The sequence below is a fragment of the Pseudorasbora parva genome, chromosome 7, assembly GCF_024679245.1.
Source record: "Pseudorasbora parva isolate DD20220531a chromosome 7, ASM2467924v1, whole genome shotgun sequence".
In the NCBI taxonomy this organism is placed as follows: Eukaryota; Metazoa; Chordata; class Actinopteri; order Cypriniformes; family Gobionidae; genus Pseudorasbora; species Pseudorasbora parva.
In genome coordinates, this window is record NC_090178.1 from 2,390,965 (window position 1) to 2,451,912 (window position 60,948).

At 40.2% G+C, this 60,948-nt stretch overlaps 2 protein-coding genes across 2 annotated transcripts; one reads left to right on the forward strand and one right to left on the reverse strand.

Annotated features, from left to right (window-relative positions):
- The first annotated feature begins 16,719 nt into the window (after positions 1 to 16,719).
- On the forward strand, positions 16,720 to 39,972 carry cthrc1b (collagen triple helix repeat containing 1b). The gene is made up of 4 exons (XM_067449489.1): positions 16,720 to 16,868; positions 32,633 to 32,851; positions 33,676 to 33,892; positions 39,586 to 39,972. Exons 1-4 carry the CDS (start codon positions 16,752 to 16,754, stop codon positions 39,732 to 39,734), a joined length of 702 nt encoding a protein of 233 aa, XP_067305590.1. The 5' UTR covers positions 16,720 to 16,751; the 3' UTR covers positions 39,735 to 39,972.
- Positions 39,973 to 43,783: 3,811 nt separating this feature from the next.
- slc25a32b (solute carrier family 25 member 32b) lies at positions 43,784 to 59,607 on the reverse strand. The gene is made up of 8 exons (XM_067447761.1): positions 59,511 to 59,607; positions 59,172 to 59,338; positions 57,313 to 57,463; positions 53,371 to 53,456; positions 50,900 to 51,054; positions 48,869 to 48,982; positions 46,106 to 46,251; positions 43,784 to 44,149 (listed from the first exon to the last, which is right to left on the reverse strand). Exons 2-8 carry the CDS (start codon positions 59,323 to 59,325, stop codon positions 44,029 to 44,031), a joined length of 927 nt encoding a protein of 308 aa, XP_067303862.1. The 5' UTR covers positions 59,326 to 59,338; positions 59,511 to 59,607; the 3' UTR covers positions 43,784 to 44,028.
- Between the last annotated feature and the right edge of the window lie 1,341 nt (positions 59,608 to 60,948).

A 60,948-nucleotide genomic window follows, 5' to 3' on the forward strand; every position in this document is an offset into this window, starting at 1 on the left:
GTGGGATCTGGCACCAATATGTTAGCAGCAGATCCTTTAAGTCCTGTAAGTTGTGAGGTGGGGCCTCCATGGATCGGACTTGTTTGTTCAGCTCATCCCACAGATGCTCGATTGGATTGAGATCTGGGGAATCTGGAGGCCGAGTCGACGCCTCAAACTGGTCGTTGTGCTCCTCAAACCATTCCTGAAGCATTTGTGCTTTGTGTCAGGAGGTCAACTCGCTCGAATCCTCACGCTTGCCCATTTCTCCTGCTTCTAACACATCAACTCTGAGGACAAAATGTTCACTTGCTGCCTAATATATCCCACCCACTAACAGGAGCCGTGATGAAGAGATCATCAGTGTTATTTGTAATGTTATGCCTGATCAGTGTATTTCCAGGTAATAATTTCAGTGAATCAGTTTATTGCCAAAGCATCATTTCTAAATGTTTAACTAATATTGATGTTTTACTTAAGGGTGAAAGTTAAGGGTCTTAGTATGCACTCTGGATCTTTAGTGGGGTTTTTTTGTCATTTGGGTCACGTCGATTCCAATTTTGCTTTCTTTAGAATGGATATCATGTCGCAGGGTCAGTCTGGCGTGATTCTTCGTGATGAATTATGGTGTTTCATGGGAACTTGAACACTAGCAGAGGATCAAACGGACCTTGGGACGCCTACACAGCCGAGCTTCAGACTGGATGCTGCGCATTCCTTCCAGGACTGAGACGTGATCAATTATGAATGAGTGAGAGCGACAGGTTTACAGGCGGAGACGGGCCACGTAAACAAAGCTGAGGTTGATCAAATAGAGCTCGATACAACAGGACAATTTGTAGAGTCCCTTGTAAATAAAAGTCAGCGAATTAACTGAACTGAGGAAGAGAGCAGCCGGCCTGAATGAAATGCAGTGCCTTTGGTTTCACTTTGTTAGCGTCGAAGCAAAGCTCTGTGACCTGAGCTGACTTCATAGACAGCAGGATATCGTGTACTTGACAGGAAGTCTGTCTCAATTAGTAGGCGACACTGCTGAAACGAATCGCTCTTGATGGAGCTACAGGAAATGACATCACTGATGAGCAGCACAAGAACACGCCCACTAGGGACCGTCCCGGGCTGTGGCATCCAATGCAGCAGATGAGCAAGGTATGTTTCCTTCTTACCTAAACTTTAGCCTCACTGAATTGTTAAATTTGTGCTCAGAAAAAGACAACAATGGAACGTCCATGGAATTTTTAAATTCCACAAAAGGCTCTTTGGTTTGTTAAAATATCTGGTAACACCTTCTATGAAGCCTGTGTTTATAATGCATTGTAAGGGTATTCTTAATGCATTAAAATACATGCTTAATGCTGTATAATTTGTGTCATCTGATAAATAATCATAACAGTTGCAATATATTATATACTTGCTTGCATTATAATGCATTATGAATATCCTATGATGCATTATAAATACAGGCTTCATCTGGCGTTATAATGCATTATGAATATCCTATGATGCAGTATAAATACAGGCTTCATCTGGCGTTATAATGCAATATGAATATCCTATGATGCATTATAAATACAGGCTTCATCTGCTGTTATAATGCATTATGAATATCCTATGATGCATTATAAATACACGATTCATCTGGCATTATAATGCATTATAAATATATCCTTATGATGCATTATAAATATAGACTTCATCTGTTGTTATAATGCATTAAGAATATCCTTATGATGCATTATAAATATCTTATGATGCATTATAAATACAGGCTTCATCTGGCATTATAATGCATTATAAATATCTTATGATGCATTATAAATACAGGCTTCATCTGGCGTTATAATGCATTGTGAATATCCTATGATGCATTATAAAAACAGGCTTCATCCGGCATTATAATGCATTATGAATATCCTATGACGCATTATAAATACAGGCTTCATCTGGCATTATAATGCATTATGAATATCCTATGATGCATTATAAATACACAATTCATCTGGCGTAATAATGCATTATGAATATCCTATGATGCATTATAAATACAGGCTTCATCTGGCGTTATAATGCTTTATGAATATCCTATGATGCATTATAAATACAGGATTCATCTGGCGTTATAATGCATTATGAATATCCTATGATGCATTATAAATACACAATTCATCTGGCGTAATAATGCATTATGAATATCCTATGATGCATTATAAATACAGGCTTCATCTGGCGTTATAATGCTTTATGAATATCCTATGATGCATTATAAATACAGGATTCATCTGGCGTTATAATGCATTATGAATATCCTATGATGCATTATAAATACACAATTCATCTGGCGTTACAATGCATTATGAATATCCTATGATGCACTATAAATACAGGCTTCATCTGGCGTTATAATGCATTATGAATATCCTATGATGCATTATAAATGCAGGCTTCATCTCCCGTTATAATGCATTATGAATATCCTTATGATGCATTATAAATACTATGATGCATTATAAATACACAATTCATCTGGCATTACAATGCATTATGAATATCCTATGATGCATTATAAATACAGGCTTCATCTCCCGTTATAATGTATTATGAATATCCTAGGATGCATTATAAATACAGGCTTCATCTGGCATTATAATGCATTATGAATATCCTATGATGCATTATAAATACACGATTCATCTGGCGTTATAATGCATTATGAATATCCTATGATGCATTATAAATACAGGCTTCATCTGGCGTTATAATGCATTATGAATATCCTATGATGCATTATAAATGCAGGCTTCATCTCCCGTTATAATGCATTATGAATATCCTTATGATGCATTATAAATACTATGATGCCTTATAAATACAGGCTTCATCTCCCGTTATAATGCATTATGAATATCCTATGATGCATTATAAATACAGGCTTCATCTCCCGTTATAATGCATTATGAATATCCTATGATGCATTATAAATACAGGCTTCATCTCCCGTTATAATGTATTATGAATATCCTTATGATGCATTATAAATATACAATTCATCTCCCGTTATAATGCATTATGAATATCCTATGATGCATTATAAATACAGGCTTCATCTCCCGTTATAATGTATTATGAATATCCTATAATGCATTATAAATATACAATTCATCTGTCGTTATAATGCATTATGAATATCCTTATGATGCATTATAAATACAGGCTTCATCTCCCGTTATAATGCATTAATAATATTGTTATTATTAGTGACCGGATACTCATGATTTTTATAATAAACCTCAGTTGCTTCAGTCCAGCTGAATTATTACAATATTTCAAATATTATATACAACATCAAAGTTATTCTTGCGTTTACTTTGCATAAATCAGTGCAGATTTAAAGAAATTTAAGGACACTGGTGCACTCTCAGAAAAAAAGGTACAGTGCTGTCACTGGGGCGGTACCCTAAGGTACAAAAGTGAACCCTAAAAGGTACATATCAGTATTTTAAGAGTGCAAATCAGTTCCTTTTCAGTTTTGTAACTTAGGGTACCGCCCCAGTGACAGAAATGTACCTTTTTTTCTGACCGTGTACAATAGAAGACTTGATAAAAGAGTTTAAACGATCAAGACTGTGTTTTACACAAACACACTAATCAGGGTGAGCTGAACTCATACCAGCCTAATCATAAAACGCTAGTCTTTTTAATCGTAATTCAATCTGATTATAATGCTGTGATTAGTCATGCAGTCGTTCCAGAAACCCACGGTTTAGTTGTTTCTGAAACTGCAGGTGAAACATCACCGAACTGGTGCATAAAGAGCTGATGTGATGATTTTGGTTTCAACAGCTCTCTTTTAAATGCTGCCGTTGGGATCCGCCGACATAAGAGTAAACAACAGGGAAACAACAACCGAGGGAAGACGAGCAAAAGCTGTAATTTCCAAAGCAACCTATTGCATAAGGAAGAGAAAAACCCTGCGTGTCACTGCTCTGCAATTACCTTGCAGCATGGGTAATTACTCAGCGCGGCTCTGTTTTGGGGCCAGAATATATTTAATCTGCTGATGATGGCTCTTTTTGATGAGCCGTGTAATTAAATATCGTAGATTGAAAACTTTGAATTGAAAACTGCTAAACTGAACCCTTTCTTTCTGGTTTGTACTTCATACACTGCCAAAAATGCTTTTTTTACTTAGTATTTTTGTCTTGTTTCTAGTCTAAACATCTAAAAATTCTTAAAATAAGAAGTATTTACTAGACGAGCAAAAGTAATTGTCTTGTTTTGGGGACAAAATAACTCCAAATGAAGAGAGTTTTTGCTTAAAATAAGATAAATAATCTGCCAATAGGGTGAGAAAAATAATCTTAATTCAAACAGAAAACAAGATTATTTTACTCACCCCATTGGCAGATTATTTATCTTATTTTAAGCAAAAACTCTCTTCATTTTGAGTTATTTTTCCCAAAACAAGACAATAATTTGCTCTTGTCTAGTAAATGTTTCGTAATGTGAGAATTTTTTGATATTTAGACTAGAAACAAGACAAAAATACTAAGTAAGAAAAGCATTTTTTGCAGTGTAGAGGATGAATTAAACACGTATAATGTTCTTTTTTCAGCCTGCTGAGCAAATCGAATCGCTCTCACAAGAGTCGGATGAACCCAATGACGTCACCAAACATGGAGAAACTCTTAGGATTCCAATAAGTGCTGAAGAAGATTTTCCTCCAGCAGATTGAGGCTTTCTCCGCCATCTGCGTCGCTCTCACGACTGCAGTAATTATCAAGGTAATGGTGCTTATCATGCATGAAATATGAATATAATTTACATAAATCGTCCTTGATAAGTCCAAACATTCTTAACGAAAACGGAGAGCATTTTAAATATTTTATGGATTTCCGCGCCGAAGGGAAGAGCGGCTGGAGTTATGAATCTGAAGCTGACATTTTCTCCTGACACAAAGTGTTGCAGGATAACAGACAAACTGCAGCTTTGCAGTCTATCATAACATACTTGACATTTTGTCTGGGGACAGTGCTTTAGATTACAGATAAAGCCTGACTGCAGGAAGAGATGTGCTGTCGACGCACAACGGGACACTATTTTGAGTCGCTTTGGACACAAGCCGTCCCTCAGAGACTCTCAGACAAACTTTTACAATGAACAATCTCTGTTGTAGTTCTCAAGGTGAACCGATCAAAACACAGTAAGATGGTTTTCAGAATCTCGTGCTACTCTTTTACTTGCAGTGAAAGAGTAGGAGCATTTATTGGTTCAAGCGTTAAAACTCTTATTGTAATTGTTCAATCAGACCAAACCGTAAGTCGTATAGACTTGAAACTTAGAGGGATGATAGTATTCGCCCCATCTACAATTCCACCAAATCTCGTCCCAATCGGCCTGACGGGGGCGCTACTGCGGTCAAAAGAACATAATGGCTCATTACTCTTAAAACGTTTGTCGCAGGCTCAAATCTTATATCAGGGTGACATTTTTTAACATTTTAGATTTTTACTTTTGCAAACTAGTCCTTGGATTTTAAGACCAGTGCAAAAATATTGTCTGGAGTCTCAATAATTATCACAGGCAAAATTTTGATTGACATCCATGACCGGACACCAAAACGTTACATCCGTCCCTCTTGAACAGGATAAGATCATTTCACCAAACTTGGTTCACCTCTGTACGGGCTCAGTCTGTAATAATGTGAAAAATGACGCAGTGACGGGCCACTTGGTGGCGCTAAAAAACAAACACACCTGAAAACGGCTTTAGCTACGCAACAGTCAGTCCGAATGTCTCGGAGGACTTCAACATATCTCGTGAAACACGGCCACCGTCGGCCGATGAAGTTGGAGCGGCTGTCAGAAATGGTTTAATGGAGGCCGATCAGGATATAATATCGTTGTGAGTTTGGCTGTTCTTTTCACTGTTTTATTATTATTTTTCTCGATTCTGAGATTGGATTTTGTAAATTATAGACTGTTGCGTTTAAAGCGATTGAAACCCATTCATTGCTGCTTGCAGCTTTATTTATCATTTTATTTTATTTTATTCTATTTTATTTTTTAAATGCTACCTCTGAATCTAACTTTCAAAAGTTTGGGGTCGGTAAGATTTTTTGTTTTTAAAAGAAGTCTCTTCAGCCCACCAAGACATGTATTTGATTAAAAATACAGTAAAACATTTATGATTCAAAACAGCTTTTTTCTATGTGAATATATAGTAAAGTGTGATTTATTCCTTTGATCAAAGCTGAATTTATCATCATTACTCCAGTCTTCAGAGTCACATGATCCTTCACTAATCATTCTCAGATGAGGATCTGATGATCAACAAATTATCAATTATCAATAAACATGAAATATAGCATTTTAATGCACGTGAATAATATTATAAATACAAAAGCCCTATTCGGACGGTAATTGTTTCTCAGGGGTCGTAAGGTAGTTGATTTTATTGCCGTATGAATCCAGAATGTCAGTGTTTTTCTCCCTCCATCCGTGTAAAAAATCCCAGGCCGAATTACCTACTGTTTTTAGACAAACACAAGGTTGTGTGGAAAACAGAAGAAGAAGAAAAAGAAGACCACGTGAGCAGCCGTTCTCAGGTGCGGAGGATCACAAAACTCACTCCTCCACCGTGAATAAATTGCCATCCGAATGCACAAATTTTATCACTGAGATTGCATGCAAAATAATTTTTACGGACGTCCACATGAGAAACAATTACCGTCCGAATATGGCTAAAGACTTGTTTTTTGTGTTTTTTCTATAGAAGGAGCAGCGTGGACATTCTGGGAAATGCCTTGTTTTGTGTTGCATGGCAGAAAATCCTCAAAAAGATTTGGCGTAAATGACTAAATTTTCATTTTTCAGGCAAACTTTGCCTTTAATAACCTCCTGTCATCAAAGCGAAAGCACTGATGAGTTTTGCACTGATATGGTCACTCATGTGAGAGATTGTGTGCTTTGCGAATGGCTTTGAGAAATGACTGTTTGCCGAGCTGCGTCTGTTGTATTAGAGCCGTTCTGCACGCGCTCAGAAGACTCTCGTCTCTCCCTCTCAGCTGTCTGTCACGCCGAATGAACTCCATCTGCTCGCTGAATCTACAGGGGTGAAAATCGTGAGTAAAAACGGGAATCTTTGATGGCAATACGACACATGAAATGGTTTCTTTTGTGTCCCGGCGCCGGACGGTTTCCTCCTCGACTGTCAGTTCAGGAATGAATGCCGCGATCGAACCTGCTCTATAGCGCCTCAGGACACATCCGGTCCTGTTCAGCAACTCGGCATGAATATTTAAAAGATTATGCAACTCCCATGACATCCTGTGAATGTCGATTAACACATCTGCAAGTTTATAAGAGCTGTGCGGTATGAGAAACCACACTGAGTTTACCACGGCTTACACACAGAATTAAAGCAATAAAGTGTGTTTCTGTATTTGAGCAGCCTGACTTTGCAGAAATCCTGCAGCTGCGAGTCGTAATCAGCATTATGGAGAGACTCATTTGGACAGACCCCGACCGGAGAAATCCACTGAATAATCAGCCAATCAGACAGCTGTGCTGACAGCACATGACACTGTTGACCCCCACACTCTCAGAAAAAAAGGTACATTGCGGTACCCTAAGGTACAAAAGTGAAAAGGTACATCTTTTTACCTTACTCACCCCTAAAAGGTACATATCAGTACTTTAAGAGTGTGAATTAGTACCTTAAAGGTACATATTAGTACAGTGCAGGGACCTTTTTTGACGATCTGAGCTCATGGTCTGAAGTGGGGATGGGAATTTGTCATTTTCGATCATCGATCAGCATTTTCAATGTGATTTCGATCAGCGTTAGGTCTTAAAAAATAAGTAATCATGGGCGGGGTTTGTTCCGGAGGCAGGGCATCTCCGTCATGGAGGTATGAAACTATTATAACACTGTTACGAAAATATAAGAGGTGATTAAAAGGAGAAATCAACTTTCCCTTTAGCCTTTGATATACAAAAGGTCATGGTAATATAAAAATATCCTGTAAGTTTCAGAGCTGAAAACTTCCTTGTTAGTCAAAGAAAAGCTTTTATAGACACCAGGCCCAGAAAACGAGGCTCTCAAATCAATGACGTAATAGAAGAGGAAACTCCGCCTCTACGGATAAATGTGTACGCCTGCTTCTGTAGCCCCACCCACCTGCTTATGTAGCCCCACCCACCGACTCATGGAGCTAAACTAGCAATAAATATGCTGACGATAGCAAGATATATAACCGTTTATAAACAAGTGTCAGGTCGAGCTGGATATGCAGACATATTAAGATTAAAATAATGCGGTGCTTCTATATTAGATCTGACAGGAATGGTGCAGCACACTTATGTGAGTAAAACATGTTTGAAACGTGTGATAGTATTGCATTGTTACAGATCGTATTGATTATGTGTACGTGTCTAACTGAACATATCTTAGCATGCTGTCACGGGCTGGAGAATCCTTTATTTGTTGGTTCATTGCGATTCGGGATCAGAACAGATCAGATTGGATATTTAATGTTATGGGCCAGGACTCGCAACACCTAATGTCCCGGGGCTGAGTGTTTTTCAGACGGGCTACCAAAACATAAGCCCTCAATCTCAAATAGTGAAATAATATTCATTTCTTGATCTGCGTTGTTCACTCTCTTGACTTGATATTTGAAGAGCACGCCCGAGCACCCAAGTAATAAAAAATAAATAAATCGCGGGTGGATGAGAGATAAATCATTGTGTTTGTTTGATAAGGAAGTTTTGCGAGTCCTGTGAGAGAATTATAGAGAGAGCCTCAAAACCAGTGGAGAAAATAGCCTATTACTTATTAGTTATGATGTTTTTGAATGTAAAAATCACACGAACATCATAGTTAACCTCAGACAAGAGTATAAAAAAAATGTAAAAAGCCAGTTCATGACACCTTTAATGTTGACAAATAGCCTACAAACATGACAAGTCTATGAAAACATGAACATATGACTAGAAAAAATAACTGCTAGATTATGATGCATAAATGTCTTTGAAAAAGACGACATAACCTCAAATAACCCAGTCAATAATATTGGGCATTGTATTTCAGCTGAAACTCTGAATACCACCCTGCAGAGCTTTTGAGCGGGTTAATAAACTCAACTAAACGCATCCTAAATGAAATTAAAGCTGCAGTAAGTAACTTTTGTAAAACTGTATTTTTTACATATTTGTTAAACCTGTCATTATGTCCTGACAGTAGAATATGAGTGTATTAGTGGTAAAGATGATGCTTTACATATACCATGTTTTTATTGATTATTTATTTATTTCTCATGATATCTTAAGTATGTTTTTTTCTGTTTGGTTTCTCGTTTGAGTTCAGTTTTGTCTTCTTTGTTTGTTTATTATTATTTTGACATCATGGTAATCCCATGTTTCGTTTTATATTTATACCCTTATTCTGATTTATATATCGTGGTGAATTTGATGTTTACATGTTTTATCTGTATATAATATCATTGTCACATTGAATCCACAGTGAGGAAAATAAGTATTTGAACACCCTGCTATTTTGCAAGTTCTCCCACCCCATGGAGGGGTCTGAAATTGTTATCGTAGGTGCATGTCAACTGTGAGAGACATAATCTAAAAAAAATCCAGAAATCACAATGTATGCTTTTTTAACAATTTATTTGTATGATGCAGCTGCAAATAAGTATTTGAACACCTGAGAAAATCAATGTTAATATTTGGTACAGTAGCCTTCGTTTGCAATTACAGAGGTCAAACGTTTCCTGTAGTTTTTCACCAGGTTTGCACACACTGCAGGAGGGATTTTGGCCCACTCCTCCACACAGATCTTCTCTAGATCAGTCAGGTTTCTGGCCTGTCGCTGAGAAACACGGAGTTTGAGCTCTCTCCAAAGATTCTCTATTGGGTTTAGGTCTGGAGACGGGCTAGACCACACCAGAACCTTGATATGCTTCTTACAGAGCCTCTCCTTAGTTATCCTGGCTGTGCTTCGGGTCATTGTCATGTTGGAAGACCCAGCCTCGACCCATCTTCAATGCTCTAACTGAGGGAAGGAGGTTGTTCCCCAAAATCTCGTAATACATGGCCCCGGTCATCCTCTCCTTAATACAGTGCAGTCGCCCTGTCCCATGTGCAGAAAAAAAAACCAAAGCATGATGCTGCCACCCCCATGCTTCACAGTAGGGATGGTGTTCTTGGGATGGTACTCATCATTCTTCTTCCTCCAAACACGTTTAGTGGAATTATGACCAAAAAGTTCTATTTTGGTCTCATCTGACCACATGACTTTCTCCCATGACTCCTCTGGATCATCCAAATGGTCATTGGCAAACTTAAGACGGGCCTGGACATGTGCTGGTTTAAGCAGGGGAACCTTCCGTGCCATGCATGATTTCAAACCATGACGTCTTGGTGTATTACCAACAGTAACCTTGGAAACGGTGGTCCCAGCTCTTTTCATGTCATTGGCCAGCTCCTCCCGTGTAGTTCTGGGCTGATTTCTCACCTTTCTTAGGATCATTGAGACCCCACAAGGTGAGATCTTGCATGGAGCCCCAGTCTGAGGGAGATTGACAGTCATGTTTAGCTTCTTCCATTTTCTAATGATTGCTCCAACAGTGGACCTTTTTTCACCAAGCTGCTTGGCAATTTCCCCGTAGCCCTTTCCAGCCTTGTGGAGGTGTACAATTATGTGTCTAGTGTCTTTGGACAGCTCTTTGGTCTTGGCCATGTTAGTAGTTTAATTCTTACTGATTGTATGAGGTGGACAGGTGTCTTTATGCAGCTAATGACCTCAAACAGGTGCATCTAAATTAGGATAATAAATGGAGTGGAGGTGGACATTTTAAAGGCAGACTAACAGGTCTTTGAGGTTTTTTTTTTAGATTATGTCTCTCACAGTGGACATGCACCTACGATGACAATTTCAGACCCCTCCATGATTTCTAAGTGGGGGAACTTGCAAAATTGCAGGGTGTTCAAATACTTATTTTCCTTACTGTATGACACTTAAATAATCCCCGAGACATAAATATGGCAGTTATTCGGTACAGTTGTGCTTCTTCACACACAGTGATGAGAAAATGCAGATGTCAAGTTGTTTTCCTCCCTTTCCGTATCTCCATTAGGACGTGTCATCATAAATTGGTAACCATAGAGACAATATCAGCTCTCCGCCATCCACATTCAGTGCATGCAGTGACCCGTGTGGAAGTGATGTCTGAAAATATATGGTGAGTTATTCTGATGGAGACAGGCACAGAAGAGGAGTTTGACTCTCTAAAATTCAGCATGAAACACTAAGTTGCGTTTACATGCACGTTCTTAAGCCGATTATACCCATTAAGCCGACAACGAACTTGGTCATGTAAACGCGGTAACCCGTTTTTTTTAACGAAGTAAGGGCATAAACCGGTCGACACAGGGAGTTTTTTTGCCTCTTATCCCGATTTTGCGCGGCATGTAAACGCATTAACCTGCTTTCTGTCGGCTTATTGAATTGTGCATGTGTGATAGGTGACAAAAACACAAACTCAGAGCAGATTTAAACACATCCAGCGAGTGTTTTGCATGAAATAAGGACATATACCACAAACGCAGACTCTTTTAAGACCCAGAAAACTGTAAAGATGTGTTCTCATCTCATACAGCAGAAGTAGAAGAGGTTCAGTCAAAACTGCATGAGGGGTAATATGAGCCGTAAATCTCCCACTGACTCGCTTTATTAACATCACAACTGACGTAACATTTGGATTACTCTGAGTCAGATACGGACATTATTATTTTTGACGTCACTACATGGAAATAACCCGGTTTATTTTTTACTTTATTATTTCTAATAAAGTCATCTAAAGGCGGTTTACTTGCGTTGTCAGTTTACTGGTTTGCATGTAAACGGGGAAAATTTGTGAGTATTTGTGAGTTATCAGCTCACTGGTGTGCATTTAAACACACCCATTGTTTGATCCCTCCCCCCTTATCTCAGTATTGGTTTATTTTGCCCCACCTGTGTTCCCTCGTTCCCTGCCTCATTTGTTCCCTTTTATAAGCTCCTTGTGTATGTCAGTCTTTGTCGGATCGTTGTATCGTCTACGTCTCCCGGTTCCCTGTGATCTCTGTTGGTTTGTTTCAGCTTTGTATTTTGTTTTCTTATTACTTATAACTGGTTATTTCAATAAGCTTTGTGAGTTATCATCTTTCACTGCACATTTTTTTTTCTTGTTTCTAGTCTAAATGTCTAACAATTCTTAAATCAAGATTCATTTACTAGATAAGTAAAACGACATGAGATATTTTTTCTTGTTTTGTTGAAAATAAGTGAGTTTTTGCTTAAAACAGGCTAAATGATATCCACCCCATTGGATGTCCTTCGATAAAGAGTAGGGGTGTAACCCCGGCATCCTGGCCAAATTTCCCCATTGGCCTCTGTCCATCATGGCCTCCTAATAATCCCCATATCCTGATTGGCCTAATCACTCTGTCTCCTCTCCACCAATCAGCTGGTGTGTGGTGAGCGTTCTGGCGCAATATGGCTGCCGTCGCATCATCCAGGTGGATGCTGCACATTGGTGGTGGTTGAGGAGATTCCCCCCTTCTATATGTAAAGCGCTTTGGGTGTCTAGAAAAGCGCTATATAAATGTAATGAATTATTATTATTATAATTATGATCTGCCAATGGGGTGGGAAAATTATCTTGTTTCTTGTTTCCATCCAAATCAGAAACAAGATTATTTTTCTCACCCCATTGGCAGATCATTTTGCCTGTTTTAAGCAAAAATCACTTCATTTTGATAATTTTCCCTAGAAAACAAGAAAAAATACCTCATGCGATTTTACTTATCTAGTAAATGCATCTTGATTTAATAAGTAAGAAGATTAAGTGAGTGGCTCTGGATTCAGGAGGCGACCCCTGTGGGATCTGACCCGACTCGCCCTCCATCCACAGTTCATCGAGCCGCTCTTCATCACCGAACACAAACACTGCAGTCCGACAGAGTGTGTGCGTCCAGGCAAACCACACACACGACACACAATGAAGCTCAGAAACCAGGAGCCACAGTTTACTTTACAGCACAGCTTCAATCCATGACTCAAAATACAAAACCGTTGGTATTTACAGCATCTGGACAGGGCGATGAATGGCCGGCTGTGATGCGAGGAGAAAGAGCCGATTCAGCAGAGACGAAGAGAAACGGCGCGCTGTACAGTAAGCACACAGATCGGCCTTGGGACGCCGCCAGGGGCCTTCCGCTCAGGAAAAATGGAGCGAGACTGGAATCCTGAATGGAAAACTTGTTTTCGACATGAAGAGTTGAAGAAAGCTTCTAACATCCAAACGGGCCAGGACTCGCAGCCTAAACTTTAGATATTAAAGGGTTAGTTCACCCAAAAATGAAATGTCTGTCATTAACTCCTCTCCCTAATGTCGCTCCACACCCATAAGACCTCCGTTCATCTTCACACACAGTTTAAGATATTTTATATTTAGTCCGAGAGCGTATGCAAGTGTATGCACACTATACTGTCCATGTCCAGAAAGGGAATAAAAACATCATCACAGTAGTCCATATGAGACATCAGTGGGTTAATTAGTCTCTTGAAGCATCCAAAATACATTTGGGTCCAAAAATAACAAAAACTACGACTTTATTCAGCATTGGCTTCTCTTCCACGTTTGTGTTCAATCCTCAAATAAAGATCTGAACCGTTATGAATCAGTGAATTGATTCATGATTCGATCGAATCATGAATCAATCCGCTGATTCATAACCGTTTGAATCTTTATTTGAGGATTGAACACAAACCCGGAAGAGAAGACAATGCTGAATAAAGTCATAGTTTTTGTTATTTTAAGGTATTGCATATCGCATTTTTCTTCAATATCGCACAGCCCTGGTAGTAAATGGGCAAAGAGGCGGGACGTGGGCGGAGCTGAGGTGACATCATGACTAACAGACAGCAGAAAAACAGCAAACCACTTGTCACTCAAAGTGGCCACGCCCTTAATTATGCAGAACTTTAAGGCTTTATATAATGTAAATGAATGAGGTATAAAAAAAATTCACCCCCCTCACAGTCGTCATGAAGGTCAAAATTAGCCGTATAGACCAAAACCACTATTTTTTTCCAGGCTGTAAACATGTTTTTTCTGCTGTAAAGTTGGGAATTTTAACATGAGGCTCAATGAGATTCTGCTCCTTCTGGAGCCGCTCTAGTGGCCAGTTGAGGAACTGCAGTTTAAGTTACTTCCGTAGAGAAACTCGGGGAGGTGCTGCTTGGTTGAAACTGGCATTTATGGTAAGCATTTAACCCCCTGCCACACACACACACACACACACACACACACACACACACACAAACACACACGCACATAAATCGGAATTTAGTGCACTAGTAGGAACAAACTAAAATGTAGGTTATTTAAGAATATTTGTGAAAATGCCTTAAACTTCAGATTTTACAGAAAGAAAAAAACATCTTTACTTTATCTGTACTTTAGACATCATACGGGTTTTGAGGCTGCTATGTAATTTTTTGGCAGTGCTGAACTATTCCTTTAGGGGTTTGAAAACTCCCAGCACTGGATCTTTTTATAGCTGGACGATTATCAGAGGAGATTAGACTATCTTGGGAGAACAGCTGAAGTTGTTTTAAGACTAATATCTGATAAAAGTAATGTTGTGTGTGCATCGCATCAGAGACACTCGGCATACTTTAAAAAAATCAACCTGCAAAAATTAATTTCAACAGAGAAATAATTCATAAAACTTCAACTCCACTAAACTTCTTCAACCTCATTTGCATGATATCTTTGAATATGCAAATGAAAATTTGAGAGTTAAATGTTTTTGGGTGAAGTATTTAATCTTTCTCAGTCGGTCAGAAGAAAATTATTTTTTAGTTCATACTTCCAGGACGGTACAGTATCCACACACCAGCGCGGTGAATGAATAACAATCGCACACACTCCTCAAAACATTAGATTAATCCCCGCTGAGGAGCCGTGCCAATGCACAACCCATGTAAAGATGATAATTCAACAAATAACTGCAGTTACAGGTTTCAAACAGAGATGGCAACAAAGCTTTCACTATATTGCCAAAAGTATTGTGACGCCTGCCTTTACACACACACGAGCTTCCCATTGTTAATCCTGTGGGTTTAATATAGAGTCGACCCACCCTCTCTAACAGCTTCAGCTCTTCTGGGAAGGCTTTCCTCAAGGTTTAGGAGTGTGTTTATGGGGATTTTTGCCCATTCTTCTAGAAGCTCATTTGTGAGGTCAGGCACTGATGTTGGACGAGAAGGCCTGGCTCTCAGTCTCCGCTCTAATTCATCCCAAAGCTGTTCTATCGGGTTGAGCTCAGGACTCTGTGCAGGCCAGTCCAGTTCCTCCACACCAAACTCCTCATCCATGTCTTTATGGACCGACGCTCTGTGCACTGGAGCGCAGTCATGCTGGGACAGGAAGAGGCCGTCCACAAACTGATCCCACAAAGTCAGGAGCATTAAATTGTCTAAAAGTTATTGGTGAAGCATTAAGAGTTCCTTTCACTGGAACTAAGGGCCCAACCCTGAAAAACAACCCCACCCCATAATCCCCCCATCCACCAAACTTTACACTTGGCACAATGCAGTCAGGCAAGTCCCGTTCTCCTGGCGACCGCCAAACCCAGACTCGTCCATGCGATTGTCAGACTGAAGCGTGATTGGTCGCTCAGAGAACACGTCTCACTGCTCTAGAGTCCAGTGGCGGCTGCTTTACTCCACTGCATCCCACGCTTTGCATTGCTCTTGGTGATGTAAGGCTTGGATGAGCTGCTCGGCCATGGAAACCCATTCCATGAAGCTCTCTCCGCTGTTCTTGAGCTCATCTGAAGGCCACAGAAGTCTGGAGGTCTGGAGCTGTTGACTCTGCAAAAAGTTGGAGACTTCTGCGCACTGTGACCCTCAGCATGCGCTGACCCTGCTCTGTGATTTCACTTCGTGGCTGAGCTGCTGTTGTCCCCAATGGCTTCCTCTTTGTTATAATCCCACTAACAGTTGAGCGTGGAATATTTAGTAGTGAGGAAATGTCAGGAATGGACTTATTGCACAGGTGTCAACCTATCACGGCCCCACGCTTGAGTTCACTGAGCTCCTGAGAGCGACCCATTCTTTCACTAATGTGTGTAGAAGCGTCTGCAGGCCGAGAGCTGGAGTTATACACGGATTGAACACCTGAACTCAGAGATTTGGAGGGGCGGCCCAATACTTTTGGTAATATAGTGTAATTGTTAACTCTAGGTAAATAGTGAGCAATTTGAAATGTCAAGCAGAATAACCCAGGATTCTGGCTGACACTATAGTTCAAGTATGAGAAGTCCTAGTTGTCATCTGTGAACATTTACACATTAACAGCTGAAAAAGGTTTTCATATATTGCTAACAAAAAGTCTTTGTTACATCATAATTGGACAAGGGAGAAAAGGTCATCTCACCTCGCCTGTGTAAAACATCAGTAGACTCCACTGATAAAACCATCAGAAATATTGATTCTTGTTTTATGTCATATCATATAACCCATTATATTCCAATTCTACATGTAGAGAGAAGTTTCAACGCCGGTCTGGGAATAATTGGTCCCTGGAGACACACATCAGCCCTCCCCCCCCCCCCCCCCCCTCCCCCTCTCTCTCTCTCTCTCTCTCTCTCTCTCTCTCTCTCATCTAGAGCTCAACAGACGTGAGAAGCCCTGTCCTCTCAAAAACCTCAGATATGGGACACTTCAAGACACCAGTATTGATCGTCTCCTTATTATTATTAACATGTTGTGAAGCAGAGAAATTAAAAACCAGAGGTCTGCGCCAGAAGGATGTTGACTACATGGAGAAAGTAAGACTTTTATGTATTTATTGTATCATTTCTGTGGCTTTTTTGCTTGCAAAAAATGGGCATGTTGCAAAACGTATTTAAAGGAAACTGACTGGTTGCACTCCAGACACTTAATTACTTAATGAAGATGTTTGTCCTATAATTACAGTCAAATGTTGACCTGAGTAGCTCAGATCATTCATTCTTGGACTAATAATTTGACCAAAAAAAAAGTTGAGATCTCGTCCCAACTTCTACAGGACTTGAGAAGCATTAAGTAACATTTGAGATATTAAAACGTATGTATAATTTAAGTATAGGTCATTATAAAAGCATACAATGCATTATATCTCTTCATAAATAATTGTAACCAAAGTGAAAATGCATTATAATATTCGCTATATAATATATTCTTTGTCGTGTTTTAATGCATTATACTTTCTAAAGGTGAGTTCAATAAATAGATAATATTCATAAGGTGCATTACAAGCCATAATTAATGCATTCAAATACTTTTATAATGCATTATATATAGGCTTTAAGTGGGCTTTATTGTCTGAAAGAGGTCGTCAGATCATCAGAGACTTCACTTATCAGAGTATGAGTGACTATTAAATAATTTGCAGCGCTGGCAGATTTTCTCTTTAAGGAACCAACTTTATAACTGGTTTTTCTGCAGACAGTGCAAGGTTTTCTTATTGACTAAAGCCAATATTGAACAATGCTGTACAGAAGTGAGAAGAATCAGAGTCACAGGGAGCAAAAGTTAGCTAAGCGTAACAATGGATTGATTCCTCAGAAGAGCTCTAGCTGCAGATTTATGGATACGTTGGACCCACTTTATATTAGGTGGCCTTAACAACTATGTACTAACATTTTATTTAAATTATTGTGTACATATATGTTTTTACATTGTGCTTACATTTTAAAAATTAGCCGTATGTAATTACGTCTGTAATTAATTTCTGTAGTTACATTTATAATTACACTATTGACACTTCCCTTACACCTAACTCTACCCTTAAACTGACCCACACCACCACACCTGCTCCTAACTCTACCCTTAAACTGACCCACACCACCACACCTGACCCTAACTCTACCCTTAAACTGACCCACACCACCACACCTGCTCCTAACTCTACCCTTAAACTGACTCACCACCACCACACCTGTCTCTAACTCTACCCTTAAACTGACCCACACCACCACACCTGCTCCTAACTCTACCCTTAAACTGACCCACACCACCACACCTGTCTCTAACTCTACCCTTAAACTGACCCACACCACCACACCTGCTCCTAACTCTACCCTTAAACTGACCCACACCACCACACCTGACCCTAACTCTACCCTTAAACTGACCCACACCACCACACCTGCTCCTAACTCTACCCTTAAACTGACTCACCACCACCACACCTGTCTCTAACTCTACCCTTAAACTGACCCACACCACCACACCTGCTCCTAACTCTACCCTTAAACTGACCCACACCACCACACCTGCTCCTAACTCTACCCTTAAACTGACCCACACCACCACACCTGTCTCTAACTCTACCCTTAAACTGACCCACACCACCACACCTGCTCCTAACTCTACCCTTAAACTGACCCACACCACCACACCTGCTCCTAACTCTACCCTTAAACTGACCCACACCACCACACCTGACCCTAACTCTACCCTTAAACTAACCCACACCACCACACCTGACCCTAACTCTACCCTTAAACTAACCCACACCACCACACCTGACCCCAACTCTACCCTTAAACTAACCCACACCACCACACCTGACCCTAACTCTACCCTTAAACTAACCCACACCACCACACCTGTCTCTAACTCTACCCTTAAACTGACCCACACCACCACACCTGTCTCTAACTCTACCCTTAAACTGACCCACACCACCACACCTGTCTCTAACTCTACCCTTAAACTGACCCACACCACCACACCTGTCTCTAACTCTACCCTTAAACTGACCCACACCACCACACCTGACCCTAACTCTACCCTTAAACTGACCCACACCACCACACCTGACCCTAACTCTACCCTTAAACTAACCCACACCACCACACCTGTCTCTAACTCTACCCTTAAACTGACCCACACCACCACACCTGTCTCGAACTCTACCCTTAAACTGACCCACACCACCACACATGTCCCTAACTCTACCCTTAAACTGACCCACACCACCACACCTGTCCCCTAACTCTACCCTTAAACTGACCCACACCACCACACCTGTCCATAACTCTACCCTTAAACTGACCCACACCACCACACCTGACCCTAACTCTACCCTTAAACTGACCCACACCACCACACCTGACCCTAACTCTACCCTTAAACTAACCCACACCACCACACCTGTCTCTAACTCTACCCTTAAACTGACCCACACCACCACACCTGTCTCTAACTCTACCCTTAAACTGACCCACACCACCACACCTGACCCTAACTCTACCCTTAAACTGACCCACACCACCACACCTGACCCTAACTCTACCCTTAAACTAACCCACACCACCACACCTGTCTCTAACTCTACCCTTAAACTGACCCACACCACCACACCTGTCTCGAACTCTACCCTTAAACTGACCCACACCACCACACATGTCCCTAACTCTACCCTTAAACTGACCCACACCACCACACCTGTCCCCTAACTCTACCCTTAAACTGACCCACACCACCACACCTGTCCATAACTCTACCCTTAAACTGACCCACACCACCACACCTGACCCTAACTCTACCCTTAAACTGACCCACACCACCACACCTGTCTCTAACTCTACCCTTAAACTGACCCACACCACCACACCTGACCCTAACTCTACCCTTAAATTGACCCACACCACCACACCTGTCCCTAACTCTACCCTTAAACTGACCCACACCACCACACCTGTCCCTAACTCTACCCTTAAACTAACCCACACCACCACACCTGTCCCCTAACTCTACCCTTAAACTGACCCACACCACCACACATGTCTCTAACTCTACCCTTAAACTGACCCACACCACCACACCTGACCCTAACTCTACCCTTAAACTGACCCACACCACCACACCTGTCTCTAACTCTACCCTTAAACTGACCCACACCACCACACCTGCCCCTAACTCTACCCTTAAACTGACCCACACCACCACACCTGTCCATAACTCTACCCTTAAACTAACCCACACCACCACACATGTCTCTAACTCTACCCTTAAACTAACCCACACCACCACACATGTCTCTAACTCTACCCTTAAACTAACCCACACCACCACACATGTCTCTAACTCTACCCTTAAACTAACCCACACCACCACACATGTCTCTAACTCTACCCTTAAACTAACCCACACCACCACACCTGACCCTAACTCTACCCTTAAACTGACCCACACCACCACACCTGTCCCTAACTCTACCCTTAAACTGACCCACACCACCACACCTGACCCTAACTCTACCCTTAAACTAACCCACACCACCACACCTGTCCCTAACTCTACCCTTAAACTGACCCACACCACCACACCTGACCCTTACTCTACCCTTAAACTAACCCACACCACCACACATGTCTCTAACTCTACCCTTAAACTGACCCACACCACCACACCTGACCCTAACTCTACCCTTAAACTGACCCACACCACCACACCTGTCCCTAACTCTACCCTTAAACTGACCCACACCACCACACCTGTCCCTAACTCTACCCTTAAACTAACCCACACCACCACACCTGTCCCCTAACTCTACCCTTAAACTGACCCACACCACCACACATGTCTCTAACTCTACCCTTAAACTGACCCACACCACCACACCTGACCCTAACTCTACCCTTAAACTGACCCACACCACCACACCTGACCCTAACTCTACCCTTAAACTGACCCACACCACCACACCAGTCTCTAACTCTACCCTTAAACTGACCCACACCACCACACCTGCCCCTAACTCTACCCTTAAACTGACCCACACCACCACACCTGTCCATAACTCTACCCTTAAACTAACCTACACCACCACACATGTCTCTAACTCTACCCTTAAACTAACCCACACTACCACACATGTCTCTAACTATACCCTTAAACTAACCCACACCACCACACATGTCTCTAACTCTACCCTTAAACTAACCCACACCACCACACATGTCTCTAACTCTACCCTTAAACTAACCCACACCACCACACCTGACCCTAACTCTACCCTTAAACTGACCCACACCACCACACCTGTCCCTAACTCTACCCTTAAACTGACCCACACCACCACACCTGACCCTAACTCTACCCTTAAACTAACCCACACCACCACACCTGTCCCTAACTCTACCCTTAAACTAACCCACACCACCACACCTGTCCCTAACTCTACCCTTAAACTGACCCACACCACCACACCTGTCCAAAACTCTACCCTTAAACTGACCCACACCACCACACCTGACCCTAACTCTACCCTTAAACTGACCCACACCACCACACCTGTCCCTAACTCTACCCTTAAACTGACCCACACCACCACACCTGTCCATAACTCTACCCTTAAACTGACCCACACCACCACACCTGTCCATAACTCTACCCTTAAACTGACCCACACCACCACACCTGACCCTAACTCTACCCTTAAACTAACCCACACCACCACACCTGACCCTAACTTTACCCTTAAACTGACCCACACCACCACACCTGACCCTAACTCTACCCTTAAACTGACCCACACCACCACACCTGTCCCTAACTCTACCCTTAAACTGACCCACACCACCACACCTGACCCTAACTCTACCCTTAAACTAACCCACACCACCACACCTGACCCTAACTTTACCCTTAAACTGACCCACACCACCACACCTGTCCCTAACTCTACCCTTAAACTGACCCACACCACCACACCTGTCCCTAACTCTACCCTTAAACTGACCCACACCACCACACCTGACCCTAACTCTACCCTTAAACTGACCCACACCACCACACCTGACCCTAACTCTACCCTTAAACTGACCCACACCACCACACCTGTCCCTAACTCTACCCTTAAACTGACCCACACCACCACACCTGTCCCTAACTCTACCCTTAAACTGACCCACACCACCACACCTGACCCTAACTCTACCCTTAAACTGACCCACACCACCACACCTGACCCTAACTCTACCCTTAAACTGACCCACACCACCACACCTGACCCTAACTCTACCCTTAAACTAACCCACACCACCACACCTGACCCTAACTTTACCCTTAAACTGACCCACACCACCACACCTGTCCCTAACTCTACCCTTAAACTGACCCACACCACCACACCTGTCCCTAACTCTACCCTTAAACTGACCCACACCACCACACCTCACCCTAACTCTACCCTTAAACTGACCCACACCACCACACCTGTCCCTAACTCTACCCTTAAACTAACCCACACCACCACACCTATCCCTAACTCTACCCTTAAACTAACCCACACCACCACACCTGTCCCTAACTCTACCCTTAAACTGACCCACACCACCACACCTGTCCCTAACTCTACCCTTAAACTGACCCACACCACCACACCTCACCCTAACTCTACCCTTAAACTGACCCACACCACCACACCTGACCCTAACTCTACCCTTAAACTGACCCACACCACCACACCTGACCCTAACTCTACCCTTAAACTGACCCACACCACCACACCTGCTCCTAACTCTACCCTTAAACTGACCCACACCACCACACCTGTCCCTAACTCTACCCTTAAACTGACCCACACCACCACACCTGACCCTAACTCTACCCTTAAACTGACCCACACCACCACACCTGTCCCTAACTCTACCCTTAAACTGACCCACACCACCACACCTGACCCTAACTCTACCCTTAAACTAACCCACACCACCACACCTGACCCTAACTTTACCCTTAAACTGACCCACACCACCACACCTGTCCCTAACTCTACCCTTAAACTGACCCACACCACCACACCTGTCCCTAACTCTACCCTTAAACTGACCCACACCACCACACCTCACCCTAACTCTACCCTTAAACTGACCCACACCACCACACCTGTCCCTAACTCTACCCTTAAACTAACCCACACCACCACACCTATCCCTAACTCTACCCTTAAACTAACCCACACCACCACATCTGTCCCTAACTCTACCCTTAAACTGACCCACACCACCACACCTGTCCCTAACTCTACCCTTAAACTGACCCACACCACCACACCTCACCCTAACTCTACCCTTAAACTGACCCACACCACCACACCTGACCCTAACTCTACCCTTAAACTGACCCACACCACCACACCTGACCCTAACTCTACCCTTAAACTGACCCACACCACCACACCTGCTCCTAACTCTACCCTTAAACTGACCCACACCACCACACCTGTCCCTAACTCTACCCTTAAACTGACCCACACCACCACACCTGACCCTAACTCTACCCTTAAACTGACCCACACCACCACACCTGTCCCTAACTCTACCCTTAAACTGACCCACACCACCACACCTGACCCTAACTCTACCCTTAAACTGACCCACACCACCACACCTGACCCTAACTCTACCCTTAAACTAACCCACACCTGTCCCTAACTCTACCCTTAAACTGACCCACACCACCACACCTGACCCTAACTCTACCCTTAAACTAACCCACACCTGTCCCTAACTCTACCCTTAAACAGCCCTTGCTCCCGAAATAATGTTGACATGTTGGTTCCCAAAAGAAACTGAAGACTACAGAGACACCGCCCCCTTTTGTAGGTCACGCCCCATTTTGGAGACATCTAGTCTGCAGTTTTACCTACTTGGCTCCTCCTCAGACCAGTGTTACTAGCGTTGACAAATAATTTTTTTCATAATTTCTTAAAACAGCATTTACATATAAAAAAAGTGCTTTGGCCGACCACAACAGGTTTTGTGCCGAATTTTGGACCCCCTGCCAAATTATTACCCCCCCTCATTTAAATCCCTACCTGATTGCCTAACCCCACCCCTAATCCTAACTGCTCCCCCACAACTAACCCTAAATCTACCAATACGGTTGTCACACATAATCCCTATCGACAAACCATTGTAAAATGCGGACAACATTTAAAATAAAAAAAAATCGAATTATCTATAATTAGTCATCTATAGATATATACCTATCTATATATTTTTTTTAAATCTAATGATTTTGTACCGTATCCATGTAATTTTCTATACATTAACACTTTTCTGCAACCTATAGCTGCGCGCACATCCTATATGTTTACAAAACAGACAGTTGGTCTATTGAGTTCACAGATTAACGTCGGTGGACTTGAAATTGAATAACAGTTTGTACTGCCGTCTTTCTGCGGTTGAAACAACATTTCTTCTGAAGTTCATTCATGTTTATTTGCCACTATAAATTAACTAGAAGGAAGAGATGATCGTTTCACAAGCAGATTTAACGGAGGCGCTACTGCGACCCGTCACCACACATTAAAGAGCCACAAAACAGCATTTAATGTTTACATTTCTTTAAAAAATTACAACATTTTAGGCTTGAGATATCGTTTCATATTAAAAGTAACCTGCTCTGTCCTGTCTGTCAGTGCATTCTCAGTATAATTTTTGCTCTGCGATGTGTTTTTTACTGCGTGAGAATGTGAGTGTGAGTGTGTGTGTGAGAGAGAGAGAGAGAGAGAGAGAGAGAGAGAGAGAGAGAGAGAGAGAGAGAGAGAGAGAGAGAGAGAGAGAGAGAGAGAGAGAGAGAGAGAGAGAGAGAGAGAGAGGCTTGTCGGACATAGCAACAGTAGCTAAAAGGGCGGGTCTTTGCGAACGACTGGAAGTTAATTTGTCCACATTTTAATGTGCTTTTTAAAAATTTTAGACGGATGCTGAGGCATTTAGGTCGGGTAGAATCTGCGCTTTCTGACCCAGTTTGTTTGCTGGTGTCGAAATACTTTTTAGGGAAACTCTATGGCACAGACATGGAAAGCAGAATAACTCCCCTTTTTTCCCCAGAGAAACAAGTAGGGAAGACCGGGGAGGGTTGGGGTCATTTACAATTCCAATCTTTCCATTCAGGCACTAGTTATAAATCACTCTGATTCACTTCGCACATGCCCAGTTTAGTCCTTATTCCACATGATAAAGTAAAGCTCTGTGTCAGACATAGCAGATGTTAAAGTGAAAAAAAATATTTTGACGTAAGTAACTTTTTTTTACTTTGGTTATTTTTGTTATAGAAATTTTTGTTTTGTAGCCTAGTTAAACTCATCAAATATAAATTATGTTTATTGTGTGTCTGTGTAGATCATTTTGATGCAAGTTGTTAGTGCTAATGTTTTAGCTATTTGTTGTAGGTGAGCTAGTTCATGGCTATATGACTCGGGGTTATTTGTAAAAGACACACACACACGCACACACACACACACACACACACACACACACGCACGCACGCACGCACGCACGCACACACACACACACACACACACACACTCTGCGCCTAAACCTACCCAACACAGGAAACTTTCTGCATTTTTACATTTACAAAAGAACTCATTATGTATGATTTATAAGCTTTTGTATCCATAGGGACCTCAATTTAGGTCCCCACAGTGACACGAGTCCCTCCCAGTGACATGAGTCTGTGTGCATTCAGGTTGAAGTCCCCACCAGGCTAGAAAAACATGTACACACACACACACACACACACACACACACACACACACACACACACACACACACTGCCCCTAAACCTACCCATCACAGAAAACATTCTGCATTTTTACTTTCTCAAAAAAACTCCTCCTGTATGATTTATAAGCATTTTGAAAAGTGTAATATAAACAAAGGCACACACACACACACACACACACACACACACACACACACACACACACACACACACACACACACACACACACACACACACACACACACAAACACACACACACACACACGTTGAAGTGTTAAATTTCAATATTTTACTATATATGGCCAATGCTACTGAAAGTAACAAACATGCTTACACAATGTTTGTGTTCAAGTTACATTTATTATGGTCAATTACTATGACTGAGAGTGACAAAAACATCCAATATGGTATATTGAAAAGTCAGTGTTGAATAAAAAGCTTTCAAATTTTTTTTTTCATAATCCGTATTTCATAATGTTATATCTTACCCCAGGGTCTGTTACAACTAAACCTGGACTATGGGCTGAATTGTAACATTTCACATTTCACTTTGTGTTTGAAACTAAACGATCCATTTTCTGTGTGTGAAAAAAAAATCTAATTAAATAGCAGGCATTTGTACAGTATTGTTCAAAATAATAGCAGTACAATGTGACTAACCAGAATAATCAAGGTTTTTAGTATATTTTTTATTGCTACGTGGCAAACAAGTTACCAGTAGGTTCAGTAGATTGTCAGAAAACAAACAAGACCCAGCATTCATGATATGCACGCTCTTAAGGCTGTGCAATTGGGCAATTAGTTGAAAGGGGTGTGTTCAAAAAAATAGCAGTGTCTACCTTTGACTGTACAAACTCAAAACTATTTTGTACAAACATTTTTTTTTTCTGGGATTTAGCAATCCTGTGAATCACTAAACTAATATTTAGTTGTATGACCACAGTTTTTTAAAACTGCTTGACTTCTGTGTGGCATGGAGTCAACCAACTTGTGGCACCTCTCAGCTGTTATTCCACTCCATGATTCTTTAACAACATTCCACAATTCATTCACATTTCTTGGTTTTGCTTCAGAAACAGCATTTTTGATATCACCCCACAAGTTCTCAATTGGATTAAGGTCTGGAGATTGGGCTGGCCACTCCATAACATTCATTTTGTTGGTTTGGAACCAAGACTTTGCCCGTTTACTAGTGTGTTTTGGGTCATTGTCTTGTTGAAACAACCGTTTCAAGGGCATGTCCTCTTCAGCATAGGGCAACATGACCTCTTCAAGTATTTTAACATATGCAAACTGATCCATGATCCCTGGTATGCGATAAATAGGCCCAACACCATAGTAGGAGAAACATGCCCATATCATGATGCTTGCACCTCCATGCTTCACCCTCTTCACTGTGTACTGTGGCTTGAATTCAGAGTTTGGGGGTCGTCTCACAAACTGCCTGTGGCCCTTGGACCCAAAAAGAACAATTTTACTCTCATCAGTCCACAAAATGTTCCTCCATTTCTCTTTAGGCCAGTTGATGTGTTCTTTGGCAAATTGTAACCTCTTCTGCACATGCCTTTTTTTTAACAGAGGGACTTTGCGGGGGATTCTTGAAAATAGATTAGCTTCACACAGACGTCTTCTAACTGTCACAGTACTTACAGGTAACTCCAGACTGTCTTTGATCATCCTGGAGGTGATCATTGGCTGAGCCTTTGCCATTCTGGTTATTCTTCTATCCATTTTGATGGTTGTCTTCCGTTTTCTTCCACGTATGTCTAAATGAACTCAAAATATGTCTCTCTGGTTTTGCTCTCCATTTTAAGGCATTGGAGATCATTTTAGCTGAACAGCCTATCATTTTTTGCACCTCTTTATAGGTTTTCCCCTCTCTAATCAACTTTTTAATCAAAGTACGCTGTTCTTCTGAACAATGTCTTGAACGACCCATTTTCCTCAGCTTTCAAATGCATGTTCAACAAGTGTTGGCTTCATCCTTAAATAGGGGTCACCTGATTCACACCTGTTTCTTCACAACATTGATGACCTCAGTGATTGAATGCCACACTGCTATTTTTTTGAACACACCCCTTTCAACTAATTGCCCAATTGCACAGCCTTAAGAGCGTGGTCATGAATGCTGGGTCTTGTTTGTTTTCTGAGAATCTACTGAACCTACTGGTAACTTGTTTGCCACGTAGCAATAAAAAAATATACTAAAAACCTTGATTATTCTGGTTAGTCACATTGTACTGCTATTATTTTGAACAATACTGTATCTACACTGTAAAAAAAATGCTGTAAAAAAAGTAAGTAACTTGGTTGCCTTAAAATTTTGAGTTTATTGAAAAAAATTTTTTTTAGTTGATACAATGAAGGAAATTGGTTTAATAAATGGAAACTCAAAATATTATTGTATATAAACCACATAAACGTGATAAATCATAAAAATAGCTAAATTTGGCATGCTTCACTGCGTCATCATAAATAAAACACACACAATTACCCAATATGCTAACAAAATCTTTTAATAATATTTGAATAAAGGTTGTCGTTTCTCAAAAATCAATTCATCGTATTAACTCAAATTTTTAATTTAAATGAACTCAAAATTTTAAGGCAACCAGGTAACTTATTTTTTAAATAATTGTTTACAGTGTAGTTTGAATCACAATTTAAACACACTGGCTTAAAATTACTCTAAGATAAAGACAAAAAGGTCAAAAATGTTACAACCATCCCCGGTCTCCCCCATGTGAACTCAGCATGCATCCTGCAAACTAAAAATTAGCACCACAGTTAATAACAGCAACAGTGACTGGCATAATTGTTATGAATATTGCAAGCACCAGGTTATCATCATGAAGTTGAGACCCTGCAATCTTCATCCATAAACAAAAATTTTGAGCTCTCAAAATAATACTCATAAAGAAGTTTGCCTTCTGTTGAAGCAAACCACAAGGCGCTGCTTGCTTAATTTAAACCTGTACGACAAATTAGTTAGGAGGGTTTATCATAAACTGTAATCAATGCAATAAAACAAATCCAGGGCACTATTGATCTCGGACCGGTGGAAAATATAAAATCCTGTATCAGAGCTACCCGATCACTGAAAGGTGTTTTATTGTAAATGATTGTATCAGCTAGCCCTTCCACTAGATTCATCATTGTAATGAAAAACAGCAGCGGCGGGTAGATTATATGGAGGGTGAATTCTTCATCCACAAGCATCCCTAATGAAGCTGGCTCGGGAAGATGATGCTCGGTGTGTTGAAGGCATTGTTTGCGGGACACTCGGGTGTGTTCTGTTCTGTCAATAAAATGCAGTGAAGCGTCGAGGCACGGCAAGCTTATAAATATGAATACTTTTCACTTCCTGGCTCGCCCGTGGCCTGTATCGGGAAGATTTATTACCTATTTAAGGGCCCTTATTTCCACAGCTCTCTGCTCTCAGGCATGCTGATTAGAAGCTGCATTACTCTTGTAGAAGGGACTCGGGCGACAGCGGAGCCAGACCTCGTGCGTGATGATGACGCGCCACCGACGCTTTATTGAGATGCAAATGTTTGCTGTGTTTTTTAAAATTATTATTATTTGAAGAAGGAACATGTAACAAACATAGCATAACATATAGTAGAACACAATCATTTGTAGCATTCTTCTGTCATAATATATTAAACATGTTAAGGGATACTCCACCGTTTTTTCATGTTATTCCCTTAAAGGCACACTGAAATCAAAATTGTTTTTAGTACAACAATGTCAGCCTTAAAGGGGGGGTGAAACACTCAGTTTCAGTCAGTGTCATGTCAATCTTGAGTACCTATAGAGTAGCATTGCATCCTGCATATCTCCGAAAAGTTTTTATTTTTTTAATAATTATATAAGAAAGATGCGCTGTTCCGAGTCTTTCCGAAAAAAGCCGAGCGGGTGGGGGCGTGTCGTGTGAGCGGAGCTAAATAATGACGTGTGCAGCAGCGCGCTGTGTGTTGAGTCGAGCGTCATCCCTAACAGCGGAAAAAAACTTTATTCAAAATAAAAATATGGCTTTTAATCAGATACAGCCATACATCTATGATCCGGAATCAGACCCAGAGGCTGCAGTTGAACAGGAGCAGCAGCAAAAACGACTAGAGCAGGACGTCTCTATGTGGTACAAGTTATACACTAACTATATAATATGCTTAGCGGCTTGTGTTATTTACATATTTATACTTGAATTATATCGTCGTATTTTTGTCTTTGAAGGTGTACATGTGGGAAGTGCAGTTGTGCACGTGTGTTTGTGTGTTTACGCGTGGTTTGTCTAGACAGTAAGCGGACTAAAAGCAGTCTCACTCACCGTTCTAACGTTGGGACTGCTCCATCCTTCAGCATTAGGCGATTGGGAAAATTCGGCGTCGAGCTGGGCCTTGTTTATGAAACAGTCGGCACCGAAATGCAGCGAACAGATATAAACATTCGCGCAACTCAGTTGCTGATCCGGAAAAGCAAATTACATCCACTGTTGCCTTAACGCGGGGTTTTTGGCGAATCTGTGCAGGACTGTCTTGGTCTGGCAACCAAAAACCCACTTTTTGGGTGACATTGTTATGTGCTATGTGTAATTGTCACCTGTCCAGCATCCTACAAGCCCCGCTTTGATGGGCGTAGGCTGTTGCTTTCGCTCTCTCCCTCGCTCTCTCTCACGCGCTTCCGGTAGAATTGTCCGTAAGGCCCATACAAGGAAATTCCGCCCCCACTAACGTCAATGGGGACGCATGATCTCAAAAAACTTGCCGAAACTTATGACTAACCGGAAGTAGTATTTTTGACAAAGAAATACTCCCATCAAACGTCCACCTTAACTTTTGAAACTTTGTCTATGTTTGGTATGGGATTCCAAGTCTTTAACAGTGTAAAAAGATCAGTATGCATGAAACAGCATTTCACCCCCCCTTTAAGGTTATGAATAAGCCGGTGTGTGTTCCAAAACAATGACAAAATTCACATTTACGAGATAAAAGCATTAAAAACTTACACTCTCTCACTTCCGTTAAAACAAATCTCAGATTTTGATGACATCATCGCGGACTTCACCTTCTCGTCAAATCTTCTGTCCAATCAAATGCTCTCTAGAATCTGAAGCCCCGCCCCCTACACTGCCGAAATCGGTCAGTTGTTCACACATTTACTAATTTCTACACGGTGAAAGGCACATAGCACACCATATATGTGATAGGAGGACGATTCAGGGTAAATATGCTTTCAGTCGAGGCGAATGAAGGCTGGTTTCACGTTAGTTTGACGCACCGCAGCATCGCGCTTTACAGACACGAGAGCGGATCATATGCGGGAGTCGGCGCAGACAACAAAACATATCGGACCCATCTGAATTCTGCACAGAATGCTGCATTTTAAAGCGATATGGAGATTATGATGATAAACGCTTCGAGGAAACTGGCTTTACCAAACAGAAAGGCTCCAACTGTGATATTATTAACGAAACGCTATTGGCTGTTACAAAAAGGGGAGGAGCTGCTAACAGCTGCCTTTTCAGGGGAAATCACGTCAACACATCGAATAATGCGGCGCGTTTCAAAGCACTTCAGTGGGGCTTTAACTAAGATGAGTTGATCCATCCCTCTCTCGTCTCAGTGTGTGCTCTTAATCTCTCTGACGCGCGGTGACGATCTGATAGCATTTAGCTTAGCCCACTAAGCCCAGTTCATTCACTATGGTACCAAACAGAGATCAAGTTAGAAGCGACCAAACACCTCCACGTGTTCCCTATTTCAATACAGTTACACCAATAGCTGAACGATCAAGTATGGTGACAGAAAATAAAACGTGGCACTTTTCTAAGCGGATTAAAAAGGAGAACTATAATGTATGGCGGAATAGCACTTCTGAGAGTACTTCGACTCGGCTGAAAAAGCCTCCCTCACGTCTCACAGATGTGAGGGAGGATTTTTCAGCCGGGACTTTTTACTGTGCTGAGTCGAAGTACTCTCAGAGTACCTCTCCCGGATTTTGATACCCAAAAGTTGACAGGTATGTCTTAGCAGTGTGAACATGTCACAGCAGCGCCGAGCGAACGCACAGAGTAACGTCATAACATCTTTTTAAACACACTTAAATGTATCTAATATGATAAACAGAGCTGCTTTACCTTATAATCATGACCGGAAAAAGCGGAAATAGTGCGCGCACGGCGACTATGTCCCGTCCCGTCATAATAAAAGTCCCGGTACTCGCGAGCCGCGTGTTTGTGTAACAATTGCTCCAGCGGCCGTGCTCATCTCCTCAACACTCGGTCATGCTAATTTTGTGAGACAGGAATTTTGGGTTTTCATGAGCTGTATGCCAAAATCATCAGTATTAAAACAATAAAAGACCGGAAATATTTCAGTTGGTGAGCAATGAATCTAAAATATATGAAAGTTTAATTTTTATAATTACATTATGGAAAATAATTAACTTGATCAAAATATGCAATTTTTTTGAGAAGGACCTGTATTTCATCTGCAGCAGCATTGTGAACTTTTGTAATGACACGTTTGGCCATTTACTTTTAAATGCATCATTATATTTAAACTTTAAACACATAAGGAGAGTCTCTGCATTAAAGACACACACATGGCAGATCAACGAGCGGCTACATTTCTCTCCGATACGGCAGGAGATTAAACTGAATGTGGAGGATTTAAACTGTGTGATGATTGACAGGGCAGTTAAACAGTTATGGGATGCTCGTAACTAAACGACAGAGTCCGTTAAAGATGGCGAAGTAGTCCCGAAGCTTGCATTCTTTTCTGCTACACTCTCAAAAGTATCTACTTTTTCTTCACAAAAAGAGTACATACTTTTAGGACGTAGTATAAGTCGGCGAATTGGGACGCAGCAGATGTGTCAAGAACAAGCTGCGAGAACTCCCAAACCGGGGCTGTGAGAACAAAATGACGTAATTTTTTTCTCGCAGCCCTGGGGAGCGATAACTTTTTTCTCTGTTCTTGCGGAGTATGTTGAAGCCTTTAGAGTTGAATCCTGTGTGTTTCAGTATTCCGGCTGCCTCCAGGGTCCGGCCGGGAATCCGGGAAGGGATGGGAATCCGGGAGCGAATGGGATCCCAGGCACTCCGGGCATTCCAGGCCGGGATGGGGCGAGAGGGCAGAAGGGCGAGTGTGTGACGGAGAGGTTTGAGGAGCCCTGGAAGCCCAATTACAAGCAGTGTGCCTGGAACGCTCTCAACTACGGCATTGACCTCGGCAAAATCACAGTAAGATGTGACAAATCACACATGGGGGTCGGAAGCAAATAAAAAGTGGGTGGGTCCTCTCTCTTAGAATTTGTTTTACTGGAGTAACATTAGATGCCATTTACATTAAAAACAAATATACCTTCGTTTTCTAAACGATTCATTAAGCCAGACAAATATATGGAAATCAGTGAGTTATTAACCATGGCTTTAGTGTAGGGGTAAGACTCATGGCATCAAGTTTAGATGCTAATCGATCCGAGGTTCGAATCTGCCTTTTGCTGAACTCGCTCTACTCCCTTTTCCCATCACATATCAGATCGGAAAGGAATTTATTTTCAATGAAAATTGAGAAAATATTAGAAAAGTGGAAATAAAGCGTCTAACATGTTTTTAATAATAAGTGTTTCTCGGTTAGGGGTAGGTGAACATACATGAATTAGAGACGATAAAATTGAGTCGGTCCAATATCATTGGTCGTAAAAAGTGGGTGGGTCTTGTCCCACACACACACAATGGTTCCGACGCCCATGCAGTCACACCATCCCAGCATTCAACTGCTCATTACTGGAAGCGGCTTTTATTTGAATATTTTCAGTTTTTAATTTAACTTTAGCTTTAGGCATTTTGCTTATATATATATATATACTTTTTAATAAAATTTTAGTTTTACTACTTCAACTTAGATGGTAATTGTTTCTCATGTAGTTGTTTGTAAAAAATGTATTTGCATGCCACCTCAGTAATAAAACTCGCAGTGCATTCGGATGGTGATTAATGCTGCATTCCAGGCAACCCGTAAGCCAAGTTTGTCCAACCTTTTTTTGTTGTTCATCCGTCCTCAGGAGTGCACCTTCACTAAGTTTCGAGCGGAGAGTGCTCTCCGGGTTCTGTTCAGCGGCTCGCTCAGGCTCAAGTGTAAGACAGCTTGTTGCCAACGCTGGTACTTCACCTTCAACGGGGCCGAATGCGTCGCTCCGCTGCCTGTGGAGTCCATCATTTACCTGGATCAGGGAAGCCCAGAGTTCAACTCCACCATCAACATACACAGAACCACATCAGGTGAGAAACGTCGGATGATGACTGTAACACCCTAAAAATCCCAATGCACAACTATAACGATAAAGTTAAAAAATCCCAACGCACAACTATAACGATAAAGTTCAAAAATCCCAATGCACAACTATAACGATAAAGTTAAAAAATCCCACTGCACAACTGTAACGATAAAGTTCAAAAATCCCAACGCACAACTATAACGATAAAGTTAAAAAATCCCAATGCACAACTATAACGATAAAGTTCAAAAATCCCACTGCACAACTATAACGATAAAGTTCAAAAATCCCACTGCACAGCTATAACGATAAAGTTAAAAAATCCCAATGCACAACTATAACGATAAAGTTAAAAAATCCCACTGCACAACTATAACGATAAAGTTCAAAAATCCCACTGCACAACTATAACGATAAAGTTCAAAAATCCCACTGCACAGCTATAACGATAAAGTTCAAAAATCCCAATGCACAACTATAACGATAAAGTTAAAAAATCCCAATGCACAACTATAACGATAAAGTTAAAAAATCCCAATGCACAACTATAACGATAAAGTTCAAAAATCCCACTGCATAACTATAACGATAAAGTTAAAAAAATCCCACTGCACAACTATAACGATAAAGTTAAAAAAATCCCAATGCACAACTATAACGATAAAGTTCAAAAATCCCACTGCACAACCATAACGATAAAGTTCAAAAATCCCACTGCACAACCATAACGATAAAGTTCAAAAATCCCAATGCACAACTATAACGATAAAGTTCAAAAATCCCAATGCACAACTATAACAATAAAGTTCAAAAATCCCACTGCACAACCATAACGATAAAGTTAAAAAAATCCCAATGCACAACTATAACGATAAAGTTCAAAAATCCCAACGCACAACTATAACGATAAAGTTAAAAAATCCCACTGCACAACTATAACGATAAAGTTCAAAAATCCCAATGCACAACCATAACGATAAAGTTCAAAAATCCCAATGCACAACCATAACGATAAAGTTCAAAAATCCCACTGCACAACTATAACGATAAAGTTCAAAAATCCCAATGCACAACCATAACGATAAAGTTAAAAAATCCCAATGCACAACTATAACGATAAAGTTTAAAAATCACAATGCACAACCATAACGATAAAGTTTAAAAATCCCAACGCACAACTATAACGATAAAGTTTAAAAATCCCAACGCACAACTATAACGATAAAGTTAAAAAATCCCAATGCACAACTATAACGATAAAGTTTAAAAATCACAATGCACAACCATAACGATAAAGTTCAAAAATCCCACTGCACAACTATAACGATAAAGTTAAAAAATCCCAATGCACAACTATAACGATAGTTTAAAAATCCCAATGCACAACTATAACGATAAAGTTCAAAAATCCCACTGCACAACTATAACGATAAAGTTCAAAAATCCCACTGCACAACTATAACGATAAAGTTCAAAAATCCCAATGCACAACTATAACGATAAAGTTCAAAAATCCCAATGCACAACCATAACGATAAAGTTCAAAAATCCCAATGCACAACCATAACGATAAAGTTCAAAAATCCCACTGCACAACTATAACGATAAAGTTCAAAAATCCCAATGCACAACCATAACGATAAAGTTAAAAAATCCCAATGCACAACTATAACGATAAAGTTTAAAAATCACAATGCACAACCATAACGATAAAGTTTAAAAATCCCAACGCACAACTATAACGATAAAGTTTAAAAATCCCAACGCACAACTATAACGATAAAGTTAAAAAATCCCAATGCACAACTATAACGATAAAGTTTAAAAATCACAATGCACAACCATAACGATAAAGTTCAAAAATCCCACTGCACAACTATAACGATAAAGTTAAAAAATCCCAATGCACAACTATAACGATAGTTTAAAAATCCCAATGCACAACTATAACGATAAAGTTCAAAAATCCCACTGCACAACTATAACGATAAAGTTCAAAAATCCCACTGCACAACTATAACGATAAAGTTCAAAAATCCCAATGCACAACTATAACGATAAAGTTCAAAAATCCCAATGCACAACTATAACGATAAAGTTCAAAAATCCCAATGCACAACCATAACGATAAAGTTCAAAAATCCCAATGCACAACCATAACGATAAAGTTCAAAAATCCCAATGCACAACTATAACGATAAAGTTCAAAAATCCCAATGCACAACTATAACGATAAAGTTCAAAAATCCCAATGCACAACTATAACGATAAAGTTCAAAAATCCCAATGCACAACTATAACGATAAAGTTCAAAAATCCCAATGCACAACTATAACGATAAAGTTCAAAAATCCCAATGCACAACTATAACGATAAAGTTTAAAAATCCCAATGCACAACTATAACGATAAAGTTTAAAAATCACAATGCACAACTATAACGATAAAGTTTAAAAATCACAATGCACAACCATAACGATAAAGTTCAAAAATCCCAATGCACAACTATAACGATAAAGTTCAAAAATCCCAATGCACAACTATAACGATAAAGTTCAAAAATCCCAATGCACAACTATAACGATAAAGTTCAAAAATCCCAATGCACAACTATAACGATAAAGTTCAAAAATCCAAATGCACAACTATAACGATAAAGTTCAAAAATCCCAATGCACAACTATAACGATAAAGTTCAAAAATCCCACTGCACAACTATAACGATAAAGTTTAAAAATCCCAATGCACAACTATAACGATAAAGTTTAAAAATCCCAATGCACAACTATAACGATAAAGTTTAAAAATCCCAATGCAAAACTATAACGATAAAGTTTAAAAATCCCAATGCACAACCATAACGATAAAGTTCAAAAATCCCACTGCACAACCATAACGATAAAGTTAAAAAATCCCAATGCACAACTATAACGATAAAGTTCAAAAATCCCACTGCACAACTATAACGATAAAGTTAAAAAATCCCAATGCACAACTATAACGATAAAGTTAAAAAATCCCAATGCACAACCATAACGATAAAGTTCAAAAATCCCAATGCACAACCATAACGATAAAGTTCAAAAATCCCAATGCACAACTATAACGATAAAGTTCAAAAATCCCAATGCACAACCATAACGATAAAGTTTAAAAATCCCAATGCACAACTATAACGATAGTTTAAAAATCCCAATGCACAACTATAACGATAAAGTTTAAAAATCCCAATGCACAACTATAACGATAGTTTAAAAATCCCAATGCACAACTATAACGATAGTTTAAAAATCCCAATGCACAACTATAACGATAAAGTTTAAAAATCCAAATGTACAACTATAACGATAAAGTTCAAAAATCCCAATGCACAACTATAACGATAAAGTTTAAAAATCCAAATGCACAACTATAACAATAAAGTTCAAAAATCCCAATGCACAACCATAACGATAAAGTTTAAAAATCCAAATGCACAACTATAACGATAAAGTTCAAAAATCCCAATGCACAACTATAACGATAAAGTTTAAAAATCCAAATGCACAACTATAACAATAAAGTTCAAAAATCCCAATGCACAACTATAACAATATTGGCAGCAAGAAATTATGTTTTGTGTTTACTTTTATGTAATACTTTTAGAATTTTTTTTTCCAGTTGTTGAGCAATAAAAACAATGACAGCAAATCAGAATCGATCCGTAGCTAAAGCATTTAAAGCAACAGATGACAAAACTGCAGCACATGCTTATAATAAACTTACACTTCAGAGTGTAACATAGTCATTGTTATATTTATAATTATTGTTATTGTTATAGTCAGTTGGTGTGGATGCTAGCATGGTTATCGTTATCATTTTTATAATCATTGTTATAGTTATCATTATAGTCATTGCTATATTTATAATTATTGTTATCATTATAGTCATTGTTATAGTTATCATTATAGTTATCATTATAGTCATCGTTATAGTTATAATTATCGTTATTGTTATTGGTATAGTCATCGTTATAGTTATCATTATCTTTATAGTCATTGTTATAGTTATTATCGTTATAGTCATCATCGTTATATTGTTATCGTTATAGTCATCATTGTTATATTGTTATCGTTATAGTCATCATCGTTATATTGTTATCGTTATAGTCATCCTCGTTATATTGTTATCGTTATAGTCATCATTGTTATATTGTTATCTTTATAGTCATCCTCGTTATATTGTTATCGTTATAGTCATCATTGCTATATTGTTATCTTTATATTAATCATCGTTATAGTCATCGTTATTGTTATCATTATAGTCATCATCGTTATAGTCATCCTCGTTATATTGTTATCGTTATAGTCATCATTGTTATATTGTTATCGTTATAGTCATCATTGTTATATTGTTATCGTTATAGTCATCATTGTTATATTGTTATCGTTATAGTCATCCTCGTTAAATTGTTATCGTTATAGTCATCATTGTTATATTGTTATCGTTATATTTTTATTGTTATAGTCATCATTGTTATATTGTTATCGTTATAGTCATCCTCGTTATATTGTTATCGTTATAGTCATCCTCGTTATATTGTTATTGTTATAGTCATCATTGTTATATTGTTATCTTTATATTAATCATCGTTATAGTTATTGTTATAGTCATGTTATTGTTATCATCATTATAGTTATCATCATCGTCATCGTAATAGTTATTGTTAGTCATCATCGTTATAGTTAGTAATCGTTAAAGTCATTTTATTGTTATCATTATAGTCATCATCGTTATAGTTATCATTATCGCAATCGTAATAGTTATTGTTATAATCATCATCGTTATAGTTAGTAATCATTATAGTCATGTTATTGTTATCATTATAGTCATCATCGTTAAGGTTATCGTAATAGTTATTGTTATAATCTTCATCGTTATAGTTAGTAATTGTTATAGTCATGTTATTGTTATCATTATAGTCATCATCGTTATAGTTATCATCATCGTCATCGTAATAGTTATTGTTATAATCATCATCGTTATAGTTAGTAATCATTATAGTCATGTTATTGTTATAATTTTAGTCATCATCGTTAAGGTTATCGTAATAGTTATTGTTATAATCTTCATCGTTATAGTTAGTAATCGTTATAGTCATGTTATTGTTATCATTATAGTCATCATCGTTATAGTTGTTGTTATCGTTATCGATATATAGTCATCATCGTTATAGTTATTGTTATCGTTAGTCATCATCGTTATTATTAGTCATTGTTACAGTTATTGTTATAGCCAGTTATAGTCATCATCATAGTTAGTCATCATTATCGTTGTTGTCATAGTTATAGTCATCATCATCGTTATAGTCATCATTATAGTTATCACTATCCTTTAAGTCATCGTTAGTTATTGTTATCGTTATAGTTCTCATTATAGTTAGTCATTGTTATAGTTATCGTTATAGTCATTGTTATAGTTATTGTCATCATTATAGTCATTGTTATAGATATCATTATAGTCATTATTATAGAATTGTTATAAAATAATTTGCGTTAATGAGGGAACATAAAGACTTGAGTCGTGCTGTGATATAAAGTTCAACCAATAAAAGTGAGGCATGATTAATAAATTTAAGCGCTTTACGGCTCTAAACATTTCTGATTTGTCTAATCATTTTTACTGTAAGTCCAGACTTACTCGCAACTGCTGGTTTTAGTTGAAGGTCTGTGTGAAGGCGTTGGGAAAGGCCTGGTGGATGTGGCGATCTGGGTGGGAACCTGCGGAGATTATCCGCACGGAGACGCTTCCACCGGATGGAACTCTGTCTCGCGGCTGATCATAGAAGAGCTTCCTATGAGCAGCTGAATCTCCTCCTCTTCTGTCTGTCCAGTCAGTTTACAAACTTTTGCCTCTTGTTGTGCTTCTCACAATGTCTGAATGATATCCAAGCATCTGCTAAATGACTGAGGGACCAAAGACTGATCAAAACAGTGAGGCTATTTCGGTGAAACGCTCTGCATCATGTCAGTTGGTTTGATGTGTTGTAATCTAAAAGGGTTCATTCACTCGAAAATGTGCATCCTGTCATTAATTCCTCCTGTGGTTGGCCAGCCGTCAGACCTCCGCTCATCTTCACACACAGATGAAGATATTAGTGTTGAAATCCGATGGCTCAGAAAGGCCTTCATTGACACCAATGTCATTTCCTCTCTCAAGACCCATAAAGGCACTAAAGACGTCGATACAAAGCCCATCTCACTACAGCGGCTCTATGATCATTTTATGAAGACACGAAAATAGTTTTTGTGTGCAAAAAAACGAAATAACGACTTATATAGTGATTTATAGGCTGATTTCAGAACAAAGCTTCGAACCGTTATGAGTCAGTGAATCGACGTCTTTAGTGCCTTTATGGGTCTTGAGAGAGGAAATGGCATTGGTGTCAATGAAGGCCTTTCTGAGCCATCGGATTTCAACACTAATATCTTCATCTGTGTGTGAAGATGAGCGGAGGTCTGACGGCTGGCCAACCACAGGAGGAATTAATCACACAATTTACATTTTTGGGTGAACGAACCCTTTAATTGCAGTGGCTTTCACCAGACCCCTCACATCACATCATCTTGAACCTTGTTTATCACACGCCGCATTGAAAAATCATTTCTCAGAGAGCGATACGGACGAAAACCTCTTTTCAAGATGTAAAATCTATAAATTGCCAATTATCTTTAATGGTTTCCGATCTAAACACCACCTAATTAATGTCATAAACATACACCGATCAGGCCTAACATTAAAACTTATATTGTGTTGGTCCTGACCCGTCGAGGCATGGACTCCACTAGACCCCTGAAGGTGTGATGTGTTTCTGTCACCAAGATGTTAGCAGCAGATCCTTTAAGTCCTGTAAGTTGTGAGGTGGGGCCTCCATGGATCGGACTTGTTTGTTCAGCTCATCCCACAGATGCTCGATTGGATTGAGATCTGGGGAATCTGGAGGCCGAGTCGACGCCTCAAACTGGTCGTTGTGCTCCTCAAACCATTCCTGAAGCATTTGTGCTTTGTGTCAGGAGCATTATCCTGCTGGAAGAGCCACAGCCACCAGAATACCGTTTCCATGAAAGGCTGAACATGGTCTCAGCAATGCTTAGGTAGGTGGAGCGTGTCAAAGTAACATCCACATGGATGGAGGACCCAAGGTTTCCCAGCAGAACATTGGCTAAAGCATCACACTGCCTCCGCCGGCTCGCCTTCTTCCCATAGTGGATCCTGGGGCCATGTGTTCCCCAGGTAAGCCACACACATAAACCCGGCCATCCATAATGTAAGTTATTCCTGATCGGTGTATAAAAAAGCACCAATCAACATCCAAATGCTTTGCTTAGATTTCTAAATACCTGCACGTCTAAAAAAGGAGGCCAAGTTTAAACCAACTGATGCAAAAGTAAACTCTCATATTGAAAAGTTTGAGTCTGGACAGGCACTGCAAAAACTGAATACAATGTGTTGAATAATTTCTAAATGTCAATAAAGTTTTTTAAAGATTTCCTAACTTTGGGTACATCTTCTTCAAAGAGCGCTGGTTATTAACCTATGAGCGTAAGAAATTAAGGCCATGAATTTGAGCTCATTAACACAAATGTCAGCGATGAGCCAGAAATGTCAGAATCAGTAAATCTGTGTGTTGGAGGTTTGGTCAAACATTGAGTAGATTTACACACATACACACCAGGGTCAGGCAATATGACCAAAACTATAATTTCTCTTATTTGTAATCTGAGCCTATAGGCAGCTGCACAACATGCACACACAGCCGCAGCACACACGTTTAAATATCAAAGCATTAGTTCACTTTTAAATAAACTTTTGCTGATAATTTACTCACCCCCATGTCATCCAAAAAGAAATGAAAGTTTTTGATGAAAACATTCCAGGATTTTTCTCCATATAATGGACTTCAATGGGACCCAAACTGTTCAAGGTCCAAATGACAGTTTCAGTGCGGCTTTAAACGACACCAGACGATGACTAAGAGTGCGTTCACACTTGTAGTTCGGTTAGTTTGGTCCGGACCAAAAAACAAAAACAATACATATAGTCCTGGTCCGCTTAGCGTTCACACTGGCATTTTTAACAGCGAACCTAAAGTTACCGAACCAAAGGCACAGGGAGACGCTCACAACCTGATTGGTCGGCTTATATGATGTAGGAGCTGCTTACCGAACATTCAAAACAACGCTGTGTGCCGGATTACACGCGGTCATTTTATGCGTGAACATATGGCATTATTTTTACCCGCTGAGAACTCATGAAGAGCTCAGAAAATGTTCAAAACATTCAAAACAGCTCCAGGATTTCCTCCGTTGTGCAGAAAAGACACGGCCGTTCTGTCGTCTGTGCCGACTAATGGGCAGCACAAGTCCTCTGATGAGAAGAACCAGGTCTGCTTTTTGTGCGTTTTCTAGCATTTTCAAAACATACTCGTCAGACCAAATATTGATGAGGCTCTTCCTCGTTGCTCTACGTTTGCCCTCTAACGTTAACATTATTCATTTTGGATACACCGATCTTTCCGCGTCGTTAAATCAGCTGACTTACGCGTGGCATCTTGTGACATTACATCTGGTTTTTGGTCCGTTTACATGTCTTTGGTCCGTGTTGCGTTCATATATCAGTCGAACCGCACCTGAGTTCGTTTGGAAGCGGACCGAGACCCGTCTTTTTAGCGCTCTCGGTCCGCTGGTTTGGTGCGCACCAGGGTTCGGATGGCAGCGTTCACATATGTTCAAATGAACCGCACTAAACGAGCAATCGCACCAGGGTTCGTTTTAATCGAACCAAACATGACAAGTGTGAACGCACCCTAAGGGTCTTATCTAGCCAAACCATCATCATTTACACAAAACAAAAAAGTTTACATTTTATACGTTTATCACAGGCTTGTGGCGTCACGTAATATGCAATTACGTTGAAAAGTAAAGTAGAGTCAGTGTTTACAAGTGTGCGGAAGGAGGAACATACACGTCTGTGTCAGTTTATCATTTAAAACATTTTTACGAACACTTGTAAACACTGACTCTGTACTTCTGCCTCCGTCAAGCATAACCTTTTTTAGCGTAACGAATGTACATCACAGAACGGAGCAAGGCCAGCATTTTTTGCTTATAAAACTTAATTTTTTTTCATTTTTAATTTAAATGAGAGATGGTTTGGCTAGATTAGACCCTTAGTCATCGTCTGGTGTCGTTTAAAGCCGCACTGAAACTGTCATTTGGTCCTTAAACCGTTTGGTTCCCATTGAAGTCCATTATATGGAGAAAATTCCTGGAATGTTTTCATCAAAAACCTTCATTTCTTTTCCACTGAAGAAAGAAAGACTATCAGCAAAAGTACTGAGTACTGAACTAATCCTTTAAAAATAAAGGATTCTTCTTTGGAGAAGCGCTCAGTCTTCATGTAAATAGCGAATCCGCTCATGGCTCGAGCTCAACTGGCTTTTAAAGGGAAAGGGAGATGAGACTCTGATTGGTTTATTGCACGATACACCCAAAACACGCCCATGACTCATTAAGAGACGAGGGACAACATTTTGGACCATGCGCCGTTATCCCGTCGTTAAACTAGCAAAAGTGGATTCAGACTATGAGCTCACATTGTCAAAATAGGGCCGATTGATTCACATTCAGTCTCGTATATTGTGTTGTGTTGCTGCTGCTGTTCCCTAAACGACCACTGGTGTCGCTAACAACCCCTTTAAAATCACTGCGATTGTTGTTTAATTTTATATCGCCAGCGAGTTCTTCAGATATGAGTATTTCATATATTGCCTAGCCCTACAGTTTTCACATATCATCATCATCATCATCATCATCATCATCATCATCATCATCTCCAGACTAAAAGTTTAAACCTGATTTGAATTTTACACTTTTTTTTATTTAATAAAACAAACACCCTTTAAGAGAATATAACTTACAGCCACTTTACATAAAAAAACAAGTTAGATAATCAATCCCTCATGTCCATATTCAGCATAATGTCACACAAGTGGCGGTTTCGGACACAAATGACACTTTGAACTCAGTGGCATCATGGAGTTCAGTTTTCCAGAGGTTTTCCTGGTCGTTTTGTTTCACGTTTATGAGGTTCGGTCGCAGTTTCACCGGTCTAGGAGAAAGCGCGAAACATTCTCATAGACCACAAAAGTAATGCAGCAGGCCGGAGTGACGCGGATCAGGTTTGGCACCATGCCTTTGTAGAAGCCCAACAGACCCTCGTTTCTGAGAAAAAAACACACGTTGTTATAAAATAATCCTCATCTGAGAATGATTAGTGAAGGATCATGTGTCACTGAAGACTGGAGTAATGATGATAAATTCAGCTTTGATCACAGGAATAAATCACACTTTACTATATATTCACATAGAGAACAGTTTTTTTGCAGTACATGCAGTTTAATTTAGGGCTCTATGAAATGTTTCATTTATTTTAGTTTTATAGTTTATTCTGTTTTCATGTTTTTGGACTCTGCTTTAATGGTCAGATTAAATCTGACCGACTCTCGTTGATCTTCTGAACACAAATGAAGACATTTGTAACGAAATGGATGGAAACTCAGAAGTGAAGACCAGGAGAGTATCTGGGTATATCTTTCGGGCAGGCGTTCCTCTTTATTGAGAAACACACGCGCCGTCTGTGGCTGCAGTCGTCCAAGTCTAATTTTAAAAGTATACATTGTAATTTATCCACATTTCAGGGGGAGGGATTTACACAGTAGAGGAGGAGACAATCTAAACAAAGGAATGCACATGCCGTCCAGGTAAAAGGGACACACCCCATACATTTCCATGTCACCAGTCCTAATCCTATCAGCATAACAGTACCAATCAGACGAATAGATGCAAATGTGATCACTCTGACAATGTTGCTTATAGATCAGGAAGTGCATAAAAACAAAAGACTGATTAGCTTGATCTCCCTAGAATGTAGTCAGTCTGTACCTCCAAACTGTAAAGCATTATGTACATAACAAACTGTTAGTATACTATTACATTGGAACCTTGATATAACAATTTATAAATTTGTAATCCCACACTGTCCTCCACTGACAGTCTAAGCAACTTCCACTGACGCTTCAGAAAGTTCATAAAGAGATCCTAAAACTGATCCATACGGATCGAGCGGATTATTCCAGATGTTCTGAAAAGACTCGAAGACTTTATAAGAGAAAGGAAAGTCTGACGGGTTTGGGTCGACATTAGGGCGAGGAAATGAGGACCGGATTGTCATTAATGGGTGAACTGGCCCTTTAAGTGACTGAACTACTGTTGATTTATTCAGACAAAATCTGACAAATTCTGTGATATTCTGCATTATACTGTAAATCCCATTTCTATTAATGGATTCTGTGATTCGGCCCACATTTCCTGCATCACAGAAATCATACGGCCCTGATTTAATGCCATGATATTCAATTTAAGACTCACTACTCTAATATAAGACATTTTAAAGGCCTTAAAGGGTTAGTTCAACCAAAAATGAAATGTCTGTCATTAACTCCTCTCCCTAATGTCGCTCCACACCCGTAAGACCTCCGTTCATCTTCACACACAGTTTAAGATATTTTATATTTAGTCCGAGAGCGTATGCAAGTGTATGCACACTATACTGTCCATGTCCAGAAAGGGAATAAAAACATCATCACAGTAGTCCATATGAGACATCAGTGGGTTAATTAGAGTCTCTTGAAGCATCCAAAATACATTTGGGTCCAAAAATAACAAAAACTACGACTTTATTCAGCATTGTCTTCTCTTCCGGGTTTGTGTTCAATCCTCAAATAAAGATTCAAACGGTTATGAATCAGCGAATTGATTCATGATTCGGATCGCGTGTCAAACTGCTGAAAGCTTTCCTGCAGCTCAACTAGTAGAGCGTGCCGCTAGCAACGCCAAGGTCATGGGTTCGATTCCCAGGGAAAGCAAGAAATTACAATAATGTAAAAATGTGTGCCTTGAATGCAATGTAAGTCGCTTTGGATAAAAGCGTCTGCCAAATGCATAAATGTAAATGTAAATCACTTGACATTGGCTGAACCAGTGTTTTTGGGTGAACTAACCCTTTAAGTTGTGGAAGGTCAGAGTTTAAGAACCGTGGAAACCCTGATTTAAGTCATTTCCATCTCCAACATTTGGTCTGTGTGTGTTCTGCTCGAGTGTGTGTGAATCCAGGCTTACCTCCAGGTTCTCCGGACAACATCCACCAGTCCGTCATACGTGTTGTGCTGATCCTGCAGACGCGCTCGGACCACCTGATACGGGTAGGTCGTGGCCACTGCGAATATTTTGGACAAAGCTGCCATAGTGATGTATTCTAATGGATTCTGGAGAGAAAATAGAGCGTGAGTTACTATAAACCAGGGCCGTAAACACCACAGCAAGACGTGTGTGTGTGTGTGTATGTGTATGTATGTGTGAGAGAGAGTGAGTGTGTGAGTGTGACTGTGTGAGAGAAAGTGTGTGTGTGTGTGTCTGTGAAAGAGTGTGACTGTGAGAGAGTGAGTGTGTGAGTATGACTGTGTCTGTGAGAGAGAGTGCGTGTGTAAGAGTGTGTGAGACTGAGTGTGTGTGTGTTAGAGAGAGTGTGACTGTGTGTGTGTGTGTGAGAAAGAATGTGTATGTGTGTGTGAGAGAGTGTGACTGTGTGAAAGAGTGTGACTGTGTGTGTGTGTGTGTGTGTGTGTGTGTGTGTGTGTGTGTGTGTGTGTGTGTCTGTGAAAGAGTGTGACTGTGAGTGTGTAAGTGTGACTGTGTCTGTGAGAGAGAGTGCGTGTGTAAGAGTGTGTGAGACTGAGTGTGTGTGTTAGAGAGAGTGTGACTGTGTGTGTGTGAGAAAGAATGTGTGTGTGTGTGTGTGTGAGAGAGTGTGACTGTGTGAAAGAGTGTGACTGTGTGTGTGTGTGTGTGTGAGAGAGAGAGTGAGTGTGTGAGTGACTGTGTGAGAGAGAGTGCATGTGTAAGAGTGTGTTTGTGTGTGTGTGTGTGTGTGTGTGTGTGTGTGTGTGTGTGTGTGTGTGAAAGTGTGACTGTGAGAGAGAGTGAGTGTGTAGGAGTGTGTGAGACTGAGTGTGTGTGTGTTAGAGAGTGTGACTGTGTGTGTGTGTGTGTTTGTGTGAGAGAGAGAGAGAGTGACTGTGTGAAAGAGTGTGACTGTGTGTGTGTGAGAGAGAGAGAGAGACTGTGTGTGTGTGAGAGAGTGACTATGTGAAAGAGTGTGACTGTGTGTGTGTGTGTGAGAGAGAGTGACTGTGTGAAAGAGTGTGACTGTGTGTGTGTGAGAGAGAGTGACTGTGTGAAAGAGTGTGACTGTGTGTGTGAGAGAGAGAGAGAGAGAGAGACTGTGTGTGTGTGTGGAGCCCATTCAGTATATATATAAACACTTTACAATAAGGTTTCATTCGTCTCCCAATAATAAAATATTTCTTAATGTTGTCCTCCATTATGTAGAGCCGTGTTTGTTGACAGACTGTTCTAGGTCCACCAGCGCTCGTCAACGATGGCCAATCAGATTAAAAGAAGGCGGGGCTTCCTAATCACTGAAGATGAGTGTTAATTCCAATGCAACTTTTCGTTTTTACAGTAAAAGTGTGTGTGACAAGATAAACGTAGCTAAACATTTAATATTTGACTGTTTTACAATAGATACGTTTAACGACCCACGGTAACAGCGATGCAAACTACTCAACTTTTTTAATGTAATTCATTATTTTGAAGTGAAAATATGCCGTCATGTCATGCATTACTGAATCTATCGAGACAAGAAACTTTTTTTTGTGACATTTTAGACATGCAAACGAGTAAATATGTGCGCATTTTAAAATAAAATGTTATTTGCAAAGAGTTTCAATGGAACTATATAGGCTATAATTAGACCAGGAACTTTTTTTTACCATTCTTATTTCTTTATCCCCTCAAATCCCTTCTAACCCTCTAATTACTTCATTTCTTTAAATAAAAAACCACCATCCCCTCAAAAAAATATAATAAAACTGTGGTCCCCCCCAATGTTCAAATCATGGTTACGTCCTTGCTTCAAACCCCATTTATACGCTGATAAATGTGGTTATTTAGCATAAAACCACATTTAAAGTGCAACTATTTTATAAAATCTGACAGGTTTGCATACATTATTTCCTCATATGCTCCATTGTTGCGGCTCCTCTCTTCCCAGTCTGTCAGTAACTCTGTTTAGTTCCTGTCTCTATGAAGCCCCTCCTCCTGAAAGCACACTGTGCTCTGATTGGTCGGCTGGAGCAGTGTGTTGTGATTGGTGTTTGGGAAATGCCCCGCCCCTCACCATAACCACCAGTTTCACCAACTCAACCAGGCCCTGCCCCTTTATTCTGCGCATTAATTATTATAATGAGGAATATTGCAGAGCTTTTGCACGCTCAGACAGCAACACTACACACTAATGAAAGATGCATAAGAGTATAATAGGGGCTCTTTCAGTAAGTTCACCTATATGTCATGTTTTATTTAGATTTATATTGAATATTCACACAGATTTCCTGCTTCTAAACGCTCATAACTCATAATAGTGCCTTGTATGATATTTCACTGGTGTTTTGGGGGGAAAGTTTGTGGTTTCTGTTTATTTATTCATCAGCTACAGGACGGTTTAATTGTTCTTAAAATTCACTTTTGCACATACCTGCCAAATATAATCAGATATAGCATCAGTGCTATGTTTGAGCTCTTTGTGCCGCGGCCCATAATGTCTCGGTTTGTTCATACACTCTCGATTCTCATGAATATTAAACGCTGATGAAGATTAATTATTATAATGAGGAAAATTGTGATGTCCGAGCTTTTTCATTCTTAGACAGCAACATTACACACTAAAGACAGATGGACAAGCTCTATTAAAGTAAGGTCATGTGATTGTCTATTGCTGTATAATGTGATGCACAGCCGTTTGTGTGCATTGCTTTTACTAACCAGTTTAGCATCTGATTGCATCTTCCTGTACTTGTTATAATCCCTCTTCAGCTCTTCGTACGCCATGAACTGCAGTGCACCATGGGAGGTTCCAAACAAACCCGGAACAAACCCCTAAGGATCACAACCGTTAACACAGTGAGATGAAACAAACAAACAAACCCCGCAGCGCAAGCACAATCAAAAATATAGCCGTGCATGCGAGTGGTTTCCTTATGCAAGTGCGCCCCCTGGTGGTGCAGTGTGGAACTACAGCAACCCTTACTGTTAGAGGGAGAAGGGTCTGACTCCAGAGTAGGGTTGCACCAGTCGTTCTTTCTTAAATTTGAACGTAAAGTCCACACTAGAGGCTTAGTAACTACTAGCTAGTTTGTAACTAACTCTGTACTTTTTTAGGTTGCACCATTTGATCTTAATGGGATAGTTCACTTTAAAATGAAAATTCTGTCATCCTTTTGTGGATGTTGTTTCAAACCTGTATGAATTGCTTTCTTCCGCTGAACACAAGGGAAGATATTTTGAAGAATGTCAGTAACCAAACATTGACTTTCATAGTAGGAAAAAAAAAATACTATGCAAGTCAATGACTCCAGTTAACTGATTGGTTATTGACATTCTTTATAAAGGTTTCGTTATGTTATGACTTTACTTGTTGGGGCACATGACTATTAACTAATGGATTAATATGTAATTGTGGTTATGGGTTTTGAATTAATTTTGAATAACATAATGATACCTTTATAAATCGTTAGCTAATGATTAATTAAAGCAGACGACTGGAAGCTGAAAAGCAAAGCTTTGACCCGTTGTGGTAATTAACACGTTAATTTAAATGATTATAGTTATAGTAGTTATTATTACACGGCTCTGTGAAATACTTGATTCTGATTGGTCAATCGCTCATTCCAGCGGTATGTTATTTCCAGATAACACACACCGCTCATACGGGTACTACGAGTTATCTTGACCGGTTCTACTTCTGTGCTTAACGCTGGCGCCATCTTGTGGCTTAAAGAGCCGTGGGTTACAATGGAAGACTTCAAGGCGGGTTTCCTTTATAACGTTTTTAATATGGATATTTTTCTGACACAAACGCATCGAGTCGAATCAGAAGGCTCTATTAACCCATCGGAGTCGTGTGGAGCACGTTATTTGACGGACAGCTGCATTTTTTATGGACTTCAGAAACAGCTCCAACTACTGCTGGGATTAACGTTAGCCTGGACTTTTTAAATATAACTCTGATTGTATTTGTCTGACAGAAGAATGTCATAAACACCTATAATGACTTGAGGGTGAGTAAATCATAGACTTGGTTTCATTTTTGGGTGAACTAACCCTTTCAGCATTCATTTCAACATTTAGCAGCAATAGATAAAGGCTTAAAGCAGGTTGGAACTGTCTTTCTTCGCGGAAGTTTTGCGTAAGAGCTAATAAAATATTTAATCTCAAGACAATATTTAGTGTGTAATTTATTTGAGACTAGTAGCCGTGTAATAAGCGGGATAATGTCCACCCAGCCGGTTGTTATCGCAGAATAAACCCCTTCAGAGTGACGCTCCGCTTCGCCTCGGGGTCCTGATCACTCTGAAGGGGTTTATTCTGCGATAACAACCGGCTGGGTGGACATTATCCCTTACATACTGTATAATATGTTATAAAGGAATTAATATATTATGACTCATTTAACTAATAACAATTTAACGATTAGTTAATCTATTAATCATGAGGAATCTTCATTAGTTGCTGATGCAGTAATCATTAATAAATGGGTTAGTTCACCATTAGTAGTACATTAACTTAAGCATGAATGAATGCATATTAGTGCACCCGTATTGTGAAGTGTTACCGGTTATTTGTATTGTATGCATTAAATAATCTTTTTAAATAAACAAAATTACTGTTAAAAAAAAACACCTTAGTATCTATATTTTTATTTGAATATCGATACCTTTCGATGCTCAAATCAGTATTGATGCGGCCGTCCCTACACCTACCGAAAGCACAAGACAAGCGTTCATTATCCCGTACCCGATAGAGTCCCGCGATCCCTTCGTGCCGGTAAATCTTGGCCAACGCGTCCATCATGCCCCTGTACTGCTTCCCGGACGGATCGGCGCTGTACTGCAGAACGAGCCGGGTTTTGGTGACCCAGATCGGATTGGTCAGGCAAAGCGTCATGGCCCCTAAACAGTGACACAGAATATAAAGGAAATGAAGGACAGATGTTGTGAAACTAAGATCCACATGAGAAGAGTCGTGACCGTTTGCATGAAGGCTGAGCCCGATTCAATTAGAGAAGCGCGTGACACACACACGTTTGTTTTTGTGACATATGGGGACATTCCATAGGCGTAATGGTTTTTATACTGTACACACCGTATTTTCTATCCCCTTACACTGCCCCTAAACCTACCCATCACACACACACACACACACACACACACACTGCCCCTAAACCTACACACACACACACACACACACACACACACACACACACACACACACACACACACACACACACACACACACACACACACACACACACACACACACAGCCCCTAAACCTACCCATCACAGGAAACATTCTGCATTTTTACTTTTTTACTGTCACAAAAAGCTTTTCATAAAATGAATGGAGAAATGAATCGCTGGTCATTTAATCGGAGAGCAATGCTGGTCCACTGACGGACTGCTCGGATAATCACGCGGCTATGAAGATGAGGGTTCATTTCATTTCAGCAACTGTGTGTGTGTGTGTCATCACTGGAGATGACACCTGAACATGAACAGTGTTCTTGTGTGCGCACGTGTGTGTATGTGTGTGTGTGTGTGTGTGTGTGTGTGTGTGTGTGTGTGTGTGTGTGTGTAAGTGTGAGAGTGTGTGTGTGTAAAAGTGTGTGAGTGTGTGTGTAAAAGTGTATGTGTGTAAGAGTGTAAGTGTGTGTGCGTGTGTGTGTCCACAATGTAAATGGATTTATAAACATACTAAATTATGTTTTTTTAATGTAAAAATGCAGAATGTTTCCTGTGATGGGTAGGTTTAAGGGGCTGTGTGTGTGTGTGTGTGTGTGTGTGTGGGGGGGGGGGGGGGCATGCTTTTGTAACAAATGTGTATAATGACATGGGTATCACACAGGTATTACAGGAGAGGGTGAGATATGAGGACATTACCCATGTCCCCACTTTTCGAGTTTTTATGAGAAAGTAAAAATGCAGAATGCTTCCTGTGCTGGGATGGGTAGGTTTAGGGGCTGTGTGTGTGTGTGTGTGTGTGTGTGTGTGTGTGTGTGTGTGTGTGTGTGTGTGTGTGTGTGTGTGTGTGTGTGTGTGTGTGTGTGTGCGAGATGGGTAGGTTTAGGGGCAGTGTAAGGGAATAGAAAATACGGTTTGTACAGTATAAAAACCATTACGCCTATGGAGAGTCCCCATATGTCACAAAAACAAACGTGTGTGTGTGTGTGAGTGAGTGAGCTATATATATATATATATATATATATATATATATATATATATATATATATACACACAATGCCACTTTACAATAAGGTTTCACCAGTTAAAATAAACAAAACAAAAAATACTTTAGAATATATTGCAAATACATTTAATAATGTTCACAAATAAGACCTTATTGCAAAGTTTTACCAGGGATTTTGTAAATCCATAAGCAACAACAGAAGTGTGATTTACTCTTCAATTATTTAATCTTGAATTTTGATGACACTTTCATGCTCTCTGTCATTTAAACCAATCAATATCTGCGCTCGGCCTCCCTCGTCATGCTTACTTTATCTGTCAGGAATGATTACAAAGGCATGTGCTGGAATTCACTTTGTCAGCGTCTTTATCATTGGGACTGATGGGAGAAAATAAATGAGCGATCCAGGGAAACAGAGGGAAAGCTCGAGCACTTATTCTTCATCTTTTAAGTGAAGCCGAGATAAAAACACTCAGATAATCAGTGACCTTTAATTCATTTGAGTTAGTTTTAGTTTTCAGTTCAGTTTAAAGGGTTAGTTCACCCAAAAATGTGAATTGTCACTAATTCCTCATTCCGACAGCCGTCAGACCTCCGTTCATCTTCACACACAGATGAAGATATTAGTGTTGAAATCCGATGGCTCAGAAAGGCCTTCATTGACACCAATGTCATTTCCTCTCTCAAGACCCATAAAGGCACTAAAGACGTCGTTACAAAGCCCATCTCACTACAGCGGCTCTACAATCATTTATGAAGACAAGATAATATTTACTGTGTGCAAAAAAACCTAAATAATGACTTATATAGTGATGGGCTGATTTCAAAACAAAGCTTCGAACGGTTATGAGTCAGTGAATCGATTCATGAGGTCTGACGGGTGTCCAACCACATGAGGAATTAATGACAGAGTTTACATTTTCAGGTGAACCTTTAATGTATGTCCTGTATATGTTACCATTAAAGAACATATAATATATGAATAATAATAACAGGCTGATGTGCATGTGGCGACACTGACCTGCCCCGCCGGCCGAAAGCAGGTGTTCAGCCGCGGTCAGCTCCGTCTGCCGGCCCTCTTTACTGTATGCTTTGATTGCATTGTAACTACCAATAAAAATAAAAACAAGTTATATTACTTAAGAGATATATCTAACAGCATATTGATTCGTCTGTGGAAGGCAGAATAAATGCTCATTTACTGAAAAGTACTACACCATTGTCATTAAATGAAAAAAATTCAATGTATTGCTAAAAGTTGGGATGCCTTTACACACACATGAGCTTCCCATTGTTAATCCGTAGGGTTTAATATGGAGTCGGCCCACCCTCTCTAACAGCTCCAGCTCTTCTGGGAAGGCTTTCCTCAAGGTTTAGGAGTGTGTTTATGGGGATTTTTGCCCATTCTTCTAGAAGCTCATTTGTGAGGTCAGGCACTGATGTTGGACGAGAAGGCCTGGCTCTCAGTCTCCGCTCTAATTCATCCCAAAGCTGTTCTATCGGGTTGAGCTCAGGACTCTGTGCAGGCCAGTCCAGTTCCTCCACACCAAACTCCTCATCCATGTCTTTATGGCCCGACGCTTTGTGCACTGGAGTATATATATATATATATATATATCAGAGTTTCCGCTAGAAAAAAATGGTGCCGGTCAAAGTGAGCAGAGGTTTCGTTTTCCGGACATTTTGATGATATGCCGGTCAAATATCGCCTCTTAATTAGTAAAGTTGAGGAAAACTGAAAGCAGTTTATGTAACTTTGAAAAAAAATGACATAATCAGGCCGTATATGCAACATGTTTATTAGCCTAACTTTCAAATAGACGGGAAAAAAAAACATGAACGTCCGATTGGTGTCAATCAACCAATTTTTTAAACTATGGTTTCTACATAAGAGGACATGTCCCCACCACTTTTTTAAAACATCTTGCTTCACGGATGAACCTAACTAATACAAACAAAACATCTCTGGTTAACTAGAAGAGTATCATTTCATTCGTTTGTTAAATAAGAGGCGATCTGGCGCTCGTTGTCGCTGTTATCAGTGGACAGATTTCTCTCGCGGCTCATGCAGTCTCCACACAGACGAGCGCTTTAATCTAACGCTTAACGCCGTTGCAGAGACTTTCTATTTGTTCCGGTCAGATCACGAAACAAAATGCACAAAAACTGTCCCTGCTCTTGATGTACAACCACTGATGGTATTCGGTTTTGATGAGAGATCACACATAAATGCGTATAAATAGTATGAGTGTGCAATGTCGTGGAATGTATATGCCAAAACTCATTTTGGTGTGCATTAGGGCTGGGATAAACGATTATTTTTTTAACGATTAATCTAGCGATTATTTTTTCGATGCATCGATTAATCTAACGATTAATTTTTCCTGTCCGATTCGGTTACGATTCGATTCGATTCCCGATTATCTCCCCATTAATTGCCTAATAGCAATTTATACATGTTGATTTAATTATCTGAATGAAAAAATGAATTCCTTAACATAGCAATATATGTTTATTGCTTTTAAAATTCCAAAGTAAGACTATACAAGAGCAATGCATTCAATAAAACCTTGAAAACATAAAGTAGGCTACACACACACACACACACACACACACACACACACACACACCACACACACAAATAAATAAGTATTAACCTACAACAAAGAAACATATTATACGATTTTTCTATGTATGCAACTCAGCCTACAGGCTATGCCCATCGATTAAATATCAACAAGTTGGTTAATCAAATCCGGGGACACACTGCAAGCGTGAGCGTCTCGGCTGCGTGGCGTGTCCGTTTTTGTTTCGGCTCACATGTTAACAGGTTCTGCACACTGACTGTGACGCGCGGAAAACGCGTGCATGCTGGAAATAGAAGAGCGCCTATTTTTCGCGCGTGTTGGGAGCGTCTCCAGGCAAAATAGAATAGGAAAAGATGTTTATATATCATTTTGACACGAATACATATTATTAAATTACATTTTCATGTTTGAAAGTCTGTAGGTTTACATAAATGCAGATATAGGCTTAATTTTAATAATAAAAAACGACAAGTATCGATTTTGAAATATTGCAACTGTCAATACAGAACGAAATATTCTGTAGCCTATTTTGCCGTCAATACCATAGATATGTGGCTACTGCCGACGTTGTCTTTGCTGTATCAGTAGGCTGTTTATGTTTAACATTAGGAATAGGGCTTCCCTCCGCATCAATAGCAGCAGCAGCGCCGCGTCAGACACGCTTCTATAGTGTGTCCAAAGGCAGAGAAAACGCCACGCAGCCCCGTGGCTGACCCGCAACAGAAACGCCACGCGCATCCGCGGCATGACAGTGAAAAAATTTACATGTAGAGTGCATTATGGGCGCCAATATTCCGTTTAAAACCAGAATAGTCCTGGGCAGGGGCGTGGGACTGGGGGGATAAAGGGTACTGAGTAACCAGGGCCCAAGGCAGGGAAGTCCGTTTTCTATACATACACATACATGGTACGGGGGCCCAGCAAGATGGTTTGTACCCAGGGCCCAAAATTTGGTGCTACGCCCCTGGTCCTGGGATGAAACTGCTCACTTAGAGGATGGATACCCTCGGTCACATCAGCGCGATTAGACATTGAACATTTTAAATTTAAAACAGCTTATTATGTAACGTAGCCAATGTGTCCGATGCTTTCACTTGATGCAAACGTTTGTTTTTGTGATTAAAATACATCAAATATTACCAAAACATCTGTCTTCCTGTGTGCAGAAATTTGTTTATGTAGCCGTGACAACAAAACGCGTGCGCGCATGCCTGTGATGCTCCGTGCGCACCGCGCACCAACCCCATAGACTGTGGCCAACCCGCAAGCCTTGCACTTCTGAAAGTCTGAGGAGCCACTCGTGTTGCTACCATAGATATACATAATAAATAATATACTTAATTACATAATATACTTTATTATGTACATCTATGGTTGTTACTACTCTCCGGCGCCGCCATCTTTATTTTGAGTCTGACGAATCGACGCGCATATTTTGCGTCGACGTATTTTTTGCGTCGACGTCAGTTGTCCCAGCCCTAGTGTGCATATGATACGCTGTTTTTTGCGTGCATAAGCCGCGTAACCTTGTTCTCCGCAAGACGACTTCGCTGCTTCGTCTTTATCCGATTCTGCAGCGAGAACCCCCTCTCTGCAGGAACACAGGGATTACACAGGCTATCTTGGCGAGCTCGGTCCACTCTGGATACATCATATCACATATGAGGACTTCGCAGGCTGTGGAGAATTGCAATCCTCCATAGCCACGGAGCGCTGTCATGACAGCGAGGGCATCACGTCGCAGGCTTACGGTATCGATAATAGACAGTTTTAATCTGACAATTTGACCGAAAAGATTACATTTTGTCGGACATTTAATTTTTTTCCCGGCCAATGTCCGGTAATTACCGGACTACGGAAACCCTGATATACATATATATAGAGAGAGAGATTCCTCATTTGTGTCTGCGTGGATCGGTCTAATGAGGCATCTATATATATATATATACTCTGATCACGCTGGTATTTTGATCCTTTTCTGTGGAAGTAATGCCGCTGGGAATACTAGATGAGATTCGTCTGATATGAGGTAAAAAATAATACAAATACTGTTGTGTTTCTCACAGAAAGTGATCGTTTCGTGTCCTAAGACATCAGTGTGTCTCCACGAACCTCAGGGTTTAATATGGATTCGTATGTCGGTGTTTTTTACTCTCATAGAAATACACCCCATTGACACGCATTATACGGCAACGGCTGAGTTAAAAATCTTCATTTGTGTTCTCCTGAAGAAGCAAACACACCTACATCTGGGACGCCCTGGGGGTTAGTAGATAACATCGCATTTTACTTTTTTCATTAAAAATTGACACCACAATAATGTTTTAAGATAAATACACACATGCGAGATAAATGCATAGAAAATAAATACCTACAAGAAAAAGTAAAGCCCCCATGATGCTCCAGCACCCCAGACATTGGGGGTGACCCCTTGATAAAGGCCCCGGAGCCCCTCCTGGTGCCAGATGCTCCTCATGCAGTGCAGAATGCCGCTGTATTTGGGTCTCACGTCCAGCCCATCACTCACTGCAACACAGGAGAGAGTCACACAATGAAGCAGACAGTCTCATGCAGCCTCGACCTGCTACAGGAAACTTACAAAATCAGGTTTATTCTTGCATATTTATTGGGGAAATCTTAAAAGGATTACGTAGGATGTAGAACACGTAGGATGCCACCCTATTAGCATAGACATCGGCCACAACTGCTTACTGACTCCGCCTTATTACCATAGACCCTACCCACAACTGCTGACTGACTCCACCTTATTACCATAGTCCCCTCCCACAACTGCTGACTGACTCCACCTTATTACCATAAACCCTACCCACAACTGCTGACTGACTCCACCTTATTACCATAAACCCTACCCACAACTGCTGACTGACTTCACCTTATTACCATAGACCCCGCCCACAACTGCTGACTGACTCCACCTTATTACCATAAACCCTACCCACAACTGCTGACTGACTCCACCTTATTACCATAAACCCTACCCACAACTGCTGACTGACTCCACCTTATTACCATAAACCCTACCCACAACTGCTGACTGACTCCACCTTATTACCATAAACCCTACCCACAACTGCTGACTGACTCCACCTTATTACCATAAACCCTACCCACAACTGCTGACTGACTTCACCTTATTACCATAAACCCTACCCACAACTGCTGACTGACTCCACCTTATTACCATAGTCCCCTCCCACAACTGCTTACTGACTCCGCCCTATTACCATAGACCCCACCCACGACTGCTGACAGACTTCCCCCTATTACCATAAACCCCACCCACAACTGTTGACTGACTCCACCTTATTACCATATTCCCCTCCCACAACTGCTGACAGACTTCCCCTTATTACCATAGACCGCTGACCTACTCTGCCCTATTAGCTTAGCTCCGCCCCCCAGTGATCTGTACACAAAGCATTTATGTAAGAAATGTATTATTATTAAAGCTGCTAAGGTTATTCAGTTGAGAGCACTGAGTTATTTTCTGATGTTTGATTCATATTAACAGCAGATATGGTAGTAGGTACTGTATATTACACTGCTGTCACTTTAATACAAACATTTATGAAAATGTGTTTATGAGAACATTGTGTGTTTTTGACACAACCAACTGTGTGTTTGACAGTTTAAGCACAACAAGACGTGAAAGAGAACTTAGTTTAATACTCTCGGGATGCTCTGTCTGACACACAGTTTTCTATGCGTGTGCCTCGGTGTGTGTGTGTGTGTGTGTGTGTGTGTGTGTGTGTGTGTGTGTGTGTGTGTGTGTGTGTGTGTGTGTGTGTGTGTGTGTGTGTGTGCGCACGCGCGCGCGCTTTCAGAAAATCATATATCAGAAGTTTTGCCGGATATGGCTTTAAAACACATGCAGAAACTCTCATAATGATAAAGAATTGCAATGTCACGTGAGCGTGATAGAGATTATCATCAAAACCAAACAGATCATGTTTTAGTGTTTGGCAGAGTATCAGAGGCAAGAGCTGTACAGGCCCCGCCCTCTTCTGGATAAGGGGCGGAGTTGCAGCTCATTTGCAATTAAAGATACATGTACAAAAACAGCATGTCACTAGTCGACACATACAACATGGTATAATAAATTATCTGTGGGGTATTTTGAGCTGAAACTTCAGACACATTCTAGGAACCCCCAAGACTTATATTACATCTTGTAAAGAAGAGACATAACAGACTCCCTTTAAAAAAAACATACCTGCGAACCTAATTTTGACCAGATCCAGCGGATGCAGCACCAGTGTGGACGCCACGCCTCCACTGAGCCCTGCCAGCAGATTCTCGATCCTCACGTGGCTGAAGAGTCTCCGCAGGGACGGGGCAGAGGAGCCCGGGCTGGGACTGGAGCTCATGACTGCTCCCGTGCTGTGCTCCGACACATAAAAACACCCGCTGTAACTTCAACACACTCCACTATCATTTCATACCAGTTGTACAAGTGAAGAACTCTGTGGGGTTTGCTATCACAGCTAAGTTTCAGTAAGAATTACGAAGGTATTATTGGTGCAAAACAACTCAACAGTGTCTACGACCTTACCGGTTAATGTCAGATCATACAGTGACAGCAGCGATGACTTGGAAACATGCTGAAACTGGAACATGGCGCTTTACATAACACAAACTGCGCATGCACAGCACTACCATTTCAAAATAAGAGTCTTTGCGGAAGTAATATTAAATTAAGCTAAAAAATAAAGTGTGTGTGTGTGCCTATATATGTATATATATATATATATATATATATATATATATATATATATATATATATATATATATATATATATATATATATATATATATATATATATATATATAGATAGACACACACACTTTATTTTTATATATTTATATATATATATATATATATATATATATATATATATATTTTTTTTTTTTTATTTATTTTTTTTTCGTTTTTGGCACTAATCACACATGTAATGACAGAATATCAATTATTTATGTATCCCAAAATTTGGAAATATGCTAAAACTGGGACTTGGCGATTTACACAACACAAACATACGATTTAAAAATAAGAGTCGTTGATGAGCACTCTGTTGAGCAAACTGAAAAGAATGTGTGTGTGTGTGTGTGTGTGTGTGTGTGTGTGTGTGTGTGTGTGTGTGTGTGTGTGTGTGTGTGCGTGCGTGCGTGCGTGCGTGCGTGCGTGCGTGCGTGCGTGCGAGCGTGCGTGCGTGTGTGTGTGTGTGTGTGTGTATGATATAATGTGGTTGTTTTGTGAACTTTTGTGAATTTCTGTGAAACTACGTGATTAAGATTGTTACTAAGATAAAACTAAAACAATTCTGCGTTTACTAGACATCTAGACTAGTCCATCTTTTTAAAATTATTTATATTTATTTATGCGATGTTATAAAAAAGTAAATAAAGTGTGATCAATTTTAAAATACAAAATAGTAAATAATACTTTTATACTATATATATATATATATATATATATATATATATATATATATATATATATATATATATATATATATATATATATAATAAATGTAATACATATTTAATCGTAATCGTATGTAGGTCAAAGTTTACCAGCACTTCAGATATGAGTAATAAGTGAAAAAATATATATTTTTCTAATTTAAAAAAAAAAATCTTTCTCTCTGATCTGCCTCTGAGAGGTGTGTGTGCGTACGTAACATCGCGAGATGTATTGATATGCCTGGCTATTCACCAAAGGTGAGGCACGTACTTTGCGTAACCACACTCCACGCATGTGACTGTTCTCTACGCCGCTGGCGTAGCAGAGTTTCGCGGAAGTGGTAACAAGGGGAATGTAGAGCTGCCAAAGAACGATCGGTTTCTAAAGCGGCGTTTGAACATCAACATCATGGGTAAGTTCTGCTGACCTTTACGATACACCACCTACCCAAAAACATCGCCGTTTGAGCATCGGTAACGTTTAACTGCAGTATCGGAAGAGTTTCGTCAGTTTAAATCGACTCGCG

What these genes read in the sequence shown, in the direction of transcription:
- cthrc1b (XM_067449489.1), top strand. Translation starts at nt 16,752, where the DNA reads ATGGGACACTTCAAGACACCAGTATTGATCGTCTCCTTATTATTATTA. An exon ending in TTGACCTCGGCAAAATCACA is followed by an intron (nt 32,852 to 33,675) that starts GTAAGATGTGAC and finishes ATCCGTCCTCAG; the next exon opens with GAGTGCACCTTCACTAAGTT. An exon ending in CATACACAGAACCACATCAG is followed by an intron (nt 33,893 to 39,585) that starts GTGAGAAACGTC and finishes TGCTGGTTTTAG; the next exon opens with TTGAAGGTCTGTGTGAAGGC.
- slc25a32b (XM_067447761.1), bottom strand. Translation starts at nt 59,325, where the DNA reads ATGAGCTCCAGTCCCAGCCCGGGCTCCTCTGCCCCGTCCCTGCGGAGA. An exon ending in TGGGGGCTTTACTTTTTCTT is followed by an intron (nt 53,457 to 57,312) that starts GTAGGTATTTAT and finishes TTTTATTGGTAG; the next exon opens with TTACAATGCAATCAAAGCAT. An exon ending in TGCAATCAGATGCTAAACTG is followed by an intron (nt 46,252 to 48,868) that starts GTTAGTAAAAGC and finishes TTTTCTCTCCAG; the next exon opens with AATCCATTAGAATACATCAC.